Raw genomic sequence first — 72,089 nt, forward strand, 5'->3', positions numbered from 1 at the left:
GATGAGCTGCGCCCACTCTGTACCCCTGGGACATCACCATCCGGAGAGTAGGATCTAAACTCTTCTTTGACAAGAGGGATGACTCTGACTTTGATCTCTTATCTTCGAGTAAGACAGCCAAGGAGCCCCCTCAAGATGAAGTCAATCCCTTCAGCTCATCTTGGAGCCTGGCTGTGGACGCCACCTGCATGGACCACGGTTTCTCCCATCAGTGCCTGTGGAGGACGACATGGATAAGAATGAGATCGCCTCCGTTGCCTACGGTTCCGCAGGTGTAGAAGTGACATTGACCTTCTTGTCCACTGTGAACATGATGGCGTCATGACTGGGGCCAAAGGGGGAGAAGCGTCCTTCATCAACATCAAGACGCTCAATGAATGGGACTCCAGACACTGTAATGGCGTTGACTGACTTCAGAAGCTGGACTCTCGGCGTGGGGCTGTCATCGCCACTGAGTTGAAGAACAACAGCTACAAGCTGGCGTGGTGGATCAGCTGTGCTTTGCTGGCTGGATCTGAAGACTCGAAGCTCGAGCATGTGTCCCGGTACCAGTAAAGGACTCCTCTCGCCATGCCATCCTAGGCACCCAGCAGTTTAAGCCCAGTGATTTTGCCAGCCAGATCAACCTGAGGGTAGAGAATGCCTGGGGCATCCTGTGCTGCATCATTGACATCTGCATGAAGCTGGAGAAGGGCAGTACCTCAGCCTCAAGGACCCCAACAAGCAGGTCATCCAGGTCTACAGCTTGCCTGATGGAGGAGGAGGAGGAGGAGGAGGAGGAGGGAGAGGAGGAAGAAACTTAAGGGAGTTGGCCTGGTTGCCTGTGTGTGTGTGCGTGCACCCAGCTGTGCTGGGGCAGGGTGTGACCAGCTCCTGTTCTCTAGCAGATGAATAATATTTAAGTGCTTTTGGTTTAAAAAAAAAAAGAATTTAGTACAAGATTCCAGCTGGGAAAATAGAGGTCATGCAGGCTTTGAAGGTCACTGCAGGGTTCGTTTAAAAGGTTTTATTCATTCTTTGGCAAATACAGATACACACACATTTATTTATTTTTTATTTATTTAATTAATTATTCATTTGTGGTTACATATGGTTAAGAGCACTTGCCATTTTTTTTTATGGAGGTCCCAGGCTCAGGTCTCAGTACTCACATGCTGGCTTAATGCTGTCCTTAACTCTAGTTACAGAAAATTTAGTGCTCTCTTCCGGCCTCCACAAGAACCAGAAAAGTATATAGGGTATGACACATGCACGCTGGAAAATACTCATACACATAAAAAATAAAAAAAATGTTTATATATATAATGTATATATATATATATATATATATATATATATTTGTACACACACTCAGATACACATATTCACACATGAGCACACTTACCTTCATTGCACATAAACAAACACTTGCACATGTTCCCGTGCACATATATGCTCAGACACATACACTCACACGCATATACACACACACACTAATACATGTATACACACACTGCACACAAAGACACGACACTTATATTCACACTCATACACATGTGCAAAGTCATGCATGTGCACACACATACTCATACACTGCACACAGACACACACATATATTCACACTCACACACATGCACAGACTCATACATGTATATACAAACTCACACACTGCACACAGATGCACAATACACACATACATTCACTCACACACTCACACACATACACAGACTCATACGTGTACACACACATACAACCATGTACTGTGCATAGACACACACACATATACTCAACACACTCACACACATACAGAGACTCATACATGTGTACCCACATACTCATAAACCGCACACAGACACACTCACACATATACTTACACACTTACACACATGCACAGACTCATACATGTGCACACACACACTCATACACTGCACACACACACATGCACACATCTACTCACACAAACTCATACATGCGCACAAACATATTCATACACTACACACAAAGACACATGCGCGGCCGGGCAGTGGTGGCGCACGCCTGTAATCCCAGCACTTGGGAGGCAGAGGCAGGCGGATTTCTGAGTTCGAGGCCAGCCTGGTCTACAGAGTGAGTTCCAGGACAGCCAGGGCTACACAGAGAAACCCTGTCTCAAAAAACAAAAAAAGCAACCAAGCAAACAAACAAAAAAGACACATGCACACATATACTCACACACTCCCTTGGACTAATTCTCCCATCATCTTCTCTTATCCCCCTTTCCTCCTATTCCTTCTGAAGCACTGTCCCTTGCAGCTTCTTGAGTATTTAAAATCTGTTTACTGCTCCATTGGGTCACCTGCATGAATGTGGTTGGGGCTTATTACCCAAGCCAGGGCAACTTCCCAGAGTCTACACCACTGAAGAAAGTGACTTTCCTGCTGCCAGCAACCACTAACTGCCTATAGCTCCTGGGGAGGGGTGAGGCCCGGTGGGCCCCTCCTCGTGAGCCATTCCTCCCTCTGCATTGGCCTGTGCACAACAGTCCTATCTGACGCTACAAGCCAGGGAAGGCATCAGCAGCCTTGTGGAGCAGAGGGCGTTCAACAGACAGCTCCACTTTCGCTCAGGTCATTAAAGCCAAAGCCACGTGTGGTGGGCAGCGTTGTCCATTCCAAGCCTGCCATTCCGGCAAAGTCTCCAGCTTTGGTTTTCAATAACCCTCAGACTGTGTCTCTGTGATGTTCCATAGCACGGGTGGTGACAGTCATTCCCTTCCTTGGAGCCACTTTTGTTTGTTTTACAAGAACCTGCCACCTAACATTGTCTAGGTCTCCCCTTCCCTTAAGCTAGTTTACAATTTTGTCTTCTCGTGTAACCCATGACCCTTTCTGTGCCAATGGCTCACTGTGTCCATGGATCTCATCTATCTAGTAAGCGATGAGGGCTCAGCACATCTTCCTTGAGCCAACAGCAGCCTGTCCATTCTCATATACCCTGTGCTGACCCTCGGCCTACTCATCTGAAACCAGGGTTGTCGGGGACATCGCCTTCCTAGAGAGTTCCGTGGTCCTGCAGCTTAGTGTTTGCTGAATGACACCTGACAGTCGGGTGCCTCTTTAATACATTAGCTGTTAGAGATGGCTGTTCTAGTATTTTAACCTCTCGATCATCATCCGAGTTTATTTAGATTGGGGGTTTCTTTTCGTTCCTTAGGAACTCATCAAACATGTGATGTGCATGATGCACCTTGGATGTTTTGAGGGAAGGGTGCCTTGATAATAGAGAGAACACATTTGTCCTCAGTGACCTCGATTATCAGGAAATAAATGCCTGAATCTGGGGAGGGCCTCCTCGTCTGTATGCCTTTTGACGTAGTTAAGCCCGACAGGAAGGTTTTCCTGAACGGAGTCTCTGAATGTTCCTGGGGTTACCTGGAACTTTGGGCGTTGGAAGCCACTTGCTAGAAGGTTGTCACTAGAAGGTTTCAGTGTCACTGGCCTGGCCAACAACATGGGGCCACCGAAACTGCCAGGTCCCAACACAGAGACCTGGGCTTGGGTTCAGTCTGTTTGTTGTTGCTCACCCCCAACTCCTTTCAATTTTCCTGTCCCAACCCCAATTCCCCAACACTCCTGGTATGACAGCCAAGAATCTTTGGATTAACACTTCACTGGCCTCTACCCTCCCTCCCTCTGTCCCTTCTTCTTCCCTTCCTTCCTTCCTTCCTTCCTTCCTTCCTTCCTTCCTTCCTTCCTTCCTTCCTTCCTCCTTCCTTCCTTCTGCCCTTCCTTCCTTCCATCCTTTCTTCCCTCTTTCTGTTCTTCCCTCCCTCCATTCCTTCTTTCCTCACTGCCTCCTTCCCTGCCCCTCCATTCTATTCTCCTTCCTTCCTTCCTTCCTTCCTTCCTTCCTTCCTTCCTTCTTTTCTTCCTCCCTCCCTCCCTCCCTCCCTCCCTCCCTCCCTCCCTTCCTTCCTTCCTTCATTCCATCCTTCCTGTCTTCATTCAGACCCTTATTAAACAGCCTGAGGTGACACAATATAAGTGTGGCACAAAGGCACAGGCACAGGCACAGGCTCAGGCTCAGGCTCAGGCTCAGGCTCAGGCTCAGGCACAGGCTCAGGCTCAGGCACAGGCTCAGGCACAGGCACAGGCACAGGCACAGGCTCAGGCTCAGGCTCAGGCTCAGGCTCAGGCACAGGCACAGGCACAGGCACAGGCTCAAGCACAGGCACAGGCACAGGCACAGGCACAGGCACAGGCTCAGGCACAGGCACAGGCACAGGCACAGGCACAGGCACAGGCACAGGCACAGGCACAGGCTCAGGCACAGGCACAGGCTCAGGCTCAGGCTCAGGCACAGGCACAGGCTCAGGCTCAGGCTCAGGCTCAGGCTCAGGCTCAGGCTCAGGCACAGGCTCAGGCTCAGGCTCAGGCACAGGCACAGGCTCAGGCTCAGGCTCAGGCTCAGGCTCAGGCACAGGCTCAGGCTCAGGCTCAGGCTCAGGCTCAGGCTCAGGCACAGGCACAGGCACAGGCACAGGCACAGGCTCAGGCACAGGCTCAGGCACATGCTCAGGCACAGGCTCAGGCTCAGGCTCAGGCTCAGGCACAGGCACAGGCTCAGGCACATGCTCAGGCACAGGCTCAGGCACAGGCACAGGCACAGGCACAGGCACAGGCTCAGGCACAGGCACAGGCACAGGCACAGGCTCAGGCACAGGCACAGGTACAGGCTCAGGCTCAGGCACAGGCACAGGCACAGGCTCAGGCTCAGGCACAGGCAGAGGCACAGGCACAGGCTTAGGCTCAGGCTCAGGCTCAGGCTCAGGCCTGGAAAGAGGGGTGATGGAATGCATTACTAGTGACAGAGGCCAGGCTGCATCACAGTGACTTTTATAAGCCCCCGGTAAGGCCCGGTGTGCCTGTTGTCTGTTTTTACAATGCATAATGTTTTGCCATTATTGAAATGCCAGCACATCCATGCTCACTGGTCACACCAGCAGTGACTCTGGTGTTCGTCCTTTGTCTGGAGAGTCTCATTCTTGCCCCATGACTTGAGGCACACGATGGGAGAGCCCTGCCTGGTTCTGCCTGGAACGATCCAATCGGAGTAGAAAGCAGGTGTGGAGGCACTCCTGTAATCCTCGCACTCTGAAACCACATGATTAGCTTGAGTTCAAAGGTCAGCTTGGTTACTATAGGGAGGGTCGAGCCAGCCCGGGCTACAGAGTGAGACTGTGTCTCCAACCACTGAAGGGAGGAACATAAGAAAGCGTGCCTCTCAAGTGTGTACACACAGGAGGACTAGGAGGTGGATCCATGGGTGAAGATCTCGCCTTGCCTGTCTAAGGAGCCACGTTTGGTCCTCAGCACCCACGTGAAAAATGAAACTCTACGAAACAAACGGCCATGGTTAGCAGCAGAAGCGACTTATACTTAGCCTCCGAATCCAGTGATGACGTCATCCCTAGGGGACTTACGTCATTCCCCGGGCATGCCTCACCTGCATCGCATGCGTGCGCGCGGCAGTGCGCATCATTACCTGGCATCTACCTCACCGCCCAGATAAAAGGCAGGGACCTCGACCCCTCGCTCTCTTTCTTTGTCCCCACCCCCTTCAATAAAGAGCCACTTTTGTGGTATCTGCGTTGGCTCGGCGAGATCTGTTCAGGAACAAGCTGCCTTTCAACTAACAGCCGTGGCTGCAAGTGAGGTTCCGAGCAAGTGAGAGGCTTGCCGAGTTTCTCCAGGTAAAGAAAGACTTACACCCATGTCTCTCTGAACTAGGACCTGGACCTGTTGGCCATTAAGTCGTCCTGTCCCATCAAAGGTCTTCAGAGGACACGAAGGTAGAAGCTGGTGTTGTGAGATGGTTTTAGGAAAGTCCTCCTGGCGTCAGAACATAGGACAATCCCAACGGGGGTGGCCTGTCATCGAGCCTGGTGTTGCCGGGTTCCCAGAACAAGTGACAGTTCATGTTTGCGTCTGCTACCCAGTTCTCTCGGCCACACAATCTGTGCAGGGCGTGGCTGTGAGTTTCGTGGCTCTGAAGAGTGTGAACGAGAGGTTGTGATCTATAATGCATTAATAGTCTCAGTTTATGCACAGACTTCGTGCTAACGGAAACCCCACTTTACATTTCCTCCTCCCGAGAATTAATCTTGAATTGTGCTAGTTTTGAATTACTTGAGGCCTTCGGGAATAGGCCTATATCCCTCGCAAGAAAATTAATCACCCTGTAAATGACTTAACCCGCCTCTCAGGGCTTCTCAGCAGAGATTGAAACTGGAATGCAAAGTGTATGCCTCGGACCAGCCTCCACAACACTTGGCCTCTTTCCTTCCTGCGCCCGTTCCAAGCTACCCACTCCCCACCCCCCACCCCCACCCCCCAGGCTGCCCCCGCCCTTCAGTCCTGTCTTCTTCCTGCCTCTGGTTCCAAACTGTCTCAGAGGCTCTTCATCAAATGCCAGGTCTGGGGACTCACAAAGTTGAATTCACACAACAAATGTCCTTGACTAATTCTGGGAAGGGTGCCCATGTTCTCCCTCTCTCGCGTGTTTGAAGCAACAAGAGAGCACGGTGCGGACAGAGCCCTCTGCCGTCTCAGGGAGCCCTGTATGAATGCCTTCTAGAACAATCACGTTAAAGATGTCTATACAACGTTTCAACCGTGCTATTCCTTTACCCCAAAGCTTGAGGATCCCCGAGACTGTGTTTCCGGTCTGAGTTTGATCTCTCCCCCTCCCCACAGCCCCCAGAATGTGGAATCCACATTATCTTCATGTCCTACTGTTTTCTTGTTCAAGGAAACCGCTTTGTAGCAAAGACCAACATGCAGGGTGATGATGGTGATGGTGATGGTGATGGTGATGATGATGGTGATGGTGATGGTGGTGATAATGATTCATTTATTTAAACAGAAAGACCTTGCTAAAAATCCTATAATGGCAAATGGCACCCAGCCTTTCATCTTCAGGGGAGGATGCTGAGTGTCAGGGGCAGTCAGGATCCCTGGGCAAGTGAGGGATACAATTCAAAGGGGTCAGGTGGGAAGCTTGTCTCTGCTCTTCTGCTCACCCAGGGGTCTCACACTGCTTGATGGCAACCTGAGCTTTTTAGCCCAGGTCCTTGGGGAAAAGACTAGGGAATTTTTTTTTCCAAAACTCTGCATTAGCTGCCTTAATGAGCTGAGTCCCTCCAGGTGACTTAAACAGCAGGTTGGCTAATAACCCCCCCCACCCCCCTCCAGAGGGGGCGTGTCCTTAAACAGAAAATGAGCTCACTGTCCCTAGCCTGCCACACAGCAGGTTGGGAAGTGCCTCTAAATCTCACCGGAGAAGACCCATTAGTCCACCCTACCCCCATCCCAGATATAAAATGGAAAGGCTAATTTCTACTCAGCTTTTCACTATTTCCTCCCAAACGTTCCAAAATAACAACAACAACAACAACAACAACAAGAAGTCAGTCAGTCAAACCCACCTCAGTGAGATCCCTTTGTGTTTCCTCACTGTGCTGGGCTGAGTAGGACAGGCTAAGGTGTAGGCAGGGTTAGTTTCCTTGAGGTGTCCCTGTCCTGCAGTTTCCTGTCATGACCCTCTGGGATGTCTGTGTTCCAAATTTCTCTCATGGAGACACCAAGTTGTGGCTCAGGGCCCACCCCGGTGATGTTTTAACGGAATCACTTCGCAAAGGATTTAGAATCTGAGGGACTGGGCGTCAGGACGGGAATGTAGGGATCTGGGAGGCTAGAACTCAGCCTACAGGCACTTTTCCCCTCCAGAGGGTCTCTCCCAATAGCTCTTGGAGTCTAAAGTCATGCCAGCTCAGCTCCGAGTTCAAACACCAAACAACACTGACATCAGAGGTGGCTGGGGTTGACTCTGAGATGAAAGGCTTCTCCAACCGCCGTCTGGGAACTCCAACATGAGAATGCTTGCCGAAGACACCAGCGATAGGTGTGTTCTTACTTACCAGGCTATACTTACCAGGTAGACTAGACAGAAGAAACGCACAGCACAGCTAAGTCCTAGTAGGAAAAAAAAATAAACAAATTAAAAAAAAATACCTCTATTACACTCCTTCCTTGAAGTTCACCTGAGTCCCACCCACCCAGCAGTGCTATGATGGTGCCTGGTCATTTCCCAGCATCCTCTCAGAAGGCAGGTACTACCCACTGCACACCCTGACACCCACTTCTCATTGACTGGCTTGAGTCTCATCACACCCCAAAGCATGATTATGGCCTCCATTCATGAAGAATGGAAGGAAGATCAGAAACCAGGAACACCAGACTCCTTCAAGGCGTGGCCCCAGGGCTCCTGACCGTCCTCCAGCCTCATCATCCCAGGTGAGGCTTCTGAGTTCTAGAACTCAAACCTCTGACCCGTGACGTCAGGAATGTTGATGGAGTAAGATGGCAGACATGTCATAACCCTTCCTGTGACCCTGCAGCTAGGGCCATGCCTGGCCCACAGCACACACAATAAGCATTTGCTGATGTAAATGGGGAAGGCTCTGAGCCACTCTGAAAAGATGAACCAATTAAAACTCTAATCTCTCTGGAGACCCCCACTGGGCACGATCCTGCAGCCCCTGCTGCATCCTCAGAGCCTTGGGAAACTTCTGTCTGTCTTGAATAGATCTCCTTTGTTTCTGTGTTGGAGGAAGTGCCTGCTCTGAGCCTGTAATTAAGGTCCCGAGCAGACTTCTTAAGAAGGAGCACAAGGCCTTGTGAGTTGTCCTGTGCCCTTTACTGAATGTCCAACTCTCCACTGACACTCGGATTCTCAGCGCTAAAATAAAGGATTTCCCTTACACAGTCTGTAATGTCCACTGGTGGTAGCTCCTGTTAACTCCTGTTGCACCTGTCAGCCATGACTGCGGGCTGCCAGGTTCTAATCACAGCGATTGCCTTTGTTTTTTCCAGACTTCTCCTGCTGGGTTTGAGAACTAGAGGTTGGAGATCAGTCTAGAGAGAGACTCTCTCCTCAGCCAAGACTTTTAGCCATCTCTTTGCTTGCTGCAGTGTGTGTGTGTGTGTGTGTGTGTGTGTGTGTGTGTGAACAGAGAGTAAGGCCAAGCTTACACACACACACACACACACACACACACACACACACACATATACACACACACACACACCTGGACGCTGGGCAGAGAACACGGCTCTGTTTTGATTCCCGCAGCTCCAGGTCTGTCCATGTCTCCGGACGTCATGTGTCTTGACACTTGCCAGAGTCATTGTGAATGTCTTATTTTAGATAAAGACCGCAGGCTTTTAAAAGTGAAGTATGTAGCGCGCCCTTCCTGTGGATAAGCAGTCCTGACATGGCCTATAACTTGTTTTATGATTCCCTGAATGAAAACCTATTGACATAATATTCAATAAATGGAAATCTTATGACCGCTTCCACTTACCTCAGGTCCTGTAGCAAACAGGAAGTATCGATCACTCTATTACTACACGTGTTCCTGTGAGGCCGCGTGGAGAGCAGAGGCACCAACTTCGGGATGTATTTGCTAATAGACTGTGGCAGAATTTATGTTCAACAAAACACCAGTAAAAGCTCATGAGCGGCGAGATCATCTCTGCTGAATCACTCATCCCCCGCCCCCTGCCCCTCGTAAAAAGCCTCGTGCCTGTGGATGACCACAGGATTTTTAAAGCATTCGTTTTCCATAAGTCATGGCGCAGAGTGTCCCTAAATGCGATTAGACCACCGCTGCAGCCTGCTGACAATAACTGCCCCTTCTCCGCCTACCTTGATGGAAATTAAGGCTAACAATATATTTCCAAGACTGCGGAGAGGCGGGTTTTTTTCAGTCACTTCCTAACTTCCAGGGCTGCTGTGTCCTGTGTTCTGACTCTGTCTCCTTGTCAGAGGGGTTGGCGGGGAAGCAGAAGCCAGTGAGGTGGGATGGTTTTGTGGGTCCCTCTGTCAGTGCGACATGAGGAGGTCAGGCACAAAGCTCTGGGTGATGTTGAGGACCAGATGCCCCTCACCTTTTTGTTTTCTCACGTCAGGGGGAGGCTTTGGATAGCACATAGCTTCTGAGGGCAACGCTAGTGCTGGCTCTCTCTAACTCTACTCTTTGTCCCCCCCATCGTACCGATGACAAGCATCTCTGGGGAATGACAACCCCAAGCTGAGATGTCCCAGGCATGGGACATTTGAATGAGTCAGGCTTCGTGTAGCTTAGGGGACTTCCTCTCTTGGGGGAGCAAACCCAGGAGGGAGCCCTAAGGAAGACCAGGGTGGCTCAGGGGAGCACTAGGGAAGACCAGGGTAGCCCAGAGGAGCCTGGTGAGAATCAGATGGAGGGGAGCTGTCAGTAACAGAGCAGCACACTGTCGGGTGTTCTGAGGTTTAGAATGTGCCTCATTTATAAGGTTGTAGGTGTCACACCACTGGAAAGATTGATGGTAAGAGACAGGAGAGCAGCTCCATAGTGGACCCTGGATAGAACGCTGCATGGCGAGAAGAGAAAGAGCCTGGCAGTGCTCACCCTTGACATGAACACACTGTGTGCCCCGAACGGTGCAGTAGTGCATGCATATTCTCTGTATGTCAAGTATGCTGGGCATTGTAGGTGACCCAGACATGGCTGGAGGCCCAGGCCCCTACAGCTCACGCAAGAACAATATCTGAAGTGGTCTCTCTCTCTCTCTCTCTCTCTCTCTCTGTCTGTCTCTCTCTGTCTCTCTCTCTCCACATACACACACATAGACACATGAACATACACATGCATGCACACACACACACATACACATGCACATACACACACCACAGACACACACACATACATGCACATATATAAAGATATATGCACATACATACATATATACACATACATATATACACATACACATCACAAACATACATGTACACACAAGCACACACACAGATCCTTGCTCACACACAGTCATTATCTTTATTTTTCAGTGTATGGTGTATTCATAACAATTCACATATTTTGAGTACTAAGTAGTTTTTAAAGCCATCTACATGGTAACTGCATGGACACAATTTATGCTTATTACTAGACAGTTTTACCATTCCTGTTTGTTATCTATCTATCTATGTATCTATCTATCTATGTATCTATCTATCTATCTATCTATCTATCTATCTATCTATCTATCCATCCATTTTATTTTCTCAAGGCAGGTGTTTTCTGTGTAACCCTGACTGTCCCAGAACTTATTCTGTATATCAGGCTGGCCTTAAACTTTGAGACCCACCTCCTAAGTGCTGGGATTAGAGATTCGTGCCACTAGCACCCAGCCCCATTCGTTATTTTTAAAGATTTATTTTCTTATGCATTTGAGTTGGTGCTTATGTCCAAAGAAGCCAGAAGAGGGTTTGGCTCCCTTGGGCTGGAGTTCCAAGCAGTCGAGAGACGCTGAACGTGGGTGTTGGGATGCTGGACGTCCAGTCACCTTCAGCAGCAACCTGGGCGCTAACTACTGAGCCATCTCTGCAGCTTCACCTCCATGTGCTTAAATTACATGTTTTGTTATGATAAACACTTCTGCAAACATGCTTTTAACTGAATGCTACATGACAAATAGCGAGAACCTCTCTAGGAGTGAAATTATCAACAAAAATGAATAAATACTTGTGAAGCAGTGAATTGTCCACAGGCAGCCTGGTTCCCAGTCAAGCACAGGCCTGGAACCCTGGAGACCTGGTGGGTGGTGACTTCTGCCTTCATGGGACAGTAGGAGTTTGGCCACGTCTACTGCTCCTCTGGCTTCTGTCGCAGCTCCAGCCCCCACAGACCCTTGCAGAGAGGTGTGTGGCTATCAGTCACATAGGCAATGCTCCAAGCTTCTGGTATTCTGTCTGTACTCCATTACAACAGTTAGTTACCTGGCAATAGCCAGGTAGCCGCAGCCCGCTATGAAAGGAGCTGCTTGCCCCCTCCCTGCTCTCTTGCTCCCTCTCTTACCGCTATTCTCTTGCTACTCTCACTCCCCTGCTTCCCCTCTCTCCCCATCTCCTTCCCCCCTCCCATGTGGCCATAGCCACCCTCTGCTTTCCCCCTCTCTCCCTCCCTCTGCCTTTCTACAATAAATGCCTTAAAACCATGGACCCTCTCTGCTCATCGGGACCTGCTGTGTTGGAGCAATAAAGCAGGTCTTCTGTTAACCAGCCCAGAGTCCGCCTCACCCAGCGGCCCCTAGCCACGAGTGGACATGAGACTCCATTTTTGTCCCACAAATACTTGGTCTTCTCCCTTCTGGAAGTTGACTCTATTCTTAATTAATGAGCATGTTTCCTGACTGCTAAGATGCACCAAGCCTGTGAGCTCCTTGTGGTATACTTTATCAGGTAGCAAGGTAGGTGTTGGCCTCCCAGAGTGGTCAATGGGTTCCTTGCTCCGAAACAGTCAAGGATAAAAAGACAACTCCTGAATTCATTTTAAGTTAATTTTAATTATTTGTTTAGAATTACTAATAAGGAATGGAATTGACTTATTTGGTCAGTTACACATGCATTTTACTTCAAGGTATTTATTTATGAATGTTGCCTGGAGAGAGAGGAGGGAGGGAGGGACGGAGGGAGAGAGAGAGAGAGAGAGAGAGAGAGAGAGAGAGAGAGAGAGAGAGAGAGTTTTGATCTGTTGGCTCCCTTTAAGTCTTTGGGCCATTGACGTTCCTCATTGATGTGTACACAAACCACTCCTTTGCATGGTATTTGAATTTTGTTGGTGATGGTGTTTGATGAGACAATTTTAAGTCTTCACGTGGCCAGCAGTAGTTAGGATTTCTGCTAAGGGTTCTTGACATCGCCAGTTTGGGATGCTAGAACAAAATATAGGAACAACCGGAGATTTTTCTTCACAGTTTTGGGTGACTGGGAAGTCCGTGGTCAAGGCGGCAGCTGGCTGCATCTGCTGAGTGACAGCTCTGGCTTCCTCTGCCTCTGTCATTCTGACCAAGCATGCAAAGTTGGAGGCATCTCTCGGACACCGTTCCTGTCAGCGGTGAGCCGGAGAGCCTCTGATCTTTTAGGGACCTTGACACAGGACAAAGGAGAGTGTGTGGCTTCAATGTCAAAAGGAATTTCAGGACTTGTCAGTGTGATGGAGCAGGGTTGGAGGTGATTAACCACAGTGAGAGAGAAAGGCACAGGAGAAGAGAAGTTAAGCAGGCAGCAGAGCTGGGAACCCTATCCCCTTCCTCATGTTCCCCTAAGCCCCCTTGTCTTCCTCCACCACTCAGTGTCTGTTCCTCCCCCAAATCAGGAAGGCTCCACTCCTTCCCAACTCCTTCCAAAGGCCTCATCTCCCTTGGGGTCAGACATGTATGATCCCTGTCAGGACACAGCCATTTTGACCGCAACCTCACCCCCTAATGTGATGTCTATGCAGTCTTTTTATGCTTCCAGAGTTTCAGTGCCCACCTGTGTCCCAGGTTTTTTGGTCACTATCTTTTTCCCAAACTCTGATTTAAATAGGACCTACCCAAGGTGAGTTGGAGGCAAGCTTTTGGTTGTATAAAGTGCTGCGTTCTAACTTCATCCAGAGGACCACCAGTCTCTGATGGATTGGATCCTGACAATTATTGCCTTCTCTCTCTCTCTCTCTCTCTCTCTCTCTCTCTCTGTCTCTCTCTCTGTCTCTCTGTCTCTCTCTGTCTCTCTCTCTCTGTGTCTCTCTCTGTCTCTCTGTCTGTCTCTGTCTCTGTCTCTCAGGTCTGAGAATGAAGCCCAGGGCCCGGCACGTGCTAGACAAGAGCGCCACCTCTATGGCGCACCTCAGCTGCTCTTCTCAGGTGTGGAAATTTAAACCTAAGCACACACACAGGCCAATCTGTTCAGTGTGGGTCCCTGCCACACACCTGGAATGGTTTTTAACGTGGCATCCTAACTCAGCACATGTAACATACAACATTTTCTTTGGGCCTTAAAAACACGCACATTATTTATTTAGTCTGAGTGTGGGTGTGAACACACGAATGTAGTGCCCAAGGAGATCAGAAGAGGGCACCGTTTGGAATTATAGGAGGCTTGGGCTGCACAGTCTGGGTGCTGGGAATTGAATTCTGTCCTCTTGAAGAATAGCAAGTGCTTTTAATCACTGAGCCATCTTTCCAAACCCATTCCTGTCGTCATCATCATCATCGTCTTCATCATCACCACCATCACCATGACTCATCATCACCATTATCATCAACACCATCATCACCATCACCACCACCACCATCACCGTCACTATCACCAGCAGCAGCAGCAACAACAAAATGCTCTCACTACACTTCACTTCAGTGTCTCTTATAGACATCTCAGATCGCCTTCACCTACTCCAAATTAAAAAGAAGACGACATTTCAGCTGGAATTGTGTTCATCGTGAATATTAATTAAGCAGAAGGGACCAGTTGTCTTTTCCATGGTAAGGAAGGGTGGGTTGGAGGTTTTGAATAGACACCAGCAGGCTAGTGTTGAATGAGAGCAAGGGAAGGCGAGAATGGCTCCACCATCTGGGATTCTCCACGACAGGGAACGATAAGGGCGTTTTAACTTGGGTAGCGTACTATAAAACCAGTATTTTGAGTCATAATAGAAAGTATAAACGTTTCTTTTTGGTGGATGGTTTCGATTCAGTCTTGGATGTTAACTTTGTATTCGTGTTCTTCTGGATATGGCCTGTTCTAACCTGTCTCCTGCATCCACATTCACTTCGACTGATGTTCTGTTCCTCGCTAGTCACTGAACTGGCTTAAAGCTGTGTGTAGTTTCCCATCGGTTACATCTGATGTAGCAGTTAGCTCACGGTTTTGGAAATGAACGGTTATAAATGGAGAAAGCACCCCTTCCCCTTCCCGTCTCTGTTGTGAATAACTGATGCTCATGGTTCCTGTATTGTCTGAGTGTACACGCCAAGACCTGTGTCCACCCTTGTTGTGACTTAGGTGAGAATTCATGCAGATGCCAGCAGTCCATGGACGCTCACTGTTGCTGGAGAATCCATCTTTAGTCTAGGAAGGACAAGTCCAGCTTATCTCCAAATGCGTCAGAATGTACATGCTTTAAGGAATGTCTGTTGAACTCATGGAATTTTTCTGGGCTTTCTCTGAATTCATGCATGAACATTTAAAAGATTAACTTTAGTATCTTATTGTGATGCGATAGGTCAAATTAATAGATCCTTAATTTTAAGCCTTCCTAGACTCCTGAAAAATATCCTGGATTATTATTGTGTGTTTAAATTTATTTGATTTTAAACTACCAACTGTTTCTTCATAAATAAAATTACATATGTAATTAACTGTATATTATAATGATAATTAATTATAAAAATTAAAAACATAAATAAACTAATTAAACAAAATAATCACACATGCATTTTTTTTGGTACCACATGACAGCTAATCCTGTTTGTCAACTTGACAAACTGAGTCTCTATGAGAAGGGAACCTTAGATGAGGAATCGCTTTGGTCAGATTGGCCTGTGGGATATTGTCTTGATTGATGTAGGAGAGTCCAGCCCATTGTTGGCAGCGCCATCTCTAGGCAGGTGGGTTTGGCTCACACAGAAAACACTAGCTGCACACATGCCAGTGAGAGAGCCTGCAAGCAGCATCCTTCCTCGGCCTCTGCCTCAGCTCCTGCCTAAGTTCTTGCTCTGATGTCCCTCAGTGATGAAGGGTGACATGGAGTTGGAAAACAGAATCGACCTTCCCCCCCCACAAACCCCCAGTTAGCTTTTGCTCATGGTGTTCATTGCAGCAGCAGAAAACAAGCTAGGACAGGCTGTCTGTCGTGGGCTTTGACATGGATCTGGCTGTGTGAATTTACACATGTTGCTTTGCACACTTTTGATCAAACCATAAGCACAGATAGCCCTTGAGCCTGTGCAGAACTAGCAAGTAATTTGCCAAGATATTCATTGGAGAGATATGTGTGTGTATGTGTGTGTGTTAATTCTTTTTCCATATTTCCCAGAGCTACTGGTTTGCTAAAGTTTGCTAATCCTTGCATGCATTTTTGCTATTTTAATTTCCCAGAAAATCTTAGAACTCATTACATTTTCCAGTGACTTAATGTAAGGCATGCATCTATAATTTTCTAATGTTTAAGTCTCTTCTGATACAATCTCTAATTTCTCAATCCAACTCTGCATATTTATTCATTTGTTTGTTTCTTAATTTGGATTTAATAATGGTTTGTCTATTTTATTGTGTCTTCCTAAATACCAGTTCTCATGTTTATTGATTAATGCTATTATGTGTGGTGATAATTAATTAATCTCAAAATTTATTGCATTTCTTTCTTAGCTTCCTTTGTCCCTCAGATTTATTTTGCTTTCATTGACTTGGTTTGTGATTTTTAAATTTACATCTTATATTTCAGTATTTTTTAATTTTTATGTATTTTCTTTCCTTACTGAACTGACTGATTTAGATTTGATTCTATAGAATAAGGGATCTACACTGGACAATATTTGTCCTTAAATTATTGTTTGTCTTGAATCATTTATTTTGGTTAACTACTCACTCACTGTGAGTTCATCTACAAACCACTCTTCCCACACTGAGTATTGTGATAGCATATATTTTTGCACAACAGAATGTCTTTTCCTGTATGTATGATCATTTGGCTGGGTATAAAAAAAATTGAGTCAATCCACTAACTTGTCACATGAGGTAGATTCCATCTCATTCTTTTTCTAGAGATGACAAACTTTGAAGTTTCATAACAGCCATGTTTTTGATTCTTCTTATAAGTAACTTCTATCTCCCAAAGCAACAGGGAAATATATTCCTTCAGAGATGAAGAGCTATTTAATAAGTTAACTTCTTCAGAAAAAAGAAAATGGGGATTTTAGTTGTTGTGCAGCTGTTTGGAATAACTTGACCTCTTTTGGGGAACATACTCAAGGTTTCCAGCTCTGACTCTTCTCTTTGCTTTGATTGGCTCCTCTCTGTTGGCCCTGGCCTTACCCATACTCTGTGAGTGGCAGCTCTGTACTCAGGTCCTGGCCTTACCTATACTCTGTGAGTGGTGGCTCTGTACTTGGGTCTTCTCTCTAATTCACACCTCCAGCTCTTCTCAAATGATTTACATCTCATGCCATTAGTCTCTAAGCCCCGAATCAATACACTTTTTCTATAAAAACTAAATAAAAGGTATGTTCATTTAAGAAGGCCAGACAATCCACCTGGTTGCTTGCCAACTCTCTGTTAGGGAGCACAGCAAATGGCCATCAACATGCAGAAACAATTGAGTAAGGTTTGTTTTGATAAAAGAAACACAAGCAGACAGTGGGACGAACTTAGCCTAGAGGCTGAAATTGGCTCACTTCTACTGTAGACGATGGAAAGCTTTCTTCAGGTTGCTGTTTACTAATAAATCCCAGGCAATGCAGTTGGCTTTGTTGTTGTTGTTGTTTGGTTGGTTGGTTTCTGATTCTCTTAGACACATGGTCAATATGAGAGGGTACAGATTTAGGCTGCCTGAGTTAACATATCTGCACCTTTATTTACCAGTCTTGTGAGTTGTGAAAGAGATTTACCTTCTTAGGTCTTATGAAGGGACAGGCTGGCCACATGAATGGATGGAGTTAATGGGTATAAGGTATGCGGCAGGATGTCTGGGACACTGTGATTTTTTCCGCAAGAATTAGCTATCATTCACTCTTTCCTCTGCACTGCCACCAGGCCTGTCGGGTGGCTCAGCAGCTGACGGGCTGTCACAGACGCCTCATCTTCTTTTGATTACCTTTGATTCAGAACCATTTGCACGCTTTAATCACTTGGTGGACAAAGTCCCCCCAAAGTCCCCCATGGCTGCCTCCTATGTAGACAGGTAGGAAAGAGATAGATTCCCTATGTGACTTGGCTTTGAGGTGTAAATGGGAGCCAGGCTGGCCCATGCCAAGCAGTGCAGCAGCGGATAGAGCCTGTCATTTTCTAGATCCTCTCGTCTGCTCAGAAGCCACTTCAGCCACAGCAAGGGTCTTCCGTGTCCGTTACTTTACTACCCAGGACACTCACTTCATGTTCTCCCTGATGAGCCCTATAGTCATAAGGTCTTCCTCTTGTTCTCAGGTCTTGAGACAGATGCAGTGTGTGTTCCTGTGTGTGTGTGTGTGTGTGTGTACGTGCGTGTGTGTGTGTGTGTGTGTGTGTGTGTGCGCGCGAGTGTGTGATGCCAGACTGGAGGACTGTGCAGCCAGCTGACCCACCAGGAGGCCTCACCATATGACTAAGCCAGAGGCAGCACCTGGGCTGCGACTCTGGAGCCAGGGGAGGGGGCTATGGCTGCAAGAGGAGCTTGGGCGGGGAGCCAGGTGAGGTGTTCTGTGCCCCAGGCAGTGCTGCTACATGATGTCACTGCCACTTGCATTGGCTTGATCTTGATCCATGCCTGCCTGTCTGGACACCGAGTCACTGCTTCTAGGGACCCTTCTGAAGCTACATTGTGCTTCCAAGGAGGTTAGGAAGCCACAGAAGACTAGAAAACCTTCCATCCAAAGGGAAGGGCTGAGGTGCTCAGGTGTTGAAAACAGCAGGTGTTTCTTGTGAGGACACAATCAGCCGCGCAGATTCTTTTCTTACTTTTTCACTGAGCCATGCTGGCCCCAGCCCTTTGGGGGAGGTGCTGGAGAGATCTGAGCGTTTGCAAAGAAAGCCTGTACCACCGATGTGCTCCACTAACCCTAAGGCAGAACGACGGGGCCATCCTCTCTAAGGGAGAAGCATTAGAACCCCCGCAGTAGTTACAGAGAAGGCAGCAAGGGTCTTGTCTTCAGTAGGCGCTCTGAAAATTCACATCACGTTGATCGGGCCACCATGGTGACGACGCACGGAATGCCTGCTTCTCCACTAACAGATTCTTACAGCAGCGAACACCTACTGGAAGTAGACAGACTATAGCCCTGGAGAACAGGGACGAGTGCCTGTAGCATATTGTCTCACTAGACTGGCATCCTAACTAGACAGCTTTAGTTTTAGCATAAAATCCATATTCTAGACCCTTATGGAGGAGAGAAGCAAGCTCTAAAGCTGCCCCCGTGAGCATCCAACAGCATTAGAATACTTTAAAGATTCCCAGGCCTCCTAGGGCCCTTCCCCAGTCTCCTCTGGTTTCACAGGCTCACTCCTTTTCAAGAAACGCATGAGGCCAACTGCAAGGAGGGCGTGGCCAAACCCCAAGGGCGTGGCCAAACCCCAAGCCAATCGCAGCAACTCCCTTGGGAGCCGCTGTCTGCCTCCTTATCATTGTGGCTTTAACAAGGGGAGAGGTCCTCTCAGGATGCCTGGCACGGGTGGGTGTACCCTCCCCGTCATTTGGAGTTTACAATGTGGGCTTCTCTAAGATCAATCAGCTCACACACTGAGAGTCATCCCTGTTCCTGGTGGATGACAAATCCCACTTTGGTCCAGCACTATGACCAAAAAAAAAAAAAAAAAAAAAAAAAAAAAGAAAAGAAAAATTCCTACCAAGAAGGGCATCAGACGAGTGCACTCTGGTGTTTGGAATTTAAGTAAGATCTGTAATTTCCCCCTCGCATTTCCTCTGAGAAATTAGCTATTCTATTCACTGAATAAATTTTCAGGTTTTGCTCGCTCGACACTCAGGGTGTTGAATTTTTTATGACAAAAGTGCTGTAATAATTGTTGAACAGATGTAAGTGTTGGAGACTCGGCTCTGGCAGACCTCACGAAACCTCGATTAACAATTTAACCCTGTCATCGCTTCTGTCCGCCCTGGGAGGGGGAGGAGGTGCTGTGTGAATTGTGTCATCGGGAGGGTGCACCAAAGCAAAGAGAGACTTTTTCTGGGGAGAGAGGGTAGCTTCTTTAATGAGCTCTCCTGTTCTGCTAAGGAAGGGCAAACTCCATTCGTTTGAGCCCCGAAAGTACCACATACCAAGTGGGGTGGGTAAGAGAGTAATGGACATGGAAGACCCTTGCCGTGGCTGAAGTGGCTCCTGAGCAGACGAGAGGATCTAGAAAATGACAGGCTCTATCCGCTGCTGCACTGCTTGGCATGGGCCAGCCTGGCTCCCATTTACACCTCAAAGCCAAGTCACATAGGGAATCTATCTCTTTCCTACCTGTCTACATAGGAGGCAGCCATGGGGGACTTTGGGGGGACTTTGTCCACCAAGTGATTAAAGCGTGCAAATGGTTCTGAATCAAAGGTAATCAAAAGAAGATGGCAGTCCCCAAGATGAGGCGTCTGTGACAGCCCGTCAGCTGCTGAGCCACCCGACAGGCCTGGTGGCAGTGCGGAGGCTGCCAAGAGAACCGCCTGAGGAGGCTGCCACCAAGACAGATGTCACCGTGAGGAGAGCGAGCTTCCGTCGCTTTCGGCAGGGCCTGATGGAGCAGGAAGTGGTAGTACATGTGCCACTTAAGAGAATAATACTACTAATAAAACAGGGCTGTGCAGGAGGGGGGTAACTGGAGAGAGAGAGGCTGGTGAGACAGGGAGGAAAAATGGGAAGATCTGTCAAGATGTTTAGTGGGAAGGAAGTGAATTAATGACCTTCCCGAAATGAATGAGTGAGTGAGTGAGAGAGAGAGAGAGAGAGAGAGAGAGAGAGCGCATGTGTGCACAAATGCACACAGAGAGGTGGCTCGGCTCTCTAGGAAGGCACCTAGGGATCATAGAAGACATAGTTTTCAAGAGGCTCTGTTTCTCCTTTTATTCTTTTTAGGAATTGACCTTCTATTTGCTGGCTGACAAGTGTAGTCTGCAGGTCTGAGTGTGGTGCATGTGGAGCCTGAGAGGTGAGGAAGATGGAGCAGGCTCCCTTTGCTCTCCTCCTGGGGGGGGCGGGGGGGGGCGGGGCACACAATGGCTGGCTGGTGACTTTCAGCACAGAAGTCTGGGGCAATTAGACCCCAAGTACTAAAGACAATCAAGTTCTTTTCATGTCTACTTTACACCAAGAGATTGCAACAGCCAGGATACCAATATAAGAATTCTGATACGTTTCTTGACTATCATAATTTCCCCCAAATTACATTAGTGGATGAGGATTCCTGGAAGGAAGCTGTGCCTGCAAAAGCTGACTAAGTGACACCCTGGGACTCCAGTGACGTTGGGAGGTTGGAGTATTACAGGTCCAGCCAGAGGCTATTATAATTTCTCTTGGCTTACCTTTTACCCACTGAATAGCTATTCGTTGCTCATGTCTGTAGCAGACATAACATCCTGTGACTAGGATAAAGACCTTTTTGATTGTATCAGTTGAACCAAACTCTAGCTTTTCCCCAATCAGAGGGCTAACAGTGCTGCTAGGTACCCCCTGAGTCCCACAGCAGAGTTCTCTCCTATCTTGCTGTAACAGCCTTCCTGATGGGTCCATCAAGGTATTTGAAAATTCATGGTTTCTTTTGTTCTGCTACTGTAAAAAGAAAAAAAAATCATCATGACATTGTAACCTCTTTGAAACACAGTGTTTGGGGACGACCTGAATCTCTGATCCCGAGACATAGTCACTTATATTGGCTCTAGAATAAAGCATCTCTTTTATTCCTTTGAGGTGAGAACTGTTTCCTTGGTTGACACTTTTTAACTTAAGGCAAGGTGTGTCCTGATTTGCTCTAAGGGGTTGAGGTGACATGTTGGGGAACTACTACAGCATGCCTTTCAGAGTCTGAGGTGATTAACCTTTGTCTAGGAAGTGAGTGTAGACAGGCTGCCAGTCACCACTAAGGCAGAAGCCTAGCTGCACCATACAATATTTTGGCTTGACCGTAAAAGCACTTTGAAAAAAAGTCAAGGACGCATTCAAAAGAAGATGGGTGGAGGAAACTGGCTCTAAACATCCAAGCGGTGAGTGTGTTGCAGTTGACAAACTTACCTGATCTATCTCTTCTCTACCACCCTCACCTCGTGCAGTATTTTTAGCCTGGAGAGCTGCTAAGCTGATAGATTCAAGTTTCATCTGTGTGCTGTTGTCTTATTTGTGAAAATGTGACGTAGTCCCAAAAGGATTGCTTCTTCATTTTCAGCTTGTTGGAAGACCTTGTGGAGGGTCTAGATGATGAGTCCCTCCAGGCAGAGAGGACATCCAGGCAGGTCTGGAGAATGGCCCAGCAGATAGATCACAAGCAGACTGAACACAGGGGGGAGTCAGTGCTAGGCCCAAGAGAAGTCTCCGTTCTTACAATCTTCAAGGTTCAATCTAATTGTCTATAAAAACAGGACGGAAATCCTCTTTCATGCAGTAGGAGCCGGTGTACAGTACATGAAAGCCCATATTACAATGGACCCTAGGAGCACTGCGCAAACATCAGTGTACCGAGGTCCTCCATGATCACCACATGGTAGTCATGGAGGCTGCAGGTGAGTGCTGTTTAGAACTTCCTCCACTTAAGCAGAAAGAGATATTTTAAACAGCAAATGGCATGAAGTGGGACTCTCACACTAATTTCTAATTTTGTCTTACTGAGAGCTCTGACCCAACCCAGATCAGATGTTCCAGCATTTCTTTTTTATACACCTATAACCTAGAGTCTCCCTTCACTGTCATGATTTTGCTTAATGTATGGGTATGTATTTGTAGATCAATCAGTCCATCCATCTGTCCATCTATCTGTCCATCCACCTGTCCATCCATACCCATCCATTTAGCTTCTATTCTCTCTCTCTCTCTTTTGGGTATGCATGCTGGTTTTTTTTGTTTGTTTGTTTGTTTTGTAGTAAACTCCTCATTTGTAATGATAGAATGTTCTTTATTCATAAGAATTTCTTGCTTAAATATCTACAAAGGATATTTCATTCTTATAATAATCTAGGTTGTAATCTTGACCCTCATATTTAGGTTTCCATTTATGAATTCACTTTTATGATAAACTATCTTATATAACAATAGACTAAGACATAGATGAGATAAATCACCATCATCACCAGCAGCACCAGCAGCACCATTACTGTCACTATTATTAACACCATCATCACACCATGGTCACCACCACCACATCAGCAGCAGCAGCACCATTATCAATACCATCATCACCATCAATAATCACTACTACCACCAATACCTCCTCTTCTTCATCTTCCTCCTTCTCCTCCTCCTCCTTCTCCTCCTCCTCCTTCTCCTCCTCCTCCTCCTCCTGCTCCTTCTCCTCCTCCTCCTCCTCCTCACCACCACCACCACCATCATCCTCATCATCACTGGCACCTGCATCATCATCACTCTCATCATTATCACCACCTTCATAACCACCATCATCATCACCACCACCATTATTTTCTTTTTCAGCTTCCTATCCTTTAATATCATGCTCTGGGTTAAGTAGGCATCGTGTTGGGATTTTAAATGCCCATCTGGCCCATGGTGGACGCCATTAATATCCTTCCTACCACCTTGTCATCCCTGTTCTGTCAGCAGAAGCCTATTCTGCAAAGTCAGCAATGACCACATCTCAAGGTTCATTCTCCCAGGCTCCTTTGCTGTAAGAGGTGCAGAGTTATCACCAATAAGAGACAAGAAGTCAGCGAAGCCAAGAGGACATTTGCTTTTCAGTCAGGAAAGCCTTAATATGAACAGGCGCTCATATCCCTTCTTTCTCTCTTGAACATGGTCATGATTCTGGAATATTCTTAGTTGTCCTGGAGTCATTAAATCATGAGCCAAAACGTCAAAGGTAGTAAGGTGGAAGGGGAGAAGGCACTTAGCTTTGAAAAGCAACCCTGAGCTCAAGCCAAGAGGGAGGCCCAGGTGTTCATAGCAAGGGCTCTGCTTGCTGATGCGATGGTGTTCTTCAAGGGCCCCAGTCAAGCACTCTGGGATCTGCTTTCTATTCACACTGCAAACACAGATGTAACTCATGGTATGCATGCGGTGTGAACTAAAAGTAGATCTCAGTACACAATATGAACGTTTAAAAAGTTCTTCTAGGGTTTATGTTGATCCTATCTCCATCCCCTCTATTGAATCTTCAACTCCCCTCTCCCAACATATCTGCCCCCTAACTTCATGTCTTTTTAAAAGAGTGTAAACCACTAATTGAACATGAGTTCAATCCTGTCCATCCATCCATCCATCCATCCATCCACCTCTCCATCCATCTATCCATCCATCCATCCATCCATCCATCCATCCATCCATCCATCCATCTTACATACATGCATTTTCCATCCTGTATGTATTTATGTATGTATGTATCCATCCATCTATGTATTTACCTTTCTTTCTATCTCTGTATCTATCTATCCATCCAGCACTTATACAGGGGAGCCTAGCCAACTAGAGGCACTCCAAGCTCAGTGAGAAACCCTATCTCAAGTAATAAAGAAGATGGCTCTGGAGTAATGACACTTGCCTTTATGTGCACACATTATTCATTCACTAGCACACACACACACACACACACACACACACACACACACACACACACACAAACACATACAATACCTACAATACAAACAGACAACCAACTATGTAATTTTAAAGTATCGTCTGTATACAGCACTAGAGCCTTGACCTCTGGGTTCCCCCTGCAGGGATTTCCATTCCTTGTGTCTGCAATGGCCCAAGGATGAGCATCCCCATGAGGTCCTGGCAGGGATCATGGCAGCAACAGTCGTTCCAGCTCTGCGCTCCAGCTGTCTGGTTCCTACTCCCCTCTGCCCAGTAGCCCCAAGCTTTATGGAAGTTTGTGCCTAATATTTTAATCTCACACAAAACCGATTCTGCTTCTTTCCTCAAACCCCTCACTTGGGAAGCTGTCCTCGGCACGTAACTGGTCTGACCCATGATCCATTTTAATGAAGAAGTAAGCTTAAATCCGATCTCTTTCTTGGGACTGATTGTGTCTGGGATCTGTTTCTAGTCTAGAACACAGAAAGGAAAAAAAAATTAAGGCCCAACCTTACCTTAACAGAATCTATTGAGTCTGAGACAAGAAAATTGTGTTTAGAGGGAAAAGGAAAGTAAGTCAATTTGTATCTTCCTTTTATGCTGAGATTCATTTCCAGAAATAAACAATAAAGTAGCCAAGAGGAGAGTGGAATGTGACTGGTTTGAATTGGGATGGAAACAGGAGAAGGCATCCTTGCTCTTTCTAAGATGTCCTTGGCTCCCAGCAGCTTCAACTCCTCTCAGTGGTGCACTGACTGCACGGTCTTGGAGAGGGGCTTTAAGTGACTGTGCCTTGGTTTCCCTCTTTGCCGTGTGTGTGCACACACAATGTCTGACTTTGTTGTTTAGTGGGGAAGCCAGGAGGATGGCTTACTGGATATTAATGGCTACATGCTATAACCAGCCCCCTCTAACACCCAAAATTGCCCCTCCCCCAGTATTGTCATCTGGTGAGCCCTGTCTTCAAGTTTGTAGAGAGAAGATGGTTTGGGTGGCATCTTCCAGTTTTAACACGATCGATCTTCTGACGTCCTGTATCAAAGACTTGGCTTGGTCCCACTGCCTGAAGGAGTCAAGGTTGATCTGATTGTATGATGTAGAGGCAGCCACACTGAGATGGACAGAGTTTGGGTCTGAAGTCCACAGGACGGTCAGGGGGCAGGGCAGCAACTTACTTTCACTGCATTGGGTACTGCTGAAGCACATTGGTCTAGCTGGTCTCTATCTGAGGTCAGCATCAGCATCCCAAGGACACAGTAGGGCAGCCGCACGGATGAATTCATAGCAGGTGTCACAGAATGCTCAAGACTGGGCAAACTTCTGTCACATAAAATTCCAGCATGGAGAAAGGACATGGGTGTGAAGTCGTAGCCAAGAGGCTATTGGCTACTGAGAGCTTGTCAGGTTTCTTTAAGGGTGTGGCCTGCTGTAGGTCAATCAAGCTCCAGGGGATGTTCATGCACTCAGGACTGTATAACACAAACATATGTGAGGGGTTAAAAAAAGACACAAAGTTATGACTGGGGGAATGGATCCTGGAAGAGTGTGTGTGCATGTGTGTGGGTGTGCATGTGTGTATGCATGTGTGTGTATGTATGTGGTGTGCATGTGGTTGTGCATTTGTGTATGCATGTATGTGCATGTATTCATGTGTGTGTGCATGTGTGTGTGCATGTGTGTATGCATGTGTGTGCATGTGTATGTGCATGTGTGTATGCATGTATGTATGCATGTGTGTGCATGTGTGTGTGTGTGTGTTGGTGTTTGATCAAAATATGTTGTATGAAAGTTTCAAAGAACTAGTGAAAATGAGAAAAGGTAAAAGATCCCCAGTGCTCAGCTTGGGGCCATGCTTCCTGGCTCCCACTCCAGATCACTGTCCATTTCCCTACAGTGAAGCCAGGGAGGAGGAGGGACAATGTGCAGCTAGATCTGAAGGCCTGCAGCTGTGTGTGACCTTCAGTCACAGTAGACAATGGGCCGGAGCAGCAAGTGTTCTACTGTGGACCCCCATGCACTTTAAAGTGCTCTCTCACCCAGAGGAGACAGCACAACAAAGATGGGCTATGCTCAGGCACCGGGTGCTCAGAGGAGAATCGCTGATGTAACAATTATTTGCACAATTTATATTCAAATGTTCATTTTTAAAAAAAAGTCAGGCTCCAAATTTACTGATAGTAACCGTGTGCAAATTCCAAAACTTATCTCCTTTTTATGGGCTGAAATCAAATTACGCCTTATATTTTCCTCAGTTGCAGAATACTAGATTGTGGGGGGGGGGCATTTAAATGACTTGTGTTTATGAAAAAGGTGATCTCCAAGAACAAATTTTCAACCTGCATAAGCAGTTTAACGGGTGTTCTTTAGGGAAAAAAACGGAAAATGACCCATGTTGCATATTCTGATGAAGGAGAAACTTTGTCATCACGTGGGCTCTCAGCCCTGATCACCATCAGGGTCTCTGTGTTCACCCTGCTTGGACCACAGGATGGTTGAATGAAGCCTTTTTTTTTTTTTTTTTTTTTTTTTCTAAAAAAAAGTTGTTTGATGTCCTGTTTTTTTCCCTTGTTTTCTGACCTGCAGTCTGAGGTCTGATTGAGTTCTCAATACCCTGCAATTCACAGATTCTGTCCCCATTTAGGCACCCGTTTGTAGTTGTCACATGGTTTTCAGTGTTCTTAATGAGCTGTTAACAAGCTGTCAATTACCTATGCAAATGAGGGAGGCCGCTGTTGAGAGGTGGCTGGAGCTGGAGAGAGCTACCTTGGAGTATTGCGAAATCAATCACTCTTGCTTTTAGAGCTGTCTTTACCCATGTGTCTCTTGTCATGTCTGGGTCTTTTTTCATTACAACACCTACCACAGACAAAAAGTCTCCCGGGAGCACTGAAGGTGCTTAGGAAAAGGGCTCCTTAAATCTTTCATGGTATCCATCTCAGCTCACGCACCGCCTCTGACTCTCAGACAAGGCTCCCTGTCTGGAACAGGGGCAGCAGAAGAAGACGAGGGTCTGAAGAAAGGGGACAGGGTCTGAAGAAAGGGGACAGATCGCGGACACCTGGAGAGGCTGAGAGTTGGTGTCATCTGTGCAGATGCGGGGGCGGCCTCACTGAGTTCTGCTTTCAGCAAAGTCTACAGAGAAGCAAAGCTGTGGGGGGTGGTGAGGGCACCTGCAGGAGAGAGGTCCCTGAGCCCACTGGGAGGTTAAGAGCCTAAGGGAGGAGCAGGCCCAGAAGAGTATGGAAGCAGGAACCAGGGACCTGGGGGGAGGAAGGGCGGGACAGGTCTCCACAGACTCCTCAGATGAGACCCTGGTCTTTCCTCTGAATCAAACGAGAAACAGTTGCTATTTTTATGTTCTCAGCTTTGTCTCTCTCTCTCTCTCCCCCTCCCTCCCTCTCTCCCTCTCTCGGGGCAGGGCAGGGCGGGGAGTTCAAGATAGGGTTTCTCTGTAGCCCTGGCTGTCCTGGCTGTCCTGGAACTCACTTTGCAGACCAGGCTGGCCTCGAACTCAGAAATCCGCTTGCCTCTGCCTCCCAAGTGCTGGGATTAAAGGCGTGCGCCACCACGCCTGGCCCTGTCTCTCTTTAAATAACTCTTTCTGATAATCTTATATTTTCTCTTGGTCACTACACTTTCCTTCCTCCCTCCCTCCCTCCCTCCCTCCTCTTTCTTCTTCTCTCTCCTTCTCTCTCTTCCTTCCTTTATTTCTTTCTCTCTCCTTCTCTTTTCCTTCCTTTCTTTCTTCCTCCCTCCCTCCCTCCCTCTCTCCCTCTCTCTCTCTCCCTCTTTATTTCTTCCTTCCTTCCTTCCTTCCTTCCTTCCTTCCTTCCTTCCTTCCTTCCTTCCTTCCTTTCTTTCTTTCTTTCTTTCTTTCTTTCTTTCTTTCTTTCTTTCTTCGAGACAGAGCTTTTCTGTGTGGTCCTGGCTGTCCTGGAACTCACTTGGTAAAACAGGCTGGCCTCAAACTCAGAGATCTGCCTGCTTCTTCCTCCCGAATGCTGAATTTAAGGCATGTGGCACCACTGTCTGGCTAAGTGCTATGTTATGAAAGTTTACATCTAATGTGAAGTCTGAGCCATCTCAGTGGTCAGTGGACTTTCCCACTTTGTTTTATTTAAGCTTGGTTTAATTAGAACTTCAGGTTGAGTTTAAAATAGTCATGTGCCTACAACCATATCACCTGACAGAGCCCAGTCCATTAGGTGCTGGGAGCTAAGCAGGGTCAGGCCTGGATAACCATTTAATGGGAAACTCCAGACTTGTGTGATCTCCATAGCATCCTATTTGGGTCCCTTCATGTGGGCTTGCTGAATGACACAAATCTTCCAAATGTTGGAGCCTTTATTTATCAACTCTCTCATAAACCATATTAGCAGCATGCCAGCCATGTTATCAGAAAATTCCTCAAATTATTCCATGATTGGCATTACCCAGTTCATGGTGTTAGACTCTCAAGCATTTTAATTTGAAACAAGTTGCTGTCAGTTTTCCCCTTTGAAGTGACATTTTTAAAATTCAGTTTTGAGAAAAAATATCTGCCAAGTAGTTAGGTCTCATTAAGCAGAACTTCTTTGTTCCCTGTTCATTTAAACACAGTTTTATAAAGTGGCTAGTTTAGCTTGCAACTCAAGCAACCAATGGCCTTCTCGTCTTCGTTCAGATAACCCTGGAGTCTAGCACTGTAGCTTTTTGTGTTTATTTTGTTACATAGAACATCAAACAGAAGTGCCTGGGGGTCAAGGTAGATCAAGGCTGATGGTGGTTCTGGCTTCCTCAAGGACATCCTCAAGTAAGACTGGTATTGCTGTTTTGACTTCAAGTGTGTGGCTGTGAGACAAGCCAGGGGAGCCCGTGCTGCTGTCCTGACATATGTCAAACCACTGGCAGCTTGACTCAACATGGGTTATTATACTTTTAATGCATTGACACCCACATACATGCTTATGGTGATGTATGGTGAAGCCTGTGTCCTGACCAAAGCAGGGTAATGGTCTTACCTGTATGTATGTCAAGCATCCATCACTTCTATGTGGCAATAACATTCCACACCATGTTTTTTTTTATTCTTTTGTGGTGTGTGTGGTGTGTGTGTGTGTGTGTGTGTGTGTGTGTGTGTGTGTGTGTGTGATCTTGTGGAGGGCAGACAGGTACTCTAGGTGTCTTCTTTGGTGTAAACCTTGTTATTTTGAGGCAGGGTCTTTCACGGAAACTTCTGCCAAGATTGAAGGACACAAACTCCAGTGATACCCCTGTGTCTACTGCACTCCAACCTGGCAGTGGGGTTATAAGTGCATGGCCAAGCCTAGCTTTTATTTGGGTGCTGGGATTCGAACTCAGGTCCTCATGGTTATACAGCAAACACTCTTATCCACTGAGCCATTGCCCCAGTCCCAGTAGCCTCTTTCCTAGCTATTTTTTGAGCACAGCACCACCTCTGTTAGTGCTGACACCGTAGAGGGGGAGTGACAGTAGCTTGCTCTTCTTTCTTACTGTAAGTTTGCATCTTTGACACTCTTTGCCCAATGTCCTTCTTGGCCTCTGGTCAGCACTTTTAAAAAATTTATTTACCTTTATTTTATGTGCATTGGTGTTTTGCCTGCATGTATGTGTGAGGGTGTCAGATCTTGGAATTACAGACAGTGGTGAACTGTTGTGTGGGTGCTGAGATTTGAACCTGGGTCCTCTGGAAGAACAGTGGGTGCTTTTAACTACAGAGCCACGTTTCCAGCCTCCTTGGTCAGCACTTTTTAAAGCTCTGCTTCTCTGAGATCATCAACATCTGCAGTGTCTTCTGATTACTGCGATTACATAGTGAATGTCTTGCTGATTCCTGGCTTCTTTCAGGATGCATAGCACCCTTTAAGGCCCACCCAGGCTGTGCAGTTAATGGGATTAGATCTCCTTTTTCCTTTTTAGTGCTCAAATACTATTCCACGGCTGACAGGCACTTTCATTTTCTCTATCCCCATCCTAATGTTTGCAAAGGAGTGTAGACTCCTCCCCAGTGAATAGGGCAGGTGACATTTCAGTACCAGTGTAGTTCCGACCTTGGTGACCCTTTGGCCATTTCTGGACCATCAGCTGTTCCCAAGTGAGCTGAGGCTGTAGAACAAGACCTGACATTGTGATCTGAGGTCTATGAGCTTGTTTCCGGCCTTTGCAACCCTTCTCAAAGAATCCCTTGCCCTATTTCTGTGTGAGTCACAACCTGAATGACTTCTCCATTTCTCAAATCCTGGCCATAACCTGCAGAAGGAACATGGGAACCTGGCTGGGGAGCACGTACTCTCTTTGTGGGGTGGGGGAATTCCAGGGTGGGGGAGCATCTCAGCAGCCTCTCAGCCTTTGGAGTTGCTCACAGAGATCAACCTGGGCATTGCCACTGGCTTGGACATGAAGGCGAGGACTTGATGGGAGATGTGTGTTGTCTGCAGGTGGGGCCTGGAAAACGGAGCAATGGTGGATGGGAGGGGGAAGGAGGGAGGGAGGGAGGGAGAGAGGGAGCATTTGGAGAAGCAGAGAGAAAGATCCAGTAAAGGCTCTTCAAACCCTTCTGTTAATTTGTTTATGTTTCCTAACACAGGAACACAGACCATGACGAGGGCTCCAGGGGAAATTGAAAGCGCAGAGGGAATTAAAAACCCGAAGCCTTTAATTATGAGACTGCACCGGACTCTCACCAGCCTCCGTGGAAACTCTTGAAACACAAACTTGACAGCTTTCATATGGTGCAGGAAGCATACAGGTCTCAGCTTACTGTCATCCATCTCTAGAGGACGTTTTATGTCAAGAGACAGTCACAACTTCAGTTCCTGACTATGGGCCACCAGTAGCCCTGCCCACCCTGACACATATGGAGCTATGCAGCCCTTCCAAGCCTCCCCTGGACCCCCAGGATGGCCTGCTCTTTGCCCCTGTGGCATCTTTATGGTCAGAGCACCATTTCTGCCTTGCCTTTTCTGTTTTCTCATTTGTACATAAGATCATCTTTCTCTTTTTTCCATCTGCAAACTCTAGGGGGTCAATTTTGAGCACAAGGCTCAAAGGCTCAGCCATGGGACTCCCATTACCATTAATGGCAATGACTGTGCTCTGCTCCAGAGCAGGCAAACATTTACCCCTCGGATGATGGTGCGTTGCGGTTGGCTTTTTAATTGTATTTACAAATAAAACTGACTTAGAAACAGCAGCAGCTCTGGGAAGATGGAATTTCAGAAAACGGCTGGGAGGTCGCTCTGCGTCTGGAGCCCCGGTTGAGTGCAGTTTGGAGGAAGAAGGGGCTGTGTGGCTCTCTAATGCTTTTGTTTGTTCGTTTCGCTTTTGATTTGTGTCTGTGTGGAAATGCACACATGCATATCTCTGTGTGTATGTTCATGGGTGGGGGGAGTGTGCATGGACATGCATGCACATTCATGGAGAGGCTGGGAATAATACCCTTGGGGATTCTTCTCAGGAGTCTCATCAACTTGAGGCTCCCCTATTGGCTAGGCTGGCCGGCTAGTGAGTCCCAAAGATCTGATCATATCCCCATGGCTGTTAGTCTTGGTGCCACCACACCCAGGATTTTTATGTGGGTGCTGGGATTATACCCTGATCCTCAGGCTTGCAAGGCAAATACTCTCTACATTGATCCATTTCCCCAGCCCACTTCACCTTCTACGATGTTACACTGTGGTGGGCAACCCATGGCATAGAACTTCCCATTAAGTAGAGAGTTCAGTAGCTTTCATTCAGTCAGAGTGTGCAGCCATTGATGATTCTCATCCCCATCTCCTGTCTGTCTTCCCCAGTGAAACAATTAAGTCGTCCCTGTTCCCTCTCATCCCGGTCGCTGGAAGCCACTATTCTCCTCGCCGTTATGATTTTTGACCACTCTAGATGTCTCAGGGGACTGGAGTCAGATGACACTCGGGCCTCAGCACAGTGTGGAGCTGGTCCATGTTGGAGAACAGGCTAGCTTCCTGCACCCTGGTTGTCAGGCTTGTAAGACAAGCATTTTTTTTCCAGACCAACCAAGCCGTTTTCCCATCCCACTGTACCTTCTAAGATGTATGGTACGAGGGAGGGGAACATCAACCCACCCACTAAACCTTCAACCCAAAATTTGTCCTGCCTACAAGATTTGCAGGGATAAGGATGGAGCAGAGATTGAGGGAACAGCCCCTTCTCTCTCATCCTATGGGAGGGAGCCAATCCCTGATTCTCTTAATGATGCTCTGCTATGCTTGCAGACAGGAGCCTAGCATAACTGTCTCCTGAGAGGCTTCATCTAGCATCGGATGGAAACAGATGCAGAGACCACAGCCAAATGTCAGATGGAGCTTGGGAAGTCTTGTGAAAGACTGTGGGACAGTGTTGAGTGAGCTGGAGGGGCTAAGGACACCACAAGAAGACCTACAGAGTCAACTAACCTGGGCCCGTGGTGCAGGGGGTAGGAAGGAAGCAGAGGAGAGCTCACAGAGACTGAACCACCAACCAAAGAGCATACATGGGCTGGACCTAGGCCCCCTACACATATTCAGCAGATGTGCAGGTGGTTTTCATGTGGGTCCCCTAATAATTGGAGTGAAGACTGTCCTTTGACTCCGTTGCCTGCCATTGGTATCTCTACCTCTACCTGGACTGCCTGGTTGGGCTTCAGCTGGAGAGGATGTGCTTAGCCCTGCTGGAGATGGATGCCCCAGGGTGGGGTGGTACCCAAGGGGAGCTTTCCTTTCTCCTGGAGAAGAGTAGGGGGTAATGGGGGAGGGATTTATAAGGGTGGGGATGGAGGAGAAGAAGGAGGGAGGGTAGCAATCAGGGGTCTGTGTGGGTCCTAGTTGCACTTTTTTGTTTGTTTGTTTGTTTTTCCATCAAGATTCAGAAACAAAGTTGATCAAGTGGAGGTGATGAATCGCACCTGTAATCCTAGCACTTGTGACACTGAAGCAGGAGGATAACTGCAAATTCAATGTCAACCTGGGTTATACTGCTATCTAACCAGGCTAGTTTGGGGCTGCAGATCAGATTTTTTTTTTTCTCAACAAACTCAAACACAGCAAACAAACAAACAAACAAACCAAACAACCACCAACAAAATCCCCCAGATGAAAAACCCAAACTCAAAAGCACTGCACAGGAGAAGGGGTTATATGATGCTATGTTTAGTTTCTGAAGATTGCCTTGCACAGCCTGTCTGTGTCCCAGAGGACACTGCCGGAGTTCTAGGCTTTTTCCATTTTCCTTTTCTTTTGTTACATTGTTACTTTATCAACAATAGCCACCCTAAGGAGTTCTCAGGAAGGCTTTCCAGACGGTAAGGACCTTTGATTCATTCACTCTTTCTTTCTCAGCCCCCTTTTCTCAAAAATTAAAGCGCAGAAAACATCCCCTGAAGCCCATAACTGGTCAGGCAGGTGTCTCCACATGAAGCCCCCACCCGAGTGAGGCATGGCTTTGAGTGGGTGGGCTGCGGGTTATTAGCGACTCCCCTCCCCTAGCCTCTGTGTTCTCTGACAAGCAGCACCTGCTGCTCCTGCATTCCTGAGAAGGACCTGACACATAGTAAGTCTTTAAGACACTTAGTAGGTCGATAATGAAGCATCAATTGTATGAGGGTGTGTAGGAAATTCTGTTCCATTGGACAAATGGATCTTTAAATATAAAGAACAAAAGAGGCTTGCAGCCAGGATGACGGTATCAAAATTCAGACAGCACAAATTCGAAATAACAGGACTGTAAACGTAGAGACGGGAGAGAGTCAATTGACTAAATTATTAGTGTCATTTTGATTTCGGAGAGTGAGGCTTCTTTACACATAAGCAGCTACAAATGCAGGCTACAGGAGTTAATATTCACAACATGATTATCTCTCAATGAAAGTATTAGGAAGACACAAAATAATAACGCTGACGTACAGGGGGATGGGCTTCCATGGTAACCTGGGCTCAGCCTTCTACTGTCTGTGACAGGAGCTGCGGGCATCTAGAAGGGAGGCAGGGTGGATGAGTTCAGCGTGACCCTACATGGGTGGGCCTTTCCTAATTTCTGGTCATTTAGAGGCACTTTAGGAACTGCTCTCAGTCTGCTTGTCCAGGGAAATTATACCCCAAATAGAGTAATCCAGGAGGACTGACGGAAGCTTTTAAGGTTGCTCTCTTCTGTTCAGTCCCTGATGTTTATGTTTGCTTCGTCTTCTCTTGATGCTTAGTTTATTCTTATTTGCAAGTGCGGTGGTGTGTGTGTGTGTGTGTGCGCGCGCGCGTGCATGTGTGGTGTGCAGGCATGTGTGTGTGAGGTGTGGGGTATGCAGGTCTGTTTGTTGTATTGTGTGTATGTGTGTGGTATGCAGGTATGTGGGGGTGTGCAGGTGTGTGTGTGGTGTGGGTGGGTGTGCAGGTGTGTGTTATATATTTGTGTGTATGTGTGTGTGTTGTACAGTGTGCGTCGTATTGTATGCATGTATGTTGTGGTGTGTGTGTGGTTTGCAGGTGGTGTGGGGTGGTGTGTGTGTGTGTGTAGTGCAAGTGTGTATATGAATGTACATTTCTGTGCTCATGGGGAAGGCCACCAGGTTTACTGCTGTATCACTTTCCTCCTTATTTCCTGGAGACAGGATCTCTCTTTAGACCTGGTGCTACACTGTCAGTCAGCAAACCCCAGTGATCCTCTTGTCCCAGTCCCTCACAGCACTGGAGCTATAGTCACAGACAGCCACACATAAACTTTAACCTCGTTTCTGGGGATTTAAATTCAGATCCAAATACTTTTACACACTGAAGCACCTTCCCGGGCCCTCACTTGCAGCTTTTTAAGAGGGAGAGAGGGAGAGGGAAAAAGAGAGGGAGAGAGAGAGAGGCAGTAAACTGTGAGGAAAGGAGGCACCCGTGCTGTATTGATTAAATTGACACGAGCTGGAGTCATCAGAGAGAGAGGAGCTTCAGTTGAGAAAAGTCTTCCATGAGATCCAGCTGTAAGGCATTTTCTCAGCTAGTAATAGGAGGCAGCCCACTGTGGGTGGGGCCATCCCTGGGCTTGTAGTCCTGGATTCTATAAGAAAGCAGGCTAAGCAAGCCAGGGGAAGTGAACCAGGAAGCGACACCCTTTATGGCCTCTGCATCAGCTCCTGCTTCCAGGCTCCTGCCCTGTTTGAGTTCTTGTCTTGACTTCCTCCAATGATGAACTATGACCTGGAAGTGTAAGCCACTGAATAAACCCTTTCCTTTCCAACCTGTATTTTGGCCAAGGTGTTTCAATGCAGCAATAGGAACCCTGACTACAACACGTGTGTATTAATTACCATCATTGCAAGATTTGGGCAAAATAACCAAGACACCTATTCTGTCTTTGGCCATTCTCTCTCCCTCCCTCCCTCCCTCCCTTTCTTTCTTTCTTTTTTTTTTTTTCCTTTCAACTGTAAATGACACTTTACTCAGACATTTTCTTCGCGACTGAAACTCTGGGAATTAAAAATTAATGTCCTTGCCTGTGAGCTTCTTATACACACCAGAAAAAGTTCCAACTTTGTGGGACTGCGAATGGCAGTCTGTGTTCTGGTCTAGCAAGTCTTACTCTGAAGACCTAATAGAAAACACTACAAGGGATTGGAACAATGAGCCACGTTCCCAGACACAGGTGCCTGACACCACGAGCACTCAACTCCATAATCCTGTGACTATCAGTCATGTAGACAATGTCCCAAGCTCCTGGCATTCTGGCTAGAGTCCACCTCCACAGTTAACCTGGCACTAGCCAGGTATGCTCCTCCCCACAGTTACTTGACAACAGCAAGGTAGCCCAGCCCACTATTAAAGGGGCTGCTTGGCCCCTCCTCTCCCTCTCAAGCTCTTGCTTCTCTTGCTTCTCTAGCCCTCTTGCTCTCTTTCTCCCCCTCCCTTCTCCTCTCTCTCCAAGTGGCCATGGCTGGCCTCTCCTCTCCTTCCCCCCCCCCACCCCCCACCCCATGCCTTTGTACAAGAAAGTTCTAAAACCATAGACTGTCTCTGCTCATCTAGATCTACTGGAGCAATGGAGAGGGCGTCCCTCTAACAAGTCGTGTGTCTAACCTACTGCCAGGAGGCCCTCCTGCGCTCCAGCCACAGCCGCCAGCCAAGCTAAGCAACCCACCGAGCTAGTCACCCGAGCTAGCCAGACTCTGTAAACTGCCAGAGCTCTCCCCCTTTCCCCTTCGGCACTCGGGCCAGAGTCCGTCTGAGGGCCCATTCTCAGCTCTTTCGTGACATACAGCAGTCTGGGATGTCTGAGAGCAAGAACCAGTCATCCCTGGCCACTGTGAGGCCGAGGGACCCAAAAACTGGCTCTCCCTTGGTACCCAGCAGTCTCTGTTCCCCGAGAGTCGAGTCAGAGCCGAAACTGTGCCCTCCCCACCCCCAAGAGCGGGGTCCTGTGAGGCCAGACACCTGTCCTGGGTGGTTCCGTAGGGTCCCGTGACAGTCTACCTGAGCTCTAGTGGGACGTGGGTCCCCTACCCCTTTATTTCCCCACGCGCACGGCCCCCAACACAACCCTGTGCTCCGCGTTGTTCTGCTGTGCTTGTCTAAACAAACGTTTATGAGCCGGCTGCCAGGCAGTTTCACACGGATCCTCTTACCCACAATCTCACTTGGGAAGACCAAGTCCTCAAGGATGGAGTCATGCACTGTCGTCAGGGTGCGGCTTCTGTGGCGCCTTTGCTTATTTTTAGCAAAGCTTTTAAAGGTTGGCTTGGTCGGAGTCTTCCTCTCAGCAATGAAGACTGTACGCTTCCTGCTGGACTTTTTCTCCAATTTTCAAACTAGCTGGACTTGGATTTTCTGGAAACATTTCAGCTGAGGAACTGGTGCTGGGCTGAGGTGATGTTGAGTTCCTGAGGCTGAGCCTTGAGATCTAAGTTCATCTCTAGCTCAAGCAGCATATGAGAGAAGCCAGACTCGAACTGGTCTCACCATTGGGCTTCATAGTCTCGGAGTTCAAGCTAAATATGTCTTCGTCTTTATAGAGTATTAGCTTAGAAAGAGCTCTCAGATCACTTTCTAAAGAAGAAATTGAAATACACAGAGAAAACTCCCATTGTTAACAAAAATATTAGTAGCTGTCTTCAGGGGGCCGCTGCTCTGTGCCAGATACGTCCTGAAGCATCTCTACTCTTCCAGGACCTAGATCCCAAACAAGTAAGTAACTTTCCTGATGTTACAAGTGAAAAAATTTACACTCAGAGAGAAGTGTTAGGCATCACACAGCTACTTACAAGGGGTGGTGCCAGAATTCAAGTCCAGACTTGGTCCCAACAAATGTCTGCATTTGTTTTTACTATCCTGTGGTGTTGGGCCTATAGTTGGGATTGGAAATACCAGATATTGGTTCATTGCCCAAGACTTGTGACAGTCCCAGGATCTCTGCCTGTACAGTAGTCACCTCAGACAGTAGATACCATCACCCTTGGCCTTCTGGGCTTTATTAAATGATCTTACTGTTTTGTTGCTGTTGTTGTTGTGTGCATAATAACAAAAAGTCTGTATGATAGAGAAATGAATGGAAAGTTCAAGGCAATGTAGATGTGCAATGGGAGGGAGGGAACATAGTAGGTCAGAAGTGGGGATGTAGTAGGTCAGATGTGTCTGCTGAAGTAGAAGGCATCTTGGAGTCAGAGGTAAGGTGTTTGCTTGTGTGTTCACAGGCATGCAGTACCTGTGAAAGTCAGAAGAGGGCTCTGATACGCTGAAACCAGATTTCTAGACCATCATATGGGTACTGGGAACAGAACCCTGGTCCTTTGTAAGAGCATCCAGTACTTTTAACCATGGAGCCAATTCCGTCATTTCCTTCTTCATTTTCTCCCCTCCAATCCTTTCCATGCCTCCTCACTCTGTCCCAAAGTCATGGCCTCTTTTTCTTTAATTTGTATTGATATATATGTATATATATATATATATATATATATATATATATATATATATACATACATATATATATATATATATATATATACACACACACACACACAGAATGCACACACACATAGAATGCACATACACACAGAATAATTTATACACAGAATAATTTATACATGCTTAAATATATAAAAATAAATAAAATAAAACAGACCTGCACAGGCTGTTATTTGTATATTTGTGTTTACATGATTTCCAGGTGGACCAGTTGGTAATGGAAAGTCAGTTAGGAGCCTCATTCCTGAGGACGACTGATTCTCACACTCTCAGCATTCCTTAGCCACCATAGTTATTTCTCCATGAGTGTGACCCGTGAGCGCTTCCCTTTCCAAGTTAGCATGTCTATTGGTATTGTCCTTGTTCATGTCTTATTAGGCAGCTGTGTTGTTGGTGTACTGTGCTCTTACAGTCTTCCTGCCTCCTCCTCTGATGCGCTTCCTGAGTGTTGTGTGCAGGAGATGTGTTGTAGTGAATCAGATGGGGCCAGGTAGTGCACAATGACTGGTTTCTCTGTGACGGCCTCCATCTTTTACAAAGAGAAGCCTCTTTGATGAGGCTTGAGAGCGATGCTTATCTGTGCTGCTAACAGTTTAGAATACAATTAGTAATTGTGCTGGTTTAGCAACGTGGTGATTGTAGGTACTTCTCTAAGATCTATGACCCCGAGGGAAGGACGGGTTGACTTTGTATCTGACTATAGCTGAGGCTGGGAAAGGCTCTTCTGAAAGTTTAAGACTTGGTGCCAAGTGATTAGATGAGACTTTGAAAGAGGGACTCGGCTGAGCATTGATTTGTAGATGATTGAAAAAGGATACCTACTCATGTAGGGGACCCAATCAGAGGCAGACACCTCTTTCAGTCAATAGGAATTGCCATTACAATCAATGGCTCTCGCTAAGTCTAAATCCCCTCAGTCAAATCACTAGGAAATGATCAATGGAGCTGCTTCCTTTGATGTCAGTAGGAAAACTCTGTCTGAGGCAACTCAGAGGGGGAGAGTTTCCAACTTTCCAAAGACAACTTCTGAGTCTTCGGCAATTTACAAATTGGAAGGACGCTCTCTGACTCTAATGCGAACAGCCCGCTCTCCGGAAGTGTTTCCCAGCTCTCCGGAAGTGTTCATCTGCTCTCCGGAAGTCTTCCCCTGCACTCCTACCAATATGCAAGACTTGTGGGTTTCTACTGACTGCTGCATCTTAGACTTGAAAGGGTCCAATGGAGGAATGTTAGAGTGTTCGTGTCATATAGTTGTGGAAAGGAACACCACAAAGAATTGCCAGGCCGTATTCTCCCATCAGTTAAGTTAGCCTGCTTCATTGGTCGTGCTGTTGCAGCTTCTTCCAGAACCTACAAGAGAACAAGTTTGATATTCAAACTTGCCGAGTTTGGTGACTGGCTTTGGGATAATTAGCACCGAGGGAGCCTGGATTGGGTCTTTCATGGTGAAGCCACATCCCTAAGAGCCTAGGATTGACAATGTTCATGAGACATCCTAGCTGAGGTTGGTGGCAACAGCCCCTGGTCAGTTAACACAGTTGATTTCACATGGTGGCCTCAGACTGGAGGTATCAAGCTTGCTGAGGGTCTTGATTGCCGTAGTCCTACCTGCCTATCATGGGGCCCCTCCAGGTCGACCATGAGACACTTTAGTCAAAGAGTCCTCTCTGCTATTTACCAGCTGAGTGGCCTCACGATGGGATGGTGTTGACGATAATACACCAAAATATAATAAAATAATGAAACCCATAACAATAGCAGTTCACAATAATACTAATATGGTGTGGATGTCTAAACGTCTTTCCTGGGCCATCTGGATGACTCAGCAGCTAAAGGTGCTTGCTGCTAAGCCTGATGACCTAAGTTCTTTGGGACCCACGATGAGAAAAGTAAGGAAGAATTCCTGCACAGGCTATCCTCTGCCTTTTACACTACCCCCCCCCATGGCATACGCCCTAAATAAAATAAACGTAAAAGAAATACATAAACATCTCTCATGTGATGATTTACCAGGTCACAGCATTCCATTCTCCATAGAAATGAATGTCAGTTAAGCAACCCAGTGTCTCAGTTTGGAGGGAATGGGACCATGGCTCAGTCCAACCTAGGAATTTTTGGCCCCTGGTCCCAAGCTTTGTACGAGCAGATGGGTGTCTCCCAGAGACACCCCCCCCCCCCCAGTCAATGCAGTGTGCATGAAGAAGGGCTTCATGATGACAGTGCATAGATAGAAATGATGACAGTGGTGTGTGCAGCACTCTGAGCACCGGGTTGATGGCACACCGTCCTCACCCGGCTTCTGCCCTGATGCCGGGAACATGACTTTAGAAGTGCACTTCTCTGAGGAACAAGGCCCCAAGGGTCTTTCAGATGCACTAAGGGAAATATCACCATCACAGTCATTTGGCAAACTGCCCCTTGGCTGTGATGATTACCTGGCTGCTCTGAGCAGTCAAATGTGGCAGTGACAGCCAGGTGAGTGTGAGCAGCACTGTACGGATGTCAGTTTTGTCTTAACCCCTGGATGCGTTTTCCTCTGCCACCTCCCATGTTCCTGGTGATGGTTGAGCCATTCTGACTTTTAAAAAGGAATTGACCATTCCTCTCTAAACACAGTGTCTTCTTCTTCACCATGTCCTCCAGGTTTAACGTGACTGGATACAGTGAGTAGCCATCATACTATCATGTTTATATTTTCTGTGTTTAATGTTGATACTTTGGTGTCTGGAAGTCCATTCCTGTCTCTTCAGTCTACGAGGAACCCGGCATGGCAGATCCTGATCGTCCTCTGATGAGACTTACAATCAATATAGAAAGCATCTCGGAAGGTGCCCGTGGAGGGTTGTCTAAAGTTGGATAATTGAGATCTTGTACAGGACAATCTTATGTCAATTTGACATAAGCTAAAGACATCTGAGGGGAGGGAACCTCAGTTGAGAAAAATCCCTTCATAACATTGGCTGTAGGCAAAACTGTAAGGCATTTTCTTAACGCGTGATTGATGGGGGAGGGCCCAGTCCATGATAGGTGGGGCCATCCCTGGTCTAGTGGTCATGGGTTCTATAAGAAAGCAAGCTGAGCAAGCAAGGAGGAGCAAGCCAGTAAGCAGTGCCCCTCCATGGCCTCTGCATCAGTTCCTGCCTCCAGGTTCCTGCTCTGCTTGTGTTCCTGTTCTGACTTCCTTCAGTGATGAACAGAGATATGGAAGTATAAGCCAGATGAACCCTTTCATCCTCAACTTGCTTTTGGTCCTGGTGTTTCATCTGAGCAATAGCAACCCAGATTAAGACAGGTGGGAAGATCCATCCCGATATCTGGGGTCTCAGGCTGAATTAAAAGGAGAAAGTGAGCTTTTGAAAATGGCTTCCTTGCTGTAGATGCAATGATAATAGTCATGTACCCTGTGTGCTAAACTATACACCTGCAACTGTAAAACCAAAGCAAACTGTTCTTTCCTGAAGTTACTTGTGTTGGGATTTGGTTACAGCAAATAAAAACCAGCATCCTCTACCAGGACTTTGTACATCATAACCTCATGGCATGGCAGATACATGCTACTACTGTGCATTAGTCAGGATGAGGTCACCCATGCTCTGAGATCAACTCTCTTCTCAGTCTCAGCAACTGATAAAGCTAGGGGCCATCTTATTACACTGGCTGGTTCCATCTCTGATATCTCCTCACTGTGGAGTCACTCACTGTAGGCACAACCATCAGCATCTCAAACCGAGTTTCAGTAGGGATGAAGTTTTAGAGGATTAGGCCCAGCAATTAAAATGTAAACACCTAACTTCCACGCACACCTAGAGGGCCAGAATTGGTCACACAGCTATCCTCCAAGCCAAGGATGCTGGCAAGCCCAATCCCAGCTTGGGTAAAGTACCAGAGAAGCAGAGAGCTGGTGATGTCTCCGAAGTAGCTCTAATGCCTACCAGAAGGCCATCAGGAATTCTGTAGTCCAAACTGCAAGAAAGGAACCCATTACATTGGAATACAAGAGGCAATGCACTGAGTGGTTTAAAGGTCAAAAAGTAACGCAGCAGAGAAGTGGGGAAAAATGACTTAACTTCTTTTGCACATCTGTTAAGTTCAAAGACCTCCGAGTATGGATTGTGATCAACTTCTCCATGTGCCTATCAGCAACTACATTAGCTCCCTTTCACTTGGTGGGAGTTTCAGGAGGCTAAGGAGACACTTGGGACTCAGGGTAGCGTGATCATGATTTTCCCACATTCCACAGAGTGGATGGAGGGCCTGGTGACCTCTCGCAGAGAGCCTGAGTCAGACATAGCGTGCCACAGAGGCAGAGTGCCCGTGACTGGGGCAAGGGGCTATTTGAAGAATTGTTTCCTGACTGAAGACCAGGTTGGATCAGCCACATGTGTTTGTGTATGGTCAATAAGTGGTAGCAAGCAAACAAGGGCCTCCGGCTGCCAGCTCTTGACTGAAGCTTCTAGGATGTTCTTTATATCAATGGCTTTCTTCTTTTTTGATGGGTTCATACATGTGGCTTGGGGAAGGTTGTCCAAGAGAGGCCAAAGGAACAGAATCCAGAGTCTTTCTTTTTAAATCAATCTTCCGTTCTCTTCTGATTCTCCCTCTCCCCATTTGCTTTTTATTGTTTTTTTTCTTTTAAGTTTTCTTTTTGTTGTCAAAGAACTTGAAGAGAATTATGACTAAATATGGGTGTATGTGCAAAACCACAGGAAAGATTTTGTGGCGGTGGTGGTGGTGGTGGTGGTGGTGGTGGTGGTAGTGGTGATGTTGATGTTGATTGTGGTGGTGGTGGCTGTTAGCATTCCTCCTAGGCTCTGCCCCACAGTTACCTGGCAAACAGCCAGGTGTGCCTGACTCATTATAAAAGGAGCTGTTTGCCCCCTCCTCACTCTCTTATTCTCTCTCTTACTCTCAACCCCTTTCTCCCTCTCTCCACACGTTCCTGGATGGCCTCCTCTCCTCTCCTCTCCTCTCCTCTCCTCTCTCTCTCTCTCTCTCTCTCTCCTCTCCTCTCCTCTCCTCTCCTCTCCTCTCCTCTCCTCTCCTCTCCTCTCCTCTCCTCTCCTCTCCTCTCCTCTCCTCTCCTCTCTCTCTCCTCTCCCCTCCTCTTCCCTCCCCTCCCCTCCTCTCCTCTCCCCCTCCCTTTCCCTTCTTCCTCTACCTCTCTCTTCCCTCCCCCTTTCTCTCCTCTCATCTCAATTCCTCTCCCCATGACCCAAACTCTATTCTATACCAATCGGTCTATGATTGGTACCTCAGGGGAAAGGGATGTCTTAACATGGGCCCACAGAGGCACCCCTTCCACCTCACCATACCATGCCTCTCCCTAAATAATCCTGGCTCTTCTTTCTTTTTATAAAACACAACAGTGGTAGTGGTGATGATGGTGATGATGGTGGTGGTGGCTGTGGGGTGGTAAATCTGTGTATGGCATTTTCCACCCTTCAACAGATGGCCTTGTGTGTATTATTAGACACCAAGAGTGACATGACAACCAGCCATTTAGGACAAACTCTGCAGAAGTAGCTGAAGTGGAGTGAAGCCCACTCCTTTGTCTGGAAGTGATACTCAAACTCCAGCCTTGGAGTTTTCAAGTGGGCGTTCCCTTGTACTTTATGGTCATTCTACAGTGAGTAAGTCAGTCTCTCTCTCTCTCTCTCTCTCTCTCTCTCTCTCTCTCTCTCTCTCTCTCTCTGGCACTGGTGTCTAGCTTAGGTTTTATACATCATAACTGCTGCTAAGCTCCAGCCTGAATTCAGCAAAACCCCCTTTAATAGAATATTTTACTAATTCTTTGAGAATTTCATCAAATGTGTTTGGATCATTTAAATGTCCCAACTTCTCCCTCATCCACCTTTCAACTCACCCAACTCTGAGTCCCCCCCTTTAAACCCATAAAGCCTAATTTGTGCTGCCCTAATACTCATGAGTGTGGGGTGTGGGCCCATTCTCTGCCCTCTGCCAGGCCCACACTCTTGTAGAAAACAGAAACCCTCTCTCGCAGCATCTATCACTTAGAAAGAGCGAATCAGTCAAGGGCGGGACTTCCTGTCTCCCCTCCCTTTCCATGTGGGGATTTTGTCTTCCTCGATCTTGTGCAGGCCTTGTGTCTGGAAAATATTGTTTCCTTGTAAGAGCCTCTGGGTCTCATATTCTTTCTGCCCCATCTTCTGATCCTTGAATCTTGTTGGGATGGGGTATGATACAGGCATCCCATTTAGGGCTGAGCTACCAACACTCTCCATCTCTTCAGAATAAGCCTTTGAGGACCCATTCATAAACTATTTTTGGTGTACCGTTTTCTCTGTGTTGAGTCTTCACTGTTGTCTGAGCTCCTGCAGAGCATCAGACATCCTCTCATGGCATCCCCATCCCAGCTGTGCCAGCCAGGCATCCAGAGCATCCTGCCATCCCCAGGCAGTAACTAGAGGGAGGAAGCCTCGAGCTAAAGTCGCATGGCTAGTAGCTCTGCTCCATTTGGGTCTCATGGTCTCATTACCTCTATAGATCACAAGTCCATGCATTCTTATAGCTGGGGGGAGTAGACCACAGGCAGACAGGGTTTCTGCCAACACCTGCAAAGGAGGGCAGGTCAGAGAAGGGATGGGTCACTGCAGTTGGTCTGACACCTGGCAGCAGCGTGGGAACTCACATCTTTAGTCCTGTGTGCATTTGTTTACAGACAGTGTGTCACATAGCCCAGGCTGGCCTCAAACTCACTATGTATCAGAGGGTGACCTTGAACTCCTGATCCTCCTATCCACACTGAGTTCCGGGATGACAGGCACAACCCACCCTGCCTAGTTTGTGTGCTGCTAAGAATTGGGTACAGTGGACAACTCTGCCCTCTGCTATCACATTGAGCTAAGGGTGAGTTCCCACCAGGATACAGGCCCATGGAAGGACTACTATGATCACTTGGCCAGTCCAGGGTAAGAACAGGTTCTTCCAGAGTGCCTGCCTGGACCAATCAGAGTTGAGGGAGAGTACATCACAGATTGCCTCTTTACCTTGTCCCCATGCAGGCCCATAGATAACTTCCCAGGCCTAGGTCCCAAGAAAGAACATAGAGCCAAAGTAGGATTGTGGGGGAGGGGCTGCCTGGGTCCCAGCCCTGTCCTGTCATGGCCCACCTTGGCCTCTGAACCTGAAGTGGGAAGCCTAAACTAAGCTCTGGAGCTTGCTGCAACATTGTTGAAGTGATCCGGGGCTAAATTTCTTGTTTGCAAAAAGGTCTGGAGAGTAATTCCAAGGCGCTGGGTTATGTTGTTGAAGTTGGGGACAACGATTGGTGGTCAGTATCACAGTGAGATGTGTTTTATTCTTACGTACAAGTCTCTAGGTTTCTGTCTATCTGGATGCAAAAGACAGAGTGTGACAGGCTTTAGGAACCTTGGTAGCCACTAGCATTTATCAGCTCTGACATGAACTAGACTCTGTTGAGGGCCTTAAATATGTCAACTTACTGAACTTACTCGGTATCCTTAAGGAGGACTTTCTGCCATTGTCCCCATGTCACAGATGAGGAAACTGAGGCACAAGGTAGGTAAGCGATTTGTCTGAGGTCACCTTTGGAATTTGAAATTGTAGCAAGGGCTCAGCCAGTATGGACTGAATGAATGAAGGGATGAAGGAAAACCCGGTTCCTTTTCTTCTGCCCTTAACCTTGGCCCTCTGGGTGCTCCTGCGCCGGCTGGACAGTGTGGCTGTCTGAGTTTGTCAGTGGTGATGAGTAAGGAAGCAGGCCATTGATTCAACAATGCAGGCTGCCTGTCACGAGCATGCAGCCATAGTGAAGGCGATGGGAGATTAATAGGAAATAATAGGAGCGGGAGCCAAGCCCTTACACAGCTCTCCAAAGAGGAAGCCTTACATCCAAGGAGGTGCAATTAGCTCCCCAAGCCAAGATACATAGGGAGTGAAATGGGCCAGCAATGGTTTTATTTTTATTCCAGGGTCTGCCCTTGGTTGCTCGGCCTAGTTAGTACTTCCCTATCTCTAGCTGACTCTGCACTGCCTGCTAGCTTTAATACACTTCTAATCCAGCTTGCTACACAGCCCTAATGTCGAACACAGGAGGCAGACAGCTGCCCGGAGGCATTCTCCGTAGAAAGAAAGGCCTATATCACAACAGAACTCCTCTCTCCACTGTCTTTCCATGCCTCTGACTCCCATCAGGGAGAAGGGTGGAGGGGTGCAGACATGGGAAGCACCCTAGAAGGGGCCTGATAGATACATTCACGGCAGCAGTGGCAGGGTTAGGGGTGGGGATGGGGCATGGGGGCACCACACCCGGGAGCCTTCTGATCTTGCCGACTCTCACACCGTGAACCGATTGAGTGAAATTATTTGTTCTCAGAAGATCTCTTTTGGTTGAATTGTGCTCCTAACATCCACTGCAGCCTACAAAGGGTGACTACTCCCATCTCTCTCCCTTTCCAGGTAGAGATCCAGAGGTGCTCTCTCCGTCCCCTTAAATGCAATCATTAGTTTATTTCCCTGGCTTCTTTCTATGAACACATTTCATTTTCAAATGTTTTAAAGACTCGTTCCCACCTAGAATAAATTAGGGAGAGGGAGCCTGTCTAGCTCAGAGAATGGACATTTCCCCATCTTCACACATGCAATGATATCATATCAATATTTAAAATCATTTTATGCATGTATTCTAAGATGTCCAACCTCATTAAGGCCACTCATCAAGTCCTGGATAGAGTATATTCCCACTGGACATGTAGGCCTGGGGGCCTACCAAACAGAAATTTAAACTAACTTGCCTTTAAAAAAATTCACATCATTCTCAAATATTCTCTCTCTCTTCCCCCACCCCCATGACTAAGGCATTTGGACTGAACCATGATTTGGTTGACATCAACATTTAACTGACTAGATAGCCATTAGCATGTCAGAATGTGTGTGCCCCAATAAAATAAATAGAATACAGCATCTCCCCCTCTTGCTAATTCAATATATTACCCCCTAGTCCTTCTCTTCACTGGGAAATAATTTGAATTTATTAAAGGGTGTGTTTTGTTAAATATTTGTGAACATTATAAACTATGGATCAATACAATTCTTCATATTTTGTCATCCTCATCTTTGCCCCTAAATCCAAAATAATAACTTTCCTGATATGTTCTTTATATTCGTGAGACACTCCACATGTGGGCACCAGGTACCTGGAATGTGGAAATTCATGCAAATAGGATCAGCCCTCCCTTTTTTTCTGGTAGTTTCTGCAGATCTGGACAGGGCTGTCTCCCCGGATATGTATTACCTAGCCGAAGCTGAGACTTCACACTGCATTGCCAATAAACAATTAAGTGCATGCTGGGTAAATTGCAGTAAAACCTTCTCAAACAGGGCACCCGATCGGAGAAGGATGGGGAGCAGCCTGGCTTCGTGATGCCACCTTGCCAGGCAAAACAGATGAAGTACGAGTTCATATTTCAGGGGCAACCAGGCGTCTCTGGGCAAAGTCACTCTGTAGGAAAGGCAAGGGGAGGAGGGATGGTCATAATCTCCTAAGTCATGCCCAGAAACCCCACAGCTGTATTTTCTCACGCTACTAGGGACTAGACATCCATGGTGGGAGGACCTACAGATAGTCACCTGGCCCATGTCCTCTTATTTATCTTTATGTCGTCAAATTTCCCTTCATACAAGGACACCAGGCACATCGGACCAGGGTTCATCCTAGTGACACTGTTAAAGAGCCTGTCTCTAGTTGGTTCAGTCGTTAAGAGCACTGGCTGCTTTGACAGAGCACCCAGGTGTGGTTCCCAGAACCCAGATGGTGACCCCCAGCCATGCCTAACCCCATCTTGCAGGGGACCCAATGCCCTCTTCTGAACTCTGCAGGCACCAAGCACAGACATGTCTCACATCCATATATCCAGACAGTACACCCATAGATATAAATACATATGTCTAAAATACTAATAAAATAATAAATACCATGTCTCCAGATATAATGGGAGGACGTGGTCAGCCAGTGACAACGGAGAACTCAAGCAGCGGGAATTGGAAAGAATAAGAAGTGTTCTCAACGTGAATGGGACAAAATGACGGGAAGCCAGCTAGGCAAGCAGGAAGTCAGTTCACTGGGAAGTGGAAGCTTCCTGCAGAGCACCCGACTGGAGTAGGACTGGGAGCTTCGGATGTGCTTTCTATCCAACATGCAGAAAGCCCTGGCCTCCACTGTCAGCACCGGGAGTGGCAGTTCACTTGAGAGGCAGGGGCAGGAGGATCAGAGACTCGAGGTCAGTTTCTGCTATAAACTGAGTTTGAGGCCAGTTCAGATCCATGAGACCCCGTCTCAAAATAAATGTAAACGCTTAAACAATGCTCAGTGCTTGCCATTGTGTCTCAAATGTACCCCAATAGTTCTCATGGGCTGAGGTCTCTTACAGCAGCTTCCAACCCCAAGTGCCAAGTGCTTTGCCTTTCTTAGGATGTTCAAGCCACCTGGTCTACCATTCATTCCCCTAACTCTCCTCACCTCACTTCATGGCCTCAGGACTCTTTGGTCTTCTTTCTCTCCCTTCAACTGGTTCACGTGCCTCCAGCCAAGCACCTCCATGTGTAAAGCCACCTCTCTCATGCAAAAGCAAAGCCCTCTATTCAACACCCCATATTTTTCCTTTGAGGCACAACACTACATCACTTTCAGTTGCTTTAGCCAAGGATTTGTTAGTTCAGAAGGAAGGAAGAGAGTGGCTGCTTGTAAGGATGGTGGATTTTGACGTCTTTAAAACACAAAGTGTGAAAATCTGAGCCAGAGATACGGATTTGAAAGTTTCCAGCTTAGAGCGTCTAGCTCAAACCACGATGCGAATGGGGCCTTCTGGGGAGAGGTTCCGAGTCGAGTCGGGGAAGAAGAGGGGAGAACCTTCGTTCAGTTCCGGGATTAGAGACGGCAGATGGTAAGTAAAGAGCCAATACGAAATCCCAACAGAAGTTCCTGGGCTGCGTCTTCCTTTTATCCCAAGTGGAGATAATTTTAGAGGGCCAAGGAACCTTGGTTAGCATGGAGGCTGAGTACACCCTGGCTGAGTCTAAGCTCATGGTCCTGTGCGCATGCTGTGGTCAGAGCTCCTGTGCATTGAGAAATATGCCACCTTCATCTTCCCTGAGCCTGGCTGTGCCAGCGACAGACTGTCAGACTGCTCGATACCAGGGACCAAGCTGAGGAGAGGCGTGTCTGCACAATGACCCTACCTGCAGAGCACATAGCAGATCTCCTTAGACTTGCATCTTCTTCCTCAGACATTTCTTCCCCATCTCATCTTTCCAGAGCATGGACAGATGAACAGAAAGATTCAGAGCTCTGCAACTCCGACCGTATCCAGGGCCACGCCCTTCAAAGCAACACCAATTTCCGGCAAAGATCTACTTCCTGGTTCATCCAGACCCAGAATGCTGAAAGCCTTTGTCACCAGATCATCGGGAGGCCCCTCTTAGGGAATGTGGCTGGCACTAGCTATGTGTCTACACATCTCCTGACAGTCAGAAAGGATTAGGTGAGAGCATCAGGATCCGGGAATCCATCACTGAACACCAGGCCACACCGCCTCCTGTCATCTCCCCTCCCCCGCCATTAGCCCCCAGAGGAGGCTCACCTGTGTGATTCACCCCGGCTGGCTAGAACCTGAACTTTTTTTGGTTTCAGATGGATGGCAATAGCTTTTCTCTGCTCCTTTTGGTCACTTCAAAGCTAACTGCATCAGGAAAGTCCATTTTCTTTTACGTCATCAAATGAAGACTGTTCTCCCTCAGCCTTCCTGGGGGGTTCAAGGGTCATCTTAGCCACTTCCAGTTTCTGTTTCCTTCAGGGTCAAGTGGGGATAAACACCACTCACCACTCACAGTGCAGAGTCGTCCTAAAGATTCAATAACCTAACAAAAACCCGGAACACCCTAGCTGACGGTGGCCGCTAGCTATGGCACATCTGCGAGGAAAAGTATCAGGGGGCCAGAGGTTAAGCTTCGGGTTGGTTGTGTGTAGTGAGTGGAGAGATGAGGAGGGAACATGAAGCTATTCCTTGTCTATGGAAGGGTTGAGAAAATTGCCTTTTCTCCATGTTTCCCCCAGTCCACTGGAGCCACTGGAGGCTTAATATTATTGCAGCATTGACTGACAGCATTTTCAAGTTACGTACTCAGTGTGGTCACAGAAGAGATTATTCAAACCCCTTCCAAAATGGAGTGCTTATACAAAAAAAAAAAAAAAGAACCCCGTAATGTTAAATTGCTCTGTACTATGCATGCCCAAATCCTTCATCATTTCCAAATTCAACCCTTCATGTTTTTAAGAGCACTCCACTTTAGGAGTGAATGGGGTGTTCTGGGCACACGCACAGTGGGCCAATTTAGAGTCCCTCGATGGTGCTGATGGAGTGAAGAGCTCTCCAGCTCTGTGGAGCATAGCCCTGGCAAGGGTTTGCAAGTTCTCAGGGCAATCGGAGCCAGAGGCCAGCTGGCTTCGGGAATGCTGCCCTACACAGGCAGCGGTGGGCTGGGCTCACTCCGCACCTTCATATATCCAGGGTGTTGTTCTCATTCTGACTCTGACTCTTGCTGAAGGATTAGGTGCGGGTTAGGCGAGTGCATTGGCTGCCTTCCCCAGAGCCAGGACAAGGTACCTGACAGGAAGCAACTTAAGGGAGGATGGGTGTATTCCAGGTCACTTGGAGGGGTGGCGGGCCATCAGGGTGGGAGGCAGCTGGCCACGCTGCATCTGCAGGCAGCAAGCAGAGGAGGAATGAGAGCAGCAGCTCAGATGCTGCCATCTGGCTCATTTTGGTTGAGTCTGAGATCCCAGTCTGTGGAATGGTGCCCTCCAGAGTTAGGACAGTCCTCCCGCTCAAGTGACCTAAGCTAGAAATTCTGCCACAGACACACCCAGAGGTCTCCCACATGTCTCCTGAGTGACCCTAGAGCCTGTCAAGTTGATGTTTGATATCAACCACTACAGAGTCCATTTCTTCAAGTGCTACTGGCGCAGGAGCCTCATAGCTGGTCTGTCTGGGATCAGAAGGGCAGAGATCCATGGCTCTTAGAGTGCTACTCTATGTCAGATCCAACTGTGGTTTTGTGTAGTCTTCTATTAGTTTATGACAGGGTGGTCCTATAAGGTGGAGATTGAAGATCAGAGATGTTCCTACATATGGCAACACCTAGCTCTGGGCCTGGAAGCTTAGATGGCTGCTTTAGTGTCAGAAACACATTGTAGAAAGAACAAAGGCTTGGGGAGAAGAAATCCAACCTTGCCTTAACCCATGACTTCCAACTCAGAGTCCAGAGTTCCTTGTACTCACAAGACATCAGAGCTCTGGTCAAACCTCAAGCTACACGACGCTAGTCCGTGTCAGTCTTGGTGGCACTGACTCCAGATCAGGTATCCTGATGGCATCTTTTAAGATATTCTATTTGATTTTTTTTTTCTTTCTGCTTTTCGAATTCCAACGCTCATGCTGTGTAAACTACATACTCAGGTAGACCGGGTGTCTTTGCTCCATGCCTTTTATTCCCCAAGAAGATAATGCCCGTGGCTTTTTGGTTTGAGCTTAAGATTAGTTCCTAAGTGGGAGCTGGATTATAGGTCAGCACTATAGACAGGACTAGAATAAGTCGATAGGACTGTACTTCTTTTGCACCCTTTTCAGATGTAACCTCAGAGAAACTTGGTTTGGGCATGACTGTTGTAAGGCATATCTTCCTATTAGGCCAGTCTGTTGATATCTTTTCACCAAGATGGTTTCATGGTTGATTGGATGCCTTCAGCTTTTTGCCAGGGTGCTTTGATGGTCCAAGGAGAGAATACTCATGGACTCTCTCATGCTTAGGACTGGGGTCAGAGCTCTTAGCTAGTTTTGTGAAGTGCTCCTCCTTCTCTGGAGTATCAAGGTGAAGCTGAGGACCACAGACCTTTGGGGAGATGAACAGAGTCTGGTTTTCTGGCTTTTCACATGCGGTTTCTATACCTCAGCCCCTGAACTCTCCCCTGGACTCTGTCTAGAGATCTGGCTTCAGGGATTAACGGTCTACACTTATCATCTATTTACTTTTTGTCAATGAAACTAACACTGAAGCGTTGGCATTGGCATAAGGCAAGGGATATCCTATTACTAGTGAAAGGCTCAGAAGATTTTTATCAGATAATGTTTCCTACATGCCTGGGGAGAAGAGCAGTAGGAAGTAAAAGACTATAAATAGTCTATAATAGAAGAAAGTCATCTTAACACTGTGAGCAACTGTCAGAAAGAAACAGTGACAGAGTCGAGTCTCGGGATATTCTGAGTGTGAAAACCATGATGCTGTGTGCTATGATGTGGGCATGAGGTGTCCCCCCAAAAGATGTGGGCATTTGATATTGGGCAGTGAGTGAATCCAGCACCCAGCAGCCACCTGTTCATAAGGGGAACAACCTGTTCTCTAAAGAATGTTATGTGGGTGAGCTGGGATGCTCTGTGGGTTAGGTATAATAAATGCATCTTTAATTCACTTTACTTTCAGCTTATTGGTATGTTTATGAGGATAAAGTCCATGGTAAATTAAGGAGAATCTGTACTATATTTAAGAACATAAAAGAAAAAGGGGGGAAAAAGACAACATGCTCACAGAAAGCAGATATGGATTAACCTTGCAGAAATAACACTTAAATTAAAATCTAAAATTTCAATAGCCACCCGAAGCAATAGAAGAATGTAGAATTACTTTTTTTTGAAATATTGAACAAAAATAACCTTTAACCTCTAATTCTATATCCAGCTAAACTACCTCTGAGTATGCTGTCAACAGTATGGTTTTCTTAAGTAAGCAGCCCCTTAGGAAGTTTCTTACCCATGTAGAAGAGCCTCTCTGTTTGAAACATATTTGAAAGAATGATTTCAGTAGGAGAATTAACATATATGAATATAAAGGATGGGTATTAACCTATATGAATATAAAGGATGTGTGTGTGTGTGTATATGCACATATGTGTAGAGAGAATATCTTGTGTATTGTATGGATGCGCTACCTGTCAATTAAAAAGCCTAGGTTTGGGCAGGAAATAGAAGTGGGACATTCAGGAGGAGAAAGAATTCTGTGAGAGATCAGGTGGAGGATCGGCAAAAAGAGGCAACTATATGGGCACATAGTACCCGGGGACAGCCATGTGGCAGAATGTAGGTTAAAATAATTGGGTTATTTTACTTATGATCTAGTCAGACTAGAGCCTAACTATATGGCCAAGGTATTTGTAAATATATTTTGAGTCTGAGTCTTATTTCTGGGAGCCTGGGGCCAGGAGGAAGAACTGGATTTAACTACAACAAATATGTGTCTCTGTTTATTTAAAGTAATATATCAAAAATGAAATAAGACAACAATTTAACACATGACAAGCACTGTGATGTAATGTTGAAGCAGCACATTTTCAGGGACAGGAGGCAGAAAGAGGGCAGGGTAGGGAAAACACTGGGATGACCAGAAGAAAACAGATACAACAAACAAGGTACTTTGTACTCAGGAAAAAGATACGGATTTGCCCATCAGGAGGAAGTCTGGTTTTAATACTGTATTTGTTACTTTATGTCAATGAGACTCTCCAGAAATTTTTTGATCCTGTCTGGTTCTTAATATCCCCTCTTCAAATTCTGTTTGGTGAAATGTGTTCTGGTGGTTTATTTTTAGGGTTCTGACATAAAGTGAGAGTCCCCTGGCCCTGCCTGGATGCTGACTTTAGTGGCAGCGGGTAGAAAAGTGTCATTTTTTTTTCTAAAAATGTAGCTTACATCTCCCTTATTCCTTCATACAAGGTCAGTGACAGTGATATTAGTCCTGTCTTTAGGGGCTAAAGTAGCTTAAGAGAAAGAGGTAAGTCATGGCTGAAACTCACATTTCCCTATGTTTAAGTTTTAATATATCATTTCTAAGCCTTTACAGACTTGACTTTCTGACCCAATACATGTATGGGGCCCAAGAGATCAGGGCTCCTGCAGGGCCATTAATTGCAGGGTTTGTTTCCTGGAAGCAAAACTAACACATGCTCATTAGGACATCTTAATTGGGAACAAAAATCACCATGGAGACTGTGAACATGATTTAGGAAGAGTGGGTCATGCTGGTCAGCTTTCATTTGGATTTTGTTTTATTTCATTTTATTTCAAATCCTTCCCAAGCTCAGAAACAGCCGTTTGCGATAAAAAATAATGGCCTGAGAAATGTCCTTCTGTAACATCCTGGCTGTGTGAGTTTGCATAACTCAAATGTCCCACCAGGGAGCTATCATAGTCCATCACCCTGCTGAGAGGGAGTTGGGGAACCTCCATGTGAATCACAGATCCCCCAAACTGCTACCTTGGGATGTTACAGAAGATGGCCACCAGGGACCCGTATCTCCTTCTCCTTTCTGTCATCCTTGATCATACTTGAATAACTGATGGCCACCCTAAATTCCAATCCTCAAGTCTGAGTGCTCTGCTATGTATCTGGAGGTAAGCCTTCACTTTTCTAGACTAGGACAACCTTCTGTCTATCCCGCCATATCTGCCCGTGTCCCTGCTATCACCACAGAGCTGACCTATGGATCATGGAGGACTCAGGTTGGACTGGACCGACTAGTGTGCACATGGTCCTCATTTCTCTCTGTGCTTTTCTCTTTATCATTTGATTAAAGTCTTTCCCCAACATCCCTCCACCATTAAGATGTCTCAGTGTCATTTAGGGTGTTAATTGAGAGGAGGTTTAAGCTCATCAAAGCGATTATAAGTGATAGTTAAAAATTTCTATATATGGCCTGCGCTGGAATCAGCACGGTGGGGTGCCATTTTTTTCTTTTATCCAACTGACATTGGTAATAATACATGAAATTATTACTAAATCGCAGCTGCGGAGATGATATCATGATTTTTTTGTGTGTGTGTAATCTTTGATGAAAAATTAATTTTTGAGAGGGATAATTTAAAATGATTTAAATAGTATTATACTGGAGTCCTTGCTGGTAATTAACACCAATCTTGTCAGAACTGAAGGCACCTTTCAGCTGCTTCTAAAGCTACCCACAGTATTTGTCCCTTTTGTGCGAGTGATTATGGCTCTCGGACTTCATTTTTTGCTGTCCTGCGGCCATTGAAGGAGAAGGCTCCTGGCAGGAATGGCTGTTCTCCGAGCCCCATCCTTATTCATCTCTAGACTGTGGGCTAGGCCAGGGAGTGGCCTCCACTTTTATTTTCTAATCGGACCAAAGTAGGCTTATCATCCTGTTATCACACTGTGTACCCTGCTCCCTTCACGGCTGAATGTCAGTTCCATAGGACGCCATGACCTCATAGATATTCCTCTAATTGACAGGACAGGTGGCCAGACACGCTCTCAACCTTCACTCGTGTTCTTTGGAGACCTGGCTTTCTCAGAAATCCACCTTTTTTCTTTTTCCCACCACAAGACAGAAATAAATAAATTAATTAAATACATTAAAAAAAAAAAACAAGCATCCTAACAAGATATGGCTGAAAATAGATCACCCCCCCCCCCCCCGCTAGTTCCTTCGTACTTTAAATGACAGAAGTGTGTGGTATCCTATATATAAAGACCTGCAGGAGAGGTTAAAAAAAGAAATACAGTGAAATTTAAGTAGGAAGAAGAAACTGAATGAGGATATGGGTGAGCCGTACACCCGTCTGAGCTCTGAGTTTTGCTTTCTTCTTTTCTAATACACTTCTGATTTTTTTGACAAGAGACACTGCGCTAGATATTCATGGCAGTGGCTGTACCTGCCACTTCTTAATTTCTCTCCCTCAACTTTTTTGCTGAGAAGGAAGAGAATGGGGCGGGGAGGTGGGGGGGCGGGGGTGGGGGAACAAGTGAGGAGAAAGGGAAGGCAGGGGAGAGGGGAGGGAGAAGGGCAGATGACAGGAAAGCTTTGAGAATGGCTCTTCTGGCCACCCGCTCATTAACATAAGAGTATAGTTCCGGCTTCCAAGTCAGGTGCAATTTTATTCTACCAGAACACGCTTGCCTTCTGACATGATCCCACGCTGCAAAGGAAGAGAAAGAGGTGAAAGAGAAAACCCCTTTTGCAAGCAGAAAAAAAAAAAGCCAGTTTATTGGTGGGGGTGGTGCCTGTGCTGTGCCTGTCTGTGAAACTAGCAATATGGAGATGTTTCTTAGATAAGATCTCCCCTTGTGATACAGGAAGGCTGCCTTCCTGGCTCAGGCAGAGGGCGACTCAGCACCTGGGAAATCTTTTCATCTTATCGACTGGTGCCTTAGGTGACCATGTTTATGCCTCTCTGGCCAAAAAGGAGGCCTTTGGAACCCGCAGGCTTGCCCATGCAGGACTATAGAACTGGGTTAGGCAACAGGAACAGAGCTTCCGTGCTGCTGCCAGGAACATGAAGTAAGATGCCTCCTTTCACGGCAAGAGCATGGTCGGTCAACACTTGTACTGTGAATCCCCCTATAAAACTCAGCATGTGAAAGCACCCGCCGTTCTCCCAGTCAGAAGCACACAGAGGTGGGGCTAGGCACGCTGCTGCTCCAGTCACGGGGCGACCGCAGAGAGGTCTGTCCCTCTCTTCTGCCCCATGTTCTAAACTCTGGCCATGGTTGGGATACAACCAGGGTCTCCTCCATGGTTTGTGCGTCCTGGTAGAGAGAGCACAGCAAGGACAGATGGGAGCTCTCTTGGGGCTCCTTCTGTTGTCATCACCTTGCCCCCAGGATGTGGGATGCTGTCAGCATCTGGGGGCTCCTGCTGAGTGTGCCCACTCTTGGCCCCCAGCAACTGGCAGTGCACTGGGTTCATAGACAGAGTACAGCCAGTACGGGTGATCTCTCGGAAGACCCAGACTCCTTTCTGCTTCATTCATTCCTAGGTGCCCTGGATTTCAGACTTAGAAACTCTGGGTCAGCATCGTCCAGCGCTTTGCTCATTCACTTACTCGACTGAGGGAGGAAAGAACTTTCTCCCCTGGAAAGCATTTTCATGAACATGGTAAACCTTTTCAGATTCCATTTCAATCTCCACCCTAAGATCCACAATGGTAGAAATTCCCAAATTACTATGTTAGCTCATTTCTCACCCAACAGACATTTCTTAAGTACTTATGAGGTACTGGGTTCTGCCTTGAAGATCTCAAGGCAGCCAAGACTAGGTCTGCCCTTTATGCCCAGAGTGTTGGGAAACCATCTAGCAACCTGATTAAAAGAATAGATTAATGAATCCATGAAAAAAGGGTTCTCTCTGATGTTTCACAGAGGAAAGATTGGCTAACCTTCCCTTTAGGGGATCAGAAGGTGAACAGTGTCGGGCTTTGTAGGCCATGCGGACTGCTGCAATTATTCAGTAGTACACACACAGTCTTAGACAAAGCATGCATGAACGGCAGTGGCTGCGTCTCCATAAAATTGTTTACAAAACCAGTGAGTGGTCTAGACTTGACAACCACAGACCCGGGCACCGGATTTAGATGTGTATGTGCATGTGCGTGTGTGCGTGCGTGCGTGCGTGCGTGCGTGTGTGTGTGTATGTGTGTGTATGTGTGTGTGTGTATGTGTGTGTGTGTGTGTGTGTGTGTGTGTGTGTGTGTGTGTGTGTGTGTATGTGTATGTGTATGTATATACAGTCAGTCAGACAGACAGACAGGCACACACACACACACACACAGTTACCACATTATTTCCTTGTTGTGATCCGGGTAATGGATCATCTGGAATTGACTAAAGTCAGGCTTTGGGGAGGTTGTTTGACTACTAAGTGACAGGTAGATACTCCATCCTGAGAGTACTTACAAGGGAAATGTTGGTATGGACTGAGGCAAGGGGATTTTGCCTGTTGCAAGCTTCGATTCTTTGCTCTCCCTTGGGCTCAGATAATCCTGAGAAACAGGAGGGCATGTCCATTTGGCAAGGCTGGAGGGTGAGGCAGGCGTGGGCAGGGAGTGAGTGCTGAGCCAGACCAGCCAGCAAGCCCAGCACTTGCATGTCATCCTGTGTCCCTGTGTGAGCACGCCATGGGCTGTGGTACAAAGCTGAGAATGCTTCGTGCTTTGGCCTGCTCCAGACACACCCTGCCCTTTGATGGCATGCTTCCAGTGCCATCTTATGAGTCTCCAGACGTTGGCTCTGTCTTCAGAGAGAGGGGCCAGGGTTCTTTGTAAAGGGGTCTTGCTTGGCTCTCTATCAATCCTTTATCAATCCATCACCTTTATCAATCCACTGGTTGATCATCAACAGGTAATTGCCTTATGACTCCAACATAGGTGACAGGGCCTTTCTTGTTGCAGGGAAGTGTTCTCACAGCAAAAGCCAACTTTCCTCAGTGAACACAGAACACTGTGCTCACTGTCCTGATAACCATATCCTCTCATTAGTTGGGGCTGCACACCCAGATTTAGGGACTGTGCACTAGGTCTACACTGATGGCACCGAGTATCCTCATCCTACCTGAGTACCCAGATGACTTTATCTGCATCTCTCCATAGAGACATCACCGTGATCTTGTGTCTCAAGTACTTATGCATGAGCCATCTCTCAAAGAGATTGTGGTACCCCAATGATCCTTCCTTCCGAGCCACCACAAGGCAGCATGAGGCATAGGAGTGTCCAGTGGCTGGGCATGCATCAGAGAATGTCATCTAAAGGTGCAGATTAGGGCACTCAAGGACCACATAGACAGTGGCCTCATGAGGACCACACAGACAGTGGCTTCCTGGTCTCCAGGAACCTCCTCACTGCCACCATCAGCAAAGGAACTGTCTCCACCTGGAAGAATAAAAGAGGGCTTATAATGAGATAGGGAAGTGGATATGAAGGAAGAAATTACGGGCTAAGGTCCTGGTCCCACTCTTCTGCTGGCCATGGCTGAGTGACCTCTTGATATCCCCCAACCCCCCTCTTCCCTTGTTAGTCATACAGGATATTGCAGCTCACTTTGGAAATCTGTCATAATGTTTAAATTGAATGACTGAAAACAAAACCAAACCCTTCGAGCCTGGTAGAATATTGGTAATTGATAGTATTAGTGATTCGTGGATCTCAGACTATAAGCTCCAAGACCATAGGCAACACATCTGTTTTGTTTCGTAGCATATTCTACCAGCCAGGCAAAGTACCAGCATCAAGACCCACCCCGAGAAAAGGAGGTTGCGATTGCTCGTATGTGCTCGGTGAAGTCACTAGTTGTCAAGACAAGGTCCTAGGTGGATAATTTCTTCCTGTGGCATCTACAGTATCGAACTGTGTGGACCTTCGCTGTTACAGGTGCACACCTGTGCCACAGTGGGCTCACAGAGGCAGCCTTGAAGGAGGGGTGGGCTGCGTCTGTGTAGACCTCTCCAGACTGTGAGAATGCTGCTGGGGCCTGAAAGGAAAGCAACGTGATATGCTCACGGTGTCAGGCAGATGGCCCAAGGGTAGAGGCTCTGCCAACTCTCAGGTCAGACTTGCCCACGCAAGTTGGCACCATGAAGAGCCTCGGCTGAGCTTATCCTCCCTGGGGCACCTTGTCTGTTTCTTGTTTTGTCGAGCTTTGTAACTTTGAGTGGGCCAGGCTGTGAACACGCTATGTCCTGAGCCCGTCTCCACCCTCCACAGGCTGTCTGAGTCCTCTGATAGGAGTAGGGTGGGAACCCAGATGGGAACAGAGCCTGGAGAGGCCAGGCCCCAACAGGGTGGATTAATCATTCCAGCCATCACCCTGGCAAGGACAGTGTGACTCATGCTGAGCCAACAGGACTGCCCATGGCAAATTGGCAGATGTTTGTCACCACAGGACCAAACCTCTGTACTCTTACACTCAAGATATGTTTGTTCTATGGTCATGGAATTTGTTTACAGTCTTCACAGCTGGGCAAGTGTTTCAGTCTCCCAGAGTACCTGGCCAATGGTGCTGGGCTTGGTTCTAAGATGGCGAATATCTATAGGCATTTGTCAAAGAGGCAAAGGCCGGGCACTGACAATAACCTATGTCCCTGACTATGTGACAATACAAAGCACACATGTGGGCAGACTTGAGCAGAGTGTCATGACCGTAGCACAAATGTTGTTTGAGAAGCATCTCCATTAATCTGGGTGGTTGAAGCAAACAAGCCATGTAGCACAACCGATAGTCCCTGACTATCTTGCAAATAAATGAGACTCAGACTACTTATTTTATTTGGTTTGACAATTGCTGGGGGCAGGTAACCCCTAATCTACTTTTCTAACTGCTGACCTGTCTACTTCCCAGTGATGTACCCCAAATACTTGCTGTCTCTCTTGGCCATGCGCTCATAGTCCATCTCCCCTCATGGTGGCCTTCTTTTCCTCCTTGTCACCCACCTCTCCTCTCTCTTCTCCACCCCCAACCATGTAACTCGAAATCTGCCTACCTCTCATCCCTTCAGTAATTGGCTGTCACTGATTTTATTTAACCAATAGTTTTAAATCAAGGAACAAGGTTTGCACAACAAAACCTTGTAAAGGTGAGAATTCACTCCTAGGCTTAGTCCTTCTGATACAGAATTTAGCATTCCAAGACATAGAAACAGACCAAACCTTAACAATGCCATAGAGCGGGTGGTTTAGACAACAAATATTCATCTCACACAGCTCTGGGGCTTGAGAGTCAAGATGTTGTCATATCTGGTGAGAACTGCTTTCTGGTTTGTAGATGGCCGCCATTGTACCCTTACATGGGCCAAGAGCAGAGATGGCAACATCTTGTATTTTTGTTGTTTGTTTGCATGTTTATTTGCTTGAGGCAGGCTCTTTCTATGTAGCCCCAGCTACTCTCAAACTTATGATCCTCCTGGCTCAGCAGCCTGAGTGCTGAAATTATAGGCATACACCACTACGCCTGGCTTGTGTTGTCTTCTTATATGGTGCTCAAGTTTTATTTTGTCACTGTGATAAGACACTCTGACCAAAAGCAACTTAGGGGGAGGAAAAGCTTAATTTCAGCTTACACATCACTGTCTGCCAGTGAGGGAAGTAAGATCAAGACGTCAAGGCAAGAACTTAAAATAGAAACCATGGTGGAATGCTTTGTGCTAGCTTGCTCACTTGCAGGCTACTGCTCAGTCAGCTCTCTTATATCACCCAGAACTACCTACCTGGGGATAGCGCTGACCACAGTGGGCTACATCAGTTAGCAATTATGACGATTTCCCACAGACATGTCCATAGGCCAATCTGATCTGAGCAATTGCTCAATTGAGATTCCCTTATCCGATGACTCTAAACGGTATCAGGTTGACACTTATAACTAAGTTGGATATAAGAGTCTGGATTTCACTCACCAAGAATCCCTATTTGGGACCTGATTACCTCCCAAAGGCTTTGCCACCTCTTGAGTTCTTAACTTTATGGAGTTTGATCTTCAACCTGTGAGTAAGTGGGGGCTGCCCAGATGCTTTGGTTGGGACCTAACACGGATGCTGCTCCTAGACACTGCAAGATGCATCTACATCTATGGTTTCTACCTTAGGCTCATCAGTCAAGTCAGATCCACAGATCAATCAACTGAAGACATCTCCATGGCGTCCCAAGTAGCCCACCGGAAGGAGTAGCCTTAGGAGGAGTCCAGGAACTCCTAGGGGAAAAGTACTCATTTCTCAGTGGCAGGTGGCATGTCCTGCTAAGTACTCAGCCTTACTTTGTGGGCTCCAAGGAGAAACCCAGAGGAATCAGGATGTATTCTCCTTAAAGTGAATCTGAGTAAAGAGAGGGCGTGTATCCTCTGAGCAGGAAGCCTCCAGCCAATGTGTCTGTCTGCATGTACCCATTTTATTCCTTGCTTCCATTCTGGAGATCCTGTTGATAGAGAAAGAGGCAGCCCTGCCCCATTCTGCATATCATCCTAGTGGGATGCTTTCTACTCTGGCCTGCAGGTTTGTGTCTCCTGGCATTTCCCGTGTTGAAATCCCGACCCCACCCAGTAGTGTTAGGAGATGGAATTTTTAGGCAATGATGAGGTCTTGTCAGCAGAAACATTAGGAATGAGTTGAGTGTCCTTCCTTCTAAGAGACCCCAGAGTACTGCTCCTTCTACCACAAGATGGCACAACAGGTCGCCTTTACCAGACATCCAACCTGTCTACTTGACCTTGGGTCTTCTAGTCTTCATGAGTATGGGATCTATATCTGTATCTGTATCTGTATCTGTATCTGTGTCTAATCTATATCTTCAGTATTCTCTATATCAGTCCAAATGGATATAATACTGTCCCCTTTTCAGGTCTCTTGGTGTCTTTTAAAAGCTTCTTCTTGAGAACTAGGTACTGTATCAATCAATGTTAGGATCCACGGAGGTAGAGTGTTCTGAGTTTAGAAGCTGTGACCCTACAAACTTTGAGATCATCATTTGAACTTCCTCACCCTCAGTTCACACACACATAGAATGGACACCAATGGGAATGGACATGGCTCTTCTGTAGATTTTTGTACAAAAGAGTTGATGCATGGAGATGAGTTGAGGTTGACTCTCATTTTTATGAGGCTGTTTATTATATACCCTGCTGCTCAATAGCTTGGTATTGACCCAACATAGGGTCTAGTACATGAATGATTAGTGTCCAGTAAGATACATGGAGTTGAACGGTACTCTAAAATCTTTCTGATGGTAAAATGCCTGCTCTGATTCCTTAAAACATTTGTAACAAGAATTAAACTTATTCTTTGACTCATTGAGTCATTCTGAGAACCAAAGGAGTGACACATATTTAGGAATTAGAAGTCAAAGATGCCCCACCCCATTCCCAGGCTCCACCCCCATCCCCAGGCTCCACTCCAACCCCAGGCTCCACCCCCATGTTTAATCTCTCTGTAGCACTCCTCATTCAGTGACAAGACTGCTTGAGGGTGTGAGATGAGTATGCAGTTGTTCCCTGTCACATTCTGGTCAGCCTACCACCAGCAGAAAATATTTTAAGTCAAACTGTGTTTATCATGCACACCATGTAACTCAACTGAGCTCATCTTAAGCTGGCTGGGGATACAAGATCATCTTCCAGTTGGGTATCATGAGGGAAGATTGAAGAGCGTGAATTCAACATTTAGCGTGGCTTGATGGTTAAAGTGCTTGTGGATCCCTGGCCTCACATAAGAGCTGGGCTGGTGTGGGAGCCAGCCTGCAATCCCAGTGCTCAGATGGTGGAGACAGAGGATCACCTGGGAAATCTGGGTGGCCAGATTAGCCAAACTGGGGGACCCTATATCTAAATACAGTGAGAGCAACTGAGGCAGACAGTGGCCACCGACCCCTGGCATCCATACACGTGCACTCACTTGCTCTTACATGCCTGTGACCATGCAAACAGGTACTACCCACATACATACAGATGTCCAAAGAAAGTGTAACATCTACTGAGTGCATGATGCTTTTAATCTCCCATAAAACAGGAGAGCTGTGCATCAAGCCAGAAAGGCCTGCTCAGGGGCTGTCTGAATTGTGATATGGCAAAAAAAAAAAAAAGAGATGCTACCAATACCACTGTGTCACATTGATTTTGAGTCTAAAAAGGGAGTATCCTGGGTAGTCTGATCTGACTGGGAATTCTGGACAGCAGCAGATACTGTTGGCCTTGAAGAAAGCAGAACCACCTTGCAACTTGACTATGAGTTGACTATGACTCAACATGAGGGGCCTCATGGACTCAGGACAGAGACAGAAGAGTACTTTCTCTAACCTGAGTGTGTTTCCCTGTTGGCAGCACGGGAGCAAACAAGGAGTCTCAATCCTGCAGATGCAGGGGACTGAACGCTGCTCATAACCATCTGTTAACACGCAATAGCTGAACTTCACATGAGAGCCCTGACAGCTGTACCCGCAGGATTTTTGTGGGTCCCTGGCACCCACATTAAAGCTGGGTGGGTGGTGGTTGAGTGAACACCCAGAGAAGCTAAGGTCATGGGATCTCCCAAGAGGCTTGTTACTGTACCAAACTGGGACACACAGGGAAGTCACAGCTGGGATGGGAGCTCAGAGAACTGTGAGGGGAGGGGAAAGCATGGGTAACAACGTTACTTCTAACATGGCAGGAAGCTGTTGGGTCCAGTGTCCTCTATTGGACTCCAAGGAAAGCCCAGATATGGAGGAATTAAGGATGGAGGGTTGCAGTATTGGCTTTCAAACACTAGGTAGAGAGTTGTATCCCATAGATAGGCCAACAAGTTCTCTGTTAGTTTGGTGATGGTTAAAGGATGGTAAATAAATGGGAGTCTCTTGAAAACAGAGTCACATTTAGGTCTTCACGGCAATTACAGGAGACCTTAACGTCACCTCATATGGTGGAATATGTGGCATCCATGAAACCCATCTCTTGACCTGTAGCAACAGTGAGGCGGGAAGTAGGAAGGGTGAGTACGCTCGCCAAGTTTGCAGGGTGTGGGACTGAGTGAGCAGAGAACACAAAGCCTACTCTATGAATTCATACAGATACAAAGTAGCCCCGGAGTTTGTTACTTTCTTCTTTGGCTACATCAGCCTCAGGCAGCTTGCAGCTTTTCAGATTTTGCTATGTTCTAGGAGTCTGGCTTTCTAGTTCATGAAGCTTAAGGGTTCTTCCTGAAACCAGGCAGGTATAGGGAGCCTGAGAGTTTAAGGCTGAGCACGGTCCTCTGGGAAGCCATGGACCACTCCTGGACATCACTTATTCCTGAGAGTTGCAGCTTATCGCCGGGGCTCCACGTCACAATGGTCTTGTGCTATATCTAGTCAAAGATTTAAAAAGTCCCACATAGGAATGGGTGCCACAGTACCCTTTATTTGGATTCTCCAATGTCTGTCTTCTTCTCTGCCTGGTTAGTACCTTCCTTATCTCTTGGGCTGAGGTAAGGAGGCAGGGAGTGGAAACTGGCAACTTCTTCAACTCCTCTTTCTCTTATCTCTGGCTCATTTTGTCTCCAGTGATTTGCTTTTTGAAAGAAAGAAATGAGAACAGTGCAACCATCATAGTTTATCTTTGCCTTAGTGTCCTCTGCCCATGACACAATGAATACCAGAAAAGCTGACCTAGGTAAAGGTGATTGGGAACTAAGTGGGAATGATTTCCAAGAGAGAAAAAGAATCCCTAACATCTTTAATTAATACCGCAGAGATATTATTCTGCCATACTTGGCTTAAAGCTCTAGCCAGGGTTTCTACCATAGCTGCTGTCTTAGTTACTGTTCTATTGTTCTGTTGCTGTGAAGAGACACAATGACAACAGCAACTCTTATGAAAGAAAACATTTAATTGGGGCTTGCTTCTGTTTCAGAGGTTCAGTCCATTATCATCATGGCAGGGAGCATGGCAGCATGCAGGCAGACATGGTGCTGGAGAAGGAGCCAAGAGTTCTACATCTGGATCCACAGGCAGCAGGAAGAAAGAGAGCTCCACTGGGACTGCATTGAACACTGCAAAGCTCAAATCCCATCCCCCAGTGACACACTTCCTCCAACAAGACCACACCCCCTAATCCTTCAAGCAATGCCATTCCCTGATGACCAAGCTTTCAAAGATATGAGCCTGTGGGAGGCCATCCTTACTTCAATCAACACAGCCACCATGTCAAGTGACTCTTGCCCTGTCTCTGGCTTCTGAATTGTTAGACATGAACCCAATGTCTGTGTGAGAAAATGAAGAAAGCAGGACAAGAATAACATTTAGGTTGTATGGAAAAGCAAAAACTGGACATGCTGCCCTTGCTGAAGTTGGTGGAGTGTGGTAACTGCTTTAGCAAAAATAAATAAATATATATGGAGATAAATAAAAATAAATAAGTAAATAAGTGAGGATTCAGAGTTACAAAGGATGTGTGTATAAAACAATCCTATAGCAAGAGCCTCACTTGGGAGATAACTGCATGGAGAAGTGATATTGGACATCCCGTGAGTTCTGTTTATATTTTCTTTAAGTTTGATAGAAGCATCCACTTTCTTCCCAGATCCTGTAACTCCAGCCATACTGATTGGCTAGTATGGGAACTAGGCTGGAGTGGACCTATCACCGACCCTCATATCCTCACCCACCCTACTGGTTGTCTATGGACATGTGACTAACTGGCCCAGTCTGAACCTACTTTTGAGGTTGTCTCAGGTGGAGTTGATTAATATGGGGTTTGAAGACACGAAGGAGGGAGTCGAGAAAGCCCAAGCCCAGGGCTGTGGGTGGCCTTGTTCCAGCCACATGGAAACAAACTGCTTGAGGGTACAGGATGGAGAATCAGGAGAATCGGGAGCTAGGAGAGACTGATGATAGAACTCTCTTCCTTGATTCTGTCTGTATCCCTGAACAACCATGCTGGGTCATGTGACTCATAGATTACCCACCCCGTTTTATTCCTAAGATAGTCTGTATTGTGTGTGTGTGTGTGTGTTGTGAATGTATGTGTGCAAATGTGTGTGTGGTATGCATGCATATTTGCATACATGTGTAGAGTCCAGAGATGAACACTCATTATTAGCTGCAATAGTCAGTGACTCTCCACCATATCTTTTGACACAGATTTCTCACTGGACCTACAGGTCATTAAGTTGCTAGATTTGTTTGGCCAGTGAGCTCCAGGGATCTGCCTGGCTCTGCCTGTCCTGTACTGAGATTACAGAAACAAGACCCTGAGACTGTCTTTTCATGTCCTCATGTACATTCCGGGGGATGTCCCGTGTTTGTTCACAAAGCTTTATTTTTTTTTAATCAGTGGAGCCATCTCCCTAGTCCTCCCTAGTCCTTTTTTAGTCCTCCCTGGGCCTACTACTTTTCTGCAGATTAAAGAAGAGTCATCCTCGATTAAAGACTAATTAGGTCTTACCATCTAGGCCTAGCCAGTAGCACAGAGCAAAGGAAAAAAATTACCTGTAAGGCCTTAAGTCAGACAGACTAGGGATGCTCCATTTATCATCCCTATGACCCTGGACAACCCCTGTATGCCCAACCTCTCTAGGACCCAGTTTCTTTATCTTTAAAGAGGAGAATGTAGGATAGGAGGTCTTTGAATTCCCAAGAATAGGATAGACTGGTCATTTTTCTTTTCTTATCCCAGAGTAACCCAAGTCTTTCAAAACTCCACCGTGAACCCAATTTTTTAAATCTATATTGCATACTTACTATTATACATCTATGAAACTCTTCAATCTACAGATACACAGTTGAGACTCCAAATAAAACGTCTCCTTCCCTGACTGATGCTTATGTCTGTGAGTTGAGACAATCCATGCTCACTTAAGGGCCTTTTACTCAAGAAGAGTAGAAGCCTGGCTTGGGGGTGTCAGATCAGCTCTCTTCTCTGCGGGGATGCTGCCTGTAACTAACCAGAGAGTAGGGGACAGGATAAAGGGAAGAAGCCATGGGTTTACTGAAACAGAATACAGGCATCCTGAGCCAACAGCACGTGGCACACATGACACATACTCATCCTCCCTCCACTCAAGCCACAAATTAAGGTTTTTGCCACAGCTAATCTTGGTTTGTCCCCTGGAGTATTTTTGTGGTGCTGGTTTCTTTGGAATGGCATAATAGAGTCTGTTCCCAGTTTGGATGATAAACTCCACTGTACTCAGCCCAATACACAGGTGCCACACAAGAGTTCATGAATGTGAGGGAAAGCCATTTGATCTCACAAGAGTGAAGACAAGAAAATTAAAGGACTTACAGGGAGTAGAAGAACCCTCCCTGCATCCCTCCATCATTGAAGGGAGGGCTCTTGTATCCAAGAGGTCAGAGCTGTTCAGGAGAACAGCAGAGCGAAACCACGGAGCCTATTTTTTCATCATGTTACAACATCATTGAAGGGAGCGCTCCTGTTACAACATCTCAATGAGCGCACTGTCTTTACCCCCAGAGAGCCTAGGAGTTGGAGAGGCCCCCTTCCCCTGATGTTGCCCTTTGGAAAAGCCAGAATGTACCTCACCTTTGCTGCCGCTGTTGTATCCAAGAGGTCAGAGCTGTTCAGGAGAACAGCAGAGCGAAACCACGGAGCCTATTTTTTCCAGGCACCTTCTACCACCTGATTCCCAGGTAGAGACACTGGGATCTTTATATCTTTATTTTGGATTCTGTTCCACACTTTTGGCTTCTTCTGACATGTGTCTGGGCTTAGGGTGACATTTTTCTTCTCATTCCGCTAGAACTAATTCACCGATGAATGAGAAATTCCCAAATCAAATCTGAAGCGAAAGCATCCAGAATCGTTTTTTACCTGCCGAGCTTGACAGCACACAGGCAGCACAAGAAAAGTTCTTTGTGAAGTTCTAGAGAAAGCCTGGCCATCTCTGGGGATTTATGCAGTCTACATTGCTCTGTGGAAGCTTGGAGCCCAGGATTTCGAAGACAGTGCCAATCTAAAGGATTGGAATAAAGCACTTCTCAGAAATAGAAGCTGTTGTGGCGGGTTAATGTGCTATATCAGTCTAGAGTCACCTCGAATGAACAGGCAGAGCTTAGTTTTGTTCTCGTTGGTTGGGAAGGGACTCAAGTGAAAGGGACTTTGCGATGCTGGATTTCTCATCGAATCTGTTTTTTTGTCCACAGCTAGAATACAGAGATCAGAGTTACGTAAGCCAAGCATGTGTCCTCTGAGTACACGAGTACTGGTTCTAACAATGGATGGTTCAAGCAGAGTGCACTTGATAAAGTTTCTGCCTATGGAATATCCTGGAAAGAATTGGTGAAAGAAGCCATAGTCTTTTGTGATATTCATTCAATCTTTTCACTATAATCCCCTATAAAATCAAAATAAAAAAGCAGATTGCACACTTCCAATATTATAGTGTATACATTATCCTTCCAAAACATCATAGTGTGGAAATACTGGACCAAAGTAAGACCAAAAACCAAATGGGCAAACTCTAAACGCATCTCCATGTCTGATGTCCAACTCCTTTTAACTTTTTTGCCTGCAACACAATTCTTTCTCTTGGGATGGATCTGTACTCCCTATTAGCAGTTTCCCTTGGCAGGTGGTCCAGAGCTCTGGAATCTCTAACATTTTGGGATCTGCAAGGCAACTTCAACTTTACAGCTTCTTGTTCCAATGTCTGGGACCCACACATGATTTCCCAGGATCCTCCAAAGGGCTTGGGTCACTTTTTTATCTCTGCCCTCCGTAACACACTAAGTTCTGGTTGACTCCACTCCACCGCTGCTAATACTCTTGGTAGTAGTCCCATGGGGTCTTCTGCTGAAACTAGGTTTCACTTCCACTGATAGCCTTTTATAGGCTTTATTTCATGGTGCCAACTCTCAACTCCTTTGCTTCAGTCCTGGGCCTTCAACTGGCATTGAGACTTCACCCTCACCAGTGGCCTTTCTTGGGCTCTCATAATGCCAAGCCTCAGCTGTTTTCTGATTCCTTCATCCCTTTAAAACCAGTCCACTTGAATGACTCTTACCAATCCTAGCTGCCAGGATGAGGTGCAACCTTGCTTTCCTCTGGAGTACAGCTTCTTTGTGCTCTCAGAAAACACTTTCCAGAAGATTTCACCCCAGTGATGCTGGTCTCTTTTCAATCACAGTGAATTTCTTAGCTCCAGCTAACCAGCACCAATTATCCCAGTAATTCCTTCTATTCTTGACTTTAAAGCGAGATCCATCTGGCTGAAGCTACCAAGTTATGTTGCTTGCAGGGGCTGGAACATGGCCCCGTTGTTCTAGTTACATCTCTCCCATTTTTCTGTTTTCAATGATTTCCCTTATTGCTTGACTACCCTGGAACTTGTGCTGTAGGTTGACTTTGAACTCAGAGATCTGCATACCTCTGTCTCCTGAGTGCCAGGATTAAAGTTGAGTATCACCACACCCGAACATGTGCTTTTCCTTACCTGGATCTTGCTCTAAATCAGGCTGGCCTTGAACTCAGAGATCTGCTTGCCTCTGTCTCTGGGGATTAAAGGCGTGTACCACCATGGCTGGATATTTACTTCCTTTTCACAGGATCTTTTTAAGTTTTAGATTGTAGTTCATTCCAGATATAGTCAAATTAACAACCACGGGTAGCCATCACAATTCCCTCCCTTGTCAATTTGACGTACAATCATATATCCTTGTGTCCAAATGAAAACAGCAACCAGGGCAAAACAATGCCTAACACGATGCAAGTATCCCCTGTTCAATCACAGAGGTAAGAAACTTAACTGTCTGGGATCTTGCCCCAAGGTCCCCAAGGTCACCACTCCCTTAATTCATTTAATAGTCTTGAACACAGAATTCAGCTCCATTCCACTTCCTGGTGCTCCTTTAATGCTTGAGCCGTATATTTTGTAGTTTTCCTTACTAAGCTTGCTAGACGTTATCAAAACAGTCTTATGAGAGTGAACAACAGGACAAGGTCTGAGTTAGACTTTTGTTTTTGAGATTTCCTTTGTTAATATAATTAATTTAAATCATTTAAATCTCTCTCTCTCTCTCCTTTTTTTTTTTTTTTTTTTTTTTTTTGACTCAGGCAAGCTCCAAGGCCAAGAAGCAGCAACATTTTTCACCAAAATATCACAAGAACAATCTCCAGGCAACAAGCTAAAATACTTCTCCTCTGAAATCTCTTGAGCCAGGTCCCCACAGTTCAAATCACCCTCGGTACAATTGTCTTCCATGTTCCTACACGTATGACCTATTAATTTCAACTTAAAGCATTCCACTGCTGTACTAATCCGAAGTTCCAAAATCCACATTCCTCCAAACAAAATCATGGTCAGGTCTATCACAGCAATACGAACTTCTGTTTTAGTTAGGGTTTCATCGACGCGAAGAGACACCATGATAAAGGCTACACTTAGAAAGGCAAACATTTAATTGGAACTGACTTACAGTTTCAGAAGTTTAGTTCATTATCATTATAGTGGGAAGCATGGCAGCACGCAGGCAGATATAGTGCTGGAGAAGGAGCTGAGAGTTCTACATCTGGATCTGAAGGCAACCAGAAGGAGACTGTCTTCCACAGGCAGCCAGCAGGCAGCTATTCCCACAAATAGGGGCTGATTAAACACTAGGAAACCTGAAGCCCTCCCCCACAGTGACACACTTCCTTCCACAAGGCCACACCTACTCCAATAAGGTCGCAACTCCTAATAATACCACTCCCTATGGGAGCCAAACCTATTCAACCCACCAATCATTAACTTCAGGGATTAGATGCTGCCATCATCCTGCTGGAAGGTCCTCTTGGCATTTGTAAAATATTTTTACAGCAAATGTTTCTGAGAAGATCGAAGGACTCATTCTATAGATGGGAAGTGAGCTAAAAGGTCAGTAAGATGGTCCAGGCCACTCAGCCAGTCCAATCTACATCTCTCCATCCTCCTGCTTATTTTTTATATTATTTATCATGAGTATGTCTCCGTGTGTGCTTGAGGGTCCGTGTGTTCACAGTGCATGTGTGGAGATGTGAGGATAAGTGGTTGGAGTTCGTTGTCTCCTTCTACCATGGGTCCAGAGGTCAAGGTCTTCATGCTTGTGTAGCCAGCATCTTTGAGCCATCTCACAGTCTCAGCCTACCTCGAATTATGGTATTTATTTTTTACTTAACCATCTCACCTTCCTGTTTGAAATTATAAGTTATAGTAAGGAGGAAATTCTGAGTAGATACGGTGTTGAAAAAAAAATCAGGAAGTAATCCATCAGTAGAATCTTCATAACTCTTCATAACATGAAAACACACATAAACTAAAGGCAAGATAACTTTCTTTCACACACACACACACACACACACACACACACACACACACACACACACAGCACACAATACAGACATAATTTCATAATTTTAACCCAATCTTTTTGGGTTTTGTTTCTTGTTATTCCAGAGAATGATTCCAGAAGGTGAAGAGCCTGGTTTAAGCTTCCTGGTCCCTTTTTCCTTCCTGGTCCCTTTTTTTTCCTGCTCACTTTCTTTTACTTCCTTGACCATGCTATAAATGTCAATAACTAT

General features: G+C 46.6%; 1 long non-coding RNA gene and 2 pseudogenes across 2 annotated transcripts; 2 read left to right on the plus strand and 1 right to left on the minus strand.

The window, feature by feature from the left end:
• Gm17031 (predicted gene 17031) overlaps positions 1-915 on the plus strand; it is a 1,806-nt pseudogene extending 891 nt beyond the window's left edge.
• Gm32935 lies at positions 19,757-31,490 on the plus strand. 2 transcript variants are annotated; one of them, XR_001780688.2, is made up of 4 exons: positions 19,757-20,316; positions 20,640-20,712; positions 22,136-22,276; positions 30,886-31,490. It is a non-coding gene; the product is annotated as a predicted gene, 32935 (long non-coding RNA). The 2 variants fall into 2 exon arrangements; XR_381899.4 differs by having other exon boundaries at positions 19,757-20,712.
• Positions 31,491-34,236: 2,746 nt separating this feature from the next.
• Positions 34,237-57,077, minus strand: Gm17053 (annotated as a pseudogene).
• Positions 57,078-72,089: the final 15,012 nt, after the last annotated feature.

This window comes from Mus musculus, chromosome 12 (genome assembly GCF_000001635.26).
Source record: "Mus musculus strain C57BL/6J chromosome 12, GRCm38.p6 C57BL/6J".
NCBI lineage: Eukaryota > Metazoa > Chordata > Mammalia > Rodentia > Muridae > Mus > Mus musculus.